This window comes from Protomyctophum parallelum (genome assembly GCF_964188405.1).
Source record: "Protomyctophum parallelum genome assembly, chromosome: 15".
NCBI classification, from domain to species: Eukaryota; Metazoa; Chordata; class Actinopteri; order Myctophiformes; family Myctophidae; genus Protomyctophum; species Protomyctophum parallelum.
The window spans coordinates 44300700-44372788 of record NC_139710.1 but is presented as its reverse complement, the minus strand read 5'-3'; the positions used below and the strand labels follow the sequence as shown (position 1 = coordinate 44372788).

General features: G+C 41.6%; 2 protein-coding genes across 4 annotated transcripts; one reads left to right on the top strand and one right to left on the bottom strand.

Annotated features, from left to right (window-relative positions):
- Positions 1-12028: 12028 nt before the first annotated feature.
- On the bottom strand, positions 12029-54326 carry adgrd1 (adhesion G protein-coupled receptor D1). Of its 3 annotated transcripts, none has more exons than XM_083784794.1 (26): positions 54022-54326; positions 53875-53914; positions 53328-53444; positions 52384-52476; positions 51629-51751; positions 51259-51435; positions 49424-49681; positions 47624-47715; positions 46717-46878; positions 46479-46529; positions 45506-45629; positions 45051-45158; positions 42631-42706; positions 40622-40763; positions 25901-25974; positions 24947-25070; positions 21726-21829; positions 20961-21072; positions 20337-20490; positions 17401-17467; positions 16857-16923; positions 14767-14858; positions 14538-14664; positions 14380-14421; positions 14172-14264; positions 12029-13871 (listed from the first exon to the last, which is right to left on the bottom strand). In XM_083784794.1, the coding sequence occupies exons 1-26, from the start codon at positions 54073-54075 to the stop codon at positions 13776-13778; spliced, it is 2769 nt and encodes a 922-aa protein (XP_083640920.1). In that variant the 5' UTR covers positions 54076-54326; the 3' UTR covers positions 12029-13775. The 3 variants fall into 3 exon arrangements, with proteins under 3 accessions (XP_083640920.1, XP_083640921.1, XP_083640922.1); XM_083784795.1 differs by having other exon boundaries at positions 47624-47691; XM_083784796.1 differs by lacking the exon at positions 52384-52476 and having other exon boundaries at positions 12030-13871.
- A 1444-nt stretch (positions 54327-55770) lies between these two features.
- On the top strand, positions 55771-63746 carry stx2b (syntaxin 2b). Its single transcript, XM_083783249.1, has 10 exons — positions 55771-55871; positions 56037-56156; positions 56248-56347; positions 57403-57477; positions 57556-57629; positions 58261-58369; positions 60929-61002; positions 61387-61524; positions 61907-62017; positions 62288-63746. The coding sequence occupies exons 1-10, from the start codon at positions 55836-55838 to the stop codon at positions 62381-62383; spliced, it is 933 nt and encodes a 310-aa protein (XP_083639375.1). The 5' UTR covers positions 55771-55835; the 3' UTR covers positions 62384-63746.
- The last annotated feature ends 8343 nt before the right edge of the window (positions 63747-72089 follow it).

Sequence of the window (72089 nt, the reverse complement as noted above, 5' to 3'; positions counted from 1 at the left end):
TGTGAGTCGGTGGCGGTGTTGGTTACAACTGTTGGCCACCAGTTGTGACCAAGACCGCCACCGACCCACAGGAGAATACCATTGCACAGTGGTATCAGACCAAGCACAATCAGCCAGCCCTCAAACCAAACCCTTCGACCTAGAAGAACTTGAAACTGCAATGGGAAAGTTGAAACCCGGAAAAGCAGCAGAGATTGATGACCTACTGGCAGAAATGTTACAGCACCTGGGACCCAACACAAAGACCTGGCTTGTGGGGATGCTGAACACATGCATAGCACAGAAAACCATCCCTTCTGTCTGGGAAAAGGCCAAAGTGGTTGCAATCCTTAAACCTGGCAAAGACCCATTATCCACAAAGAGCTACCGACCCATTTCCCTCTGCATCACCTACAAGGCTATATGAGAAGCTGCTACTCCAACGCCTCGTTGCCACTCATAGATACCAAGCTGACTAAAGACCAAGCTGGTTTCCGTCCCAGCCGCTCCTGTGCTGGACAGAGCTCAACCTCACCCAACACATTGAGGATGGGTTTGAGGGGAAACAAATAACTGGAGCAGCATTCAGAGATCTCTCTGCTGCCTACGACACTGTCCAACACCGCACAATGGTCAGGAAAAGCCTCCTCAACAACAGGCGCTTCTATGTCCAGTTAAATGACCAGAGGAGTAAATGGAAAGCCCAAAAGAACGGCCTCCCACAAGGTAGTGTGCTCGCCCCCCTCCTTTTCAATATCTACACAAACGACCAGCCACTACCCAATGCCTAATGCCAGCATTTCATCTACGCCGACAACCTCTGCATTACGACCCAACAAGCAGACTTCCAGAAGATTGAGTCTGTCCTTGAAAGTGCCCTCCAAGAAATGTCAAGCTACTACAATACAACCACCTGAAACCCAACCCATAGAGAACACCTCACACACACATAATTTCCTTTCGTGGCCGTTTACATTCGAGGGTCGCTGGTACTCTCGAACGGAACAGTTTAACGTCATGCCCAGGACGAAAAGATATAGAGAACACCAACATGACAAATAACAGCAGGAAGGCATGAGCCACAATCCACCGTCTTGGCAAAAACCACACCACCCATAATTCACAACGGTCACAGCAAACTCTGTTGCATCACAACTGGTGTAGGTATTGGATGGAGCCCGCACTTCACAGGTATAAAAAAAACGTTCTGTATTGAAATACTGACAACGTTTCGATCTATTTGATCTTCATCAGGTCATGTGTACACAAAACATACACTTTTATACTAAGGGAGTGCCCCCATCAACCAATCAAAACACCACATTTTGGTACCCCTCCCATCACTGCAGGTGTGACACGTCAACCCTGAGTGAGTAGGTGAGGACCCAGACATATTGATGTAAATATAGTCTGTTCAGAAATGTTAGTGCCTCTCATAGAGCTTGTAGGTGATGCAGGAGGGAAATGGGTCGGTAGCTCTTCGGGGATAATGGGTCTTTGCCAGGTTTAGGGATTGCAACCACTTCGGCCTTTTTCCAAACAGAAGGGATGGTTTTCTGTGCTATGCATGTGTTCAGCATCCCCACAAGCCAGGTCCTTGCGTTAGGTCCCAGGTGCTGTATCATTTCTGCCAGTATGCCATCAATCCCTGCTGCTTTTCCGGGTTTCAACTTTCCCATTGCAGTTTCACGTTCTTCTAAGTCGAAGGGTTTGGTTTGAGGGCTGGCTGATTGTGGTTGGTCTGATACCACTGTGCGATGGTATTCTATGTGAGTCGGTGGCGGTGTTGGTTACAACTGTTGGCCACCAGTTGTGACCAAGACCGCCACCGACCCACAGGAGAATACCATTGCGCAGTGGTATCAGACCAAGCACAATCAGCCAGCCCTCAAACCAAACCCTTCGACCTAGAAGAACTTGAAACTGCAATGGGAAAGTTGAAACCCGGAAAAGCAGCAGGGATTGATGACCTACTGGCAGAAATGTTACAGCACCTGGGACCCAACGCAAAGACCTGGCTTGTGGGGATGCTGAACACATGCATAGCACAGAAAACCATCCCTTCTGTCTGGGAAAAGGCCAAAGTGGTTGCAATCCTTAAACCTGGCAAAGACCCATTATCCACAAAGAGCTACCGACCCATTTCCCTCCTCTGCATCACCTAGAAGAGAGGCTGCTACTCCAACGCCTCTTGCCACTCATAGACACCAAGCTGACTAAAGACCAAGGTGGTTTCCGTCCTGGCCACTCCTGTGCTGGACAGAGCTCAACCTCAACCAACACATTGAGGATGGGTTTGAGGGAAAACAAATAACTGGAGCAGCATTCAGAGATCTCTCTGCTGCCTACGACACTGTCCAACACCGCACAATGGTCAGGAAAAGCCTCCTCAACAACAGGCGCTTCTATGTCCAGTTAAATGACCAGAGGAGTAAATGGAAAGCCCAAAAGAACGGCCTACCACAAGGTAGCCTGCTCGCCCCCTCCTTTTCAATATCTACACAAACGTCCAGCCACTACCCAAAGTAGTAGTACTGGAATGAAATGATAGAGAACACCTCACACACACATAGTTTCCTTTCGTGGCTGTTTACATTCGAGGGTCGCCGGTCCTCTCGAACGGAACAGTTTAACGTCATGCCCAGGACGAAAAGATATAGAGAACACCAACATGACAAATAACAGCAGGAAGGCATGGGCCACAATCCACCGTCTTGGGGAAAAAATAGCTGATCAATAAGCCCCAAACGCGTTGCACTGCGACGCGTTTTGAGCTTGTACATCGGCTATTTTTGCTACAACAGTAATATGCAACGTGGCCCTCTGGAGTGAGAGTGGAAATATAGTGGACTGTGGAAATATAGTCTATCGTCAAAGTTGCCCACCCCCATTCTAAACACTACAACATGCAGAGGAGAAGTCATAACAGAACCATCTAAACACTACAGCATGCAGAGGAGAAGTCATAACAGAACCATCTAAACACTACAACATGCAGAGGAGAAGTCATAACAGAACCATCTAAACACTACAACATGCAGAGGAGAAGTCATAACAGAACCATCTAAACACTACAGCATGCAGAGGAGAAGTCATAACAGAACCATCTAAACACTACAGCATGCAGAGGAGAAGTCATAACAGAACCATCTAAACACTACAACATGCAGAGGAGAAGTCATAGCAGAACCATCTAAACACTACAGCATGCAGAGGAGAAGTCATAACAGAACCATCTAAACACTACAGCATGCAGAGGAGAAGTCATAACAGAACCATCTAAATACTACAACATGCAGAGAAGTCATAACAGAACCATCTAAATACTACAGCATGCAGAGGAGAAGTCATAACAGAACCATCTAAACACTACAGCATGCAGAGGGGAAGTCATAACAGAACCATCTAAATACTACAGCATGCAGAGGAGAAGTCATAACAGAACCATCTAAATACTACAGCATGCAGAGGAGAAGTCATAACAGAACCATCTAAACACTACAACATGCAGAGGGGAAGTCATAACAGAACCATCTAAATACTACGACATGCAGTCATAACAGAACCATCTAAACACTACAGCATGCAGAGGAGAAGTCATAACAGAACCATCTAAACACTACAACATGCAGAGGGGAAGTCATAACAGAACCATCTAAATACTACAACATTCAGTCATAACAGAACCATCTAAACACTACAGCATGCAGTCATAACAGAACCATCTAAATACTACAGCATGCAGAGGAGAAGTCATAACAGAACCATCTAAATACTACAGCATGCAGAGGAGAAGTCATAACAGAACCATCTAAATACTACAACATGCAGAGGGGAAGTCATAACAGAACCATCTAAATAGTAATACTACGACATGCAGTCATAACAGAACCATCTAAACACTACAGCATGCAGAGGAGAAGTCATAACAGAACCATCTAAACACTACAACATGCAGAGGGGAAGTCATAACAGAACCATCTAAATACTACAACATTCAGTCATAACAGAACCATCTAAACACTACAGCATGCAGTCATAACAGAACCATCTAAACACTACTCTGTTCACCTCTAGTCGATTATTTATTCAGCCACGGACCACCATTGTGAGCATAGAGTATATTATGAATAGAGAAGGCACCCAGAGGAAACCCTGAGGCGAAATGGACATAGTGGCCGAATGAAGGTATTGCAGCCTGGCCCCAAACACATGAACGCGCTGGTCCGTTGACTATCATTGTGCACGTTCACGACGGCAGCACGCTAGCTAGCTAACGAACTAGCGTGCATCCCAGAATGCTTTGTTCCTACTGTGTTGTGTTCATATATGTTACTACTACTACTTTATAAAACCATGATCCAGTAGCCGAATGGTTAAGCCGATGGTATGTGAACATCCGGGCCCGGGTTCACTTCCCAGTCGATGACCGAGTTTATTTTCTTCTTAACAAACACAACACTGTTTGTTTGCATCAAGTCGAGGTCCTTTATTCATTCCGTATCTGAGCCACGGGACCACCATTTTTAGGCTCAAATACTGAATGAATAATGGACCTCGACGAGAAAAGCTAAAACAATTGTGCTAGTTTGGTAAGAATGAAGCTAACTCTCAGTCCTCGATGGGGACTCGAACCCGGGCCCTGTTGTCTACTAGGCGCCGAGAGTAACCATTGGGCTACTGGAACACGGTTTTACAGAGTGGCACGAACATAATATATAAACATCACAACAAGTTAACATATAAAGTGATCACAGATGTTTGAACAACAACAACGTTAAGTATTAAATAACATTGAACGTACCTGCTTGCTGCGGACACGACGACGACCGACATGGTGACGTGGCAAAACAACACTGAGCAAAACCCCCTCCACGCGTCTCTTCCGTATTTGAGGGGGGGCGGCACTTCCTTCCGGGTATGACGTGAGGCCACGCCCGCGAGGACGTGGAGCTTTCTTGATTTGAGGGGGGGCGGCACTTCCTTCCGGGTATGACGTGAGGCCACGCCCGCGAGGACGTGGAGCTTTCTTGATTTGAGGTGGGGCGGCACTTCCTTCCGGGTATGACGTGAGGCCACGCCCGCGAGGACGTGGAGCTTTCTTGAGTAAGACCCGGAAGCGGGTTACGTCACGGCTTATAAATAGTCAATACAGACATGAGTCCCCTTCCTGGCAGCGTCCTCAGTGGTCTAGCGGTTTAGACACCCGACTTTGAATTAAACTTTATATAACTTCACGGGTTCAAACCCCTCTGATGTTTTTCTCAATCATTGATTCACAATACCAGAATGCACGTTTAATCATAGTACATAAAGCAGACAGCCCTGTGATTAAACCTTCAGCATTACATTACACTGCAACCCCACTGTGGCTATACCTTTTTATTCACAATGCAAAGTTATTGTACTCCTAATAATATATCATGGTGTAGTCTAGCTCTGGTTTGATTGATTGATTTAAATATTTTATTAATAGTTTGTAGAATTACAGTACATTTCAAGCACAAACTCAATACAAAGACTGTTAACTGTGAGTGGACGACCCAATTAAGCATTACACTTGTTTTAGAGGGTCCACATTGTTCAATTCATCAAAAGTCCACATTGTTCAATTCATCAAAAAACAACATTATTACAAACCTACATTATGTGGGATCCTTTAGCTTACAAACGGAGTGACATTTCTGGCCACAACGTGGGTGTCGCTGGGCTGTGGCGCTGCCAACTGACTTTTGTGTTTCCCTCTGCTTCATGATCACCTTTTAGTTCCTTTATTACAGCGAATCAAAGGTGTGTGAAATACTTCTGTAATTAATGACTTGCTGACTATCTCGCGATTTTAGCCTGGATTTAGTGTTCACGCCACATAGGCTATACATTGAAGACCACATAGGCTATAGCTAGCCCTCCAAGCAGAACCCAAATGCTACTGAAGTTTCTGACATTTGTTCGACCCAGTGCATTGGGTCCTGTTCCACGTCGTCCATGCCACCTGATTAAAACATTTACTGGCTCATGTTTACATGTTAAAACGCCTCCCCGCGGCATGTGACGCCATTATTTTCCTTGAGTTATTCTGAATTCGGTAACTTTAAGTAGCTATACATCCCGGTGCGAATATCTCCTGTGGCGCGGAAGCCGTTAAGTATTTTTAATATATGTTTGCCCGATTTGGAAGCTTGGATTCTTCTTGTTTATTGACACCTCATTGTACCGCCTATCTGGCTAGCTAGTGGCGCTATAGCTATGACACAGCAGATCAGAGGCAGGGACGTAGCCTCACAAGCCAACCGCACACCGGGAGGCGGTACAATAAACGGTAAACAAACAAGAAGAAATAAAGCGACCAAATCGGTCAAACAAAGATTAAAAATACTAACGGCTTCCGCGCCACAGGAGATATTCGCACCGGGATGTATAGCTACTTAAAGTTACCGAATTCAGAATAACTCAAAGAAAATAATGGCGTCACATGCCGCGGGTCCTATTTTAGAGAGAATCTCCACATCCGCATTTAGGAATTTCCATACGAAAATACACTAGCGAGCAGGGACCCAACGTAAAACTAAACAAAATATCAAAAAAGTTTTACGTAGGGTCCCGAAAGGGGCTAGGCTATAGCCTACATGAAGACCCGACTCCAGCAGCAGAACTGACAGGTAGGCTACAGTACCAAAAAAAAGCCCTATCTTGACCACAGAAACGCCCCTAAAAGACACGGTATCCTACCGTCGGTATACGTGTAACATAGTGTGTATAAATTGGCAGATTTTATTTTTTATTTTGCACGTCACTTTCTGACTTTCCAAAGGAAACGTTTTAATGCCTTATTGCTGTGTTGTTGGTGATTTGTGGATTCGTTTTAGATCAATCAGGGCTCTGTTAATAACGTAATACTGTACTGCAGTCTGCAGTTGTTCCCAAATCCACATTTGTTGAGCCCCCATTAGACCCCCATTAGACACTACTTGATATGTATCAAACAAATTTGGCTAATAATAAATTAATTAACATAATTTCAAACATTAAACCATTTAAACTTCTTCACCTGAACTGACCAGCTCGGTGAAATAACTCAGTACTCAAAACATGTTAATTTATATCAATTTTATTTATAACTGCCAATGTCATGTAAATGTACAACGCACAAAATGTATGTCACCATAACCAAACATGTATTTCTACTTGATAAACCTTATTTATTGGAAGACGGAGCACTTGCAGCATGTATAGATTTTGAGTCTATAATTTTGTTCTAAATACCTGCAAATTGACAAATTGTACATAACTCCTGTACTGGACACTTTATCGTATAAAGTAAAGAAAATAAAGAACCAGACCACGTGATTAGACAAAAAGTCTCTGCAAAAAAAAAAACAGTTTCTTACCCAAACTTACAAGTGAAACTTCAGTAGTATTTAACCCATTCTGACCTGAGATCAGATTCATACGAGGTTTCCACATGGACACACACTGGTCTGATTAACCCATTCTGACCTGAGATCAGATTCATACGAGGTTTCCACATGGACACACACTGGTCTGATTAACACGGTTCTGAATGTGAAAATCTGACATAACATTTCTATGTTCCGCATCTAGAGCCATACTGTAAAATAGATTCCAGCCTCACAAGAACTATGCATACATTTCACCTGGGCTGGTGGTGATTCACATTAAATGCCAGCAAAGCCATCCATCCTTTAATCACTTGAAACATGTGAAATTATCCTTTACAAATGTTCAAAAACAGCCTCACAATGCTGTGTTGTGAGTTTGTAGATCAGCCATTTTTACAATTGAACATTGTTGTGCGACTAAGTGTATATATTATGTAGGACTTAAGAGGTTAATTACAAAATGATGTAACAATAACTGAACGACTTCTACAAACATCTGTCAAAGGCATCACAAATTTAAAAAAATTGCAGAGTGTGGTTGCCGCAGTGGCTTACATATGCCCCTCCCACTAGTATTGCCAGCCAATTACAATTTCAAGTCACGCCTTAGATCATGCGTAAGTAATTCGGAGGGGATTTAACCCCCGAAATTCATGTTTTTGCGACAAACGGTTACATTTCTCGCATTTGCGGCGCCCCCTATGGATGAAAATGGAATTGCTTTGACATGTGATTGAAATGTGGGATGGATTGGACATTCCGTTCGTGATTTATGGCATTTTTTGTGATATAGGCCCCTCCTACTAACTTCGGAAGACGATTACGGCCGAACGATACGCACTTTCAAAATTCTGCAGTTCAGTTTTAATTGGATGGGTCCAGAGATCACGTGTGCCGATTTCTGTGAGATTTGGACAAAATCTGTAGGAGGAAAAGCAAAAAGTGTGTTTTGGACAAAATTCAAAATGGCGGAAAATCTATCATGGCGGAAATGGGCGTGGCCTATATGGGGAGATGCGTCATGACCCAAGGAATCCAGGGAAAAAATATTTTTTATTTTACGACCTATGGTTCAAGAGTTATAAGCCAAAAGGTAAAGTGGGCTGTTATAGCGCCACCATGAGGCCGACCGATAAAATTTTAAGGTTAAATAATTTTAGGGATAATGTGGAATTATCCCTAAAAGTTTTGTAACTATAGTGATTACAGTCTCCGAGGAACAAATACTTGAATGTGAATTTTTGCCTTTTCCCATTCATGTCAATGGGGAAATTTAATTCACTAATAAATTCATATCAATTAAACTATACAACATTTCTCTTAACAAAATACAAGCACACGATTCCCGATTTTTCCGGTCAATTTGACATATGGCTCAAGTGCGTACAGCGTACAGTGTGGGAGGTATAAAGCGTCAAAATAAAGACTACTCCAGTGAAATAATAAAGTGTCACAGTTACAAGAGTCTGGTTGCCCATTCGGGCAACCACACTAATTATCCTTTACAAATGTTCAAAAACAGCCTCACAATGCTGTGTTGTGAGTTTGTAGATCAGCCATTTTTACAATTTAACATTGTTGTGCGACTAAGTGTATATATTATGTAGGACTTAAAGTTTTTTAAAGTTAAGATTTTATTTTTAAGTTAAGTTTTTTTAAGTTAAGTGTTTTTAAAGTTTTTTTTAAGTTAAGTTTTTTCTTTTTCATTTTAAGTTAAGTTAAGTGTGTGTGTGTGTGTGTGTGTGTGTGTGTGTGTGTGTGTGTGTGTGTGTGTGTGTGTGTGTGTGTGTGTGTGTGTGTGTGTGTGTGTGTGAGTGCGTGCGTGCGTGCGTGTGTGTGTTTTGTGTGATACAGCTGCGCCCTCTGGTGGCGGGCGGGTGGTGTAACAGCGGGACAGACACACACACAGACACACAGACAGACAGACATGATATGCAGGGTCTCATAGTTAGTGCTGACCAGAGCCGAAGAGTTTGATCAATCCTCATGGGGGCCCGTCCCCCCCCCCCGCAGCCCCACCTCCCCGCACCCCACCCCCCCCCCCCCCCCCCGCCGCAGCGCGGAAAAAAATAAGTTGTTTTCGCTGGTACTTTTAAAGCAGCTTCTATAGGCCAATGTCCAAGCCAAGGTGAGGACTTTCAGGACTATATTATTTTTATTATGAGAGAGAGAGAGGGAGAGAGAGAGAGGGAGATATAGAGAGATACGGAGAGAGAGAGACAGAGAGAGAGATCATAGCTGGCGGCGGGTGCGTTTTACCTTTGGGTAGGCTACAGAATTGCGTTGGGGGGGGACTGTCGCGGCCGAGCGAAGCGAGGCCGCCGCCGCGGATTTATTTATTTATTTATTTCCCAAATGGTCTAAAAATGAGTTCTTTAGCATACTTTTACCAATGAATTAGCCTATACACAGACAGCGACTGATCAGCCTATTTTGGACGATATGGGTCTTTTCTCGAGTCAGTGTGTAGTCTCACTAGTCTGTGGTTAGGTCTCTTTGTTGAATTCTTGATCAGTGTTATTGGGCGCGTTCGGAAATAGCGCACTGAGCCCACTGTGCAATGCAAACTAATAGGCGAGTGTGCTCCGGTGTGGTATTTCCGAACGCGCCCTTTATGTCACGCCTCAAGAACAACTACAAAAGAAACCCGATTAGCACTTTTTAACACCTCTTGGACGGCCGGTGTCTCTCAAGACAGACTGTTGCCTGAGGAACAACAGGGGGGGCGCTGTTTTCCCGAATATTTGACGATGGGATTCTCAGATTGCCGGCGGAGAGGTCCAAAATGTTCGGAATTCCCAGAAAATATGTAATGTAAATGTAAAATGTCCACGAAAATCTTCATGGGGGCCGAAAGGGGCCCTAGGATTCTTCATGGGGGCCATGGCCCCGTGGCCCCCACAGACTCTACGTCGCTGGTGCTGACTGCATTCGCAATGATATACAGTCAAGTAACCAAAATTTGCCCTCATCGTGAGAGGTGGAAGAAAGTAATGCTACTAACAAAACTAAACTATAATAACCTAGTGCATTGGATGATCTCACTCTTGCACAGAATGCAATCCCCAAAGTTGTAAACACGAGGAAGGGGGCTCTTATCATCTTATGTAATAGCTATTAGTCAATAATATAGGCTGTACTACTACAGCTCCATTAAAAGCGGTCCATTAGACCATGTTACTGGTGCATACAGTAGTGCCTTTATCCAAGGCGCTTTACATAGATTGTGCATTACATTCACCCATTCACACACACATTCATATTGTACACAGATGGCGGCGGAAACCATGCAAGGCACCAACCAGCACATCAGGAGCAATTAGGGGTTCAGAGTCTTGCTCAAGAACACTTCGACACTAACTCTGGGGGAGCCCGGGTTCGAACTGGCAACCTTGCGGTTACATCCAGCCACTGTACCCCTGAGCCACCGCCGCCGCACTGTCTGGTAGGGAAACTGCACCACTGTACTGTGTAGTCAAAGCTCAGCGCATCATGAAGGACAGGCACCACCCCAGCCACATACTGTCCTATACAACGACTGCGTCCAGGCAAGGAGGCCTACTCAAGGGCAAGACCGCCAAGTTTATGAACAGCTTCCACCCGGCTAACATTAAACTGTTGAACAAGGCGGGTCTGTCATCATGGCTGTCCATGGACTTTACGTAACCTTGTGAATTATATACCTTTGAAAGTCACCGTCCTTTATGGACTGTGTGGTTGAACCTGACAATGCACTGATGCATTCTGTCGAGGTGCCAACTTGCGTCTTACACACAAGTAGGCCATACATGGCCTACTGTACTTGTGCGTAAGCAGAGCAGTACTGCTACAGTCTATTACAACTGATGTTCTAAATCCTTTAGACCCGTTATTGACCTTATACCAACCTTGAAATGTCCCTTAGTTACATCACCATCAACAACCAAGGGACCAACATAACCCCGACATACATTACACACACACACACACAAACACACACACACACACACACACACACACACATGTTACCTTAGTTACGTCATCAAAAATGGTGGTCCCTTATTGGACGGTGGACACCGACATACATACATTTTATTGTTTATCCCACGATTTTGCAACCCATTTTTTCACCCAGTGTCAATTATCTAATGTAATCCTGGGTGCTACACTTCCTCTGCCAACTTGGGGGGGCAGCGGACTGACCTCATGCTTCCTTCTATACATACCAAGCTGCTTCTTTTCACCTAACAGGGGGGAATTTCCCCGGCCGGACGTAACACGTGGAAGGAACACGTTATTCCGACCAGTTCCTTTCCCCTCCATCAGGCTAGGGGACACAGGGAGAACATGCAAACTCCACACAGAAAGGCCCTTTCGCCAACCCCACATCGGGTATAGGCACTGATGATGCGGAGGAGTGCCCCCAGCGGGAATCCAACCCAGGACCTTCTAGCTGTGAGGCGACAGCACTACCGACTGTGCCAAGGGTGCCACTGTGCGCCCTACATACATCTTATTGACTGGTGGACAATACCGACATACAGACACAGTACATACCCAGCCGATCGCAGTAGGCTACTTGCACGCTCTGCTTGCGCAAGTAATAAAGTTCCATATACCACTGATAAGCTAAAACAATTTGACATTTTATGTTTTCTTTTTGTCATATAAGTTTTAATAAACATATTATAGAAGTCAAAAGACAGCCTTGAACACAGTACCTTAGAAAAAAAGAATCAATATACAATACATTACAGTATGACTTTTGAAACAGGCCTAACTTACTTTAAAATAATTAACTAACATGATACAGAATGTAATTGTAATTGAGTGAGTGATTTACAGTAAATCCTGTCTTTAATTAACTTATATGTTTTTACAGTGTAAGATCAATCAAGAACTTTAAAACATGTTTTAAAGTGGCTCAGGAGGTCGAGCGACCACTTGGGAATCAGAAGGTTCCTGGTTCGATCCGCAGCTCCTCCTGGCTTAGAGTCTAAGTATCCTTGAGCTAAGAAACTGGTGTCTTGCATGGTTGCCTCCGCCATCAGTGTGTGGTTGGTGAATGTAATACACATTGTAAAGAACTGGATAAAGGCACTACCATTTATCTCCCTTCCAATCTCACAGCTTTATCAAAAAAAAAGCATCTGATTTGACTTGCATTAAAGCCATCACTTGTAAAGCACATATTTTATGGATAAAGATTGAGAACAGCTGAACAAAACGTACACACACACACACACACACACACACACACACACACACACACACACACACACACACACACACACACACACACACACTCACACACTCACACACACACACACACACACACACACACACACACACACACACACACACACACACACACACACACACACACACACACACACACAAAAAGAAATTCACAGAATTGTGTCCAAAACACAAAGTATTCACTTATTCGTTAACAAGCACAAAATAATGCAGCTATCTAAGATGTGATCATGTGAGGTACTACATAATACCATTGTCTTTTGTTTCATGGTGACACAATTATAGAGAAACAATATTGAACAAAATGAGAGTGATTCTCGAGCTTTGCTTTGCAAAAACATTGGAACATTAATACAGCTATATCTGAATCACAATAAATAAATACTTCAGGATCAGAATATGATATCTGATTTACTTCAATATCTTCTACTGATAAAAGATATGTTACATAATTATGTTACATAACTAATCTTTTGTGAATAAAAAATTCACAAAAGATTTTGGTGTGGCTCATCCGACCACAGTGAGTACAGGATCACAGACAGAGTAGCCGATATGTGGATTCTGACTGTTAAGAGCTCATCAAGACATTCTAATGGACCTCTTTAAAATGTATAATAATACTAACAATATATGTTGTAAAACATACATTTGTTAACCTTAATCTTCATATACCCCTTGCCTAGGTCATATATTATAACCCTGTCAAAATCATAATGATAATGATACGTGTTACGTGGTAGTACTTGAAAAGGTTAAAAAAGGAAAAACCTGAACCTGTCCTGTCCTATTTTTAAACTAGGCTGAATAGACTACAGTTCAGAAGGCACTGTCACTTCAAGCCACTTCATGGTTCATTCATTAATTTACATCAGATCACAGAACGTAGTGAAAGCATGTAAAGCTCACTGTCCGTTTACTGACCTAGTGTTTCTTCAGAAGCCGCTGTTCCATAAGATATCTAAAAATGCAGTTATTAGGCACAGTCCTTTGAGTCTGTTTGTCTTTGAAGATGAGAATAGTCCGCAAGAGTGTGCAGTTCATTACACACAACAATGTAAAACAATACTCTGGCCAGTGTTTGGGAATCTACATGTGAACTTCATGTGAATCACTCTCCTGCTTCTGCCTTTGAAAGATGCAGTGATCTGTATTTCTTTAGACGGCGGAGAGGTCGATGCGATTGGCTGAGTTGGTGCTTTTGTCCCAAGTGTTCATCTTAGTCGGAGACACACCTTCCCTGTTTCCATTCATCTAAAAAAATGGTGAGAAGTCAGGCTGACTGGCTGAGACATGTAGAGTTGTTTGAATGGGGATTTAGGAATTTACAGTGATACTTAAATCATTCTTCCAATTAAGAGTTCAACTTCACTTTAACAGAAACCAGATAAGACCATACAGTATGTCAGAATGAAAACACTGAAGCGCACAAGTCCCAAACAATCCTGAAATGGAGATCGACTTAGTGTGCCAGGGACACTCACGTCAATGGCACTTTTAGTGTCAGGGCCTTTAGGGTGTATATAGGTATATTCCTTTAATACGAACACTCACAATATCAGAGTTGAAGGGCTTCACATTTATGTTTCGGATGGAGCTGCTGGTCAGAGACCACACCTTGGTTTTGTGTTTGAAGGCAGCTCTGACCTGCAGAAACAGGTAAGAAACAATGATGACAAATTGTTAACCTCTGGATTCAAAATTGACACAAACTTAAATCATAAAGGCAAACAGTAGGCAAATAGTACCAAGATGGCATTACCTCAGAGTTGAGAAGACAGTGAAACAAAAAGACAAAGAAACCCTACATGAAAAAACAAAAAAGTGATTGTTAAATGAAAACAAATTAAATGGTAAAACAAAACAAAAATTCTAAATGAACACATGAATAAAATGACAAACTTATTTTTCAGAACATACTTGTAATGAGTTGAACACAGCAAAAATGTAAAGGAATGGCAAAGACTGTGTGTTGACAGCAAGAACTCCAAAAATCCACGAAATGCCAAGGATGGGTAGTAACACCGCCACTGCCTTTGCAGTCAGCCTAGAGATGGAACAAAGGAACACATTTATTTGCTGTAATAGCTTGAGAGCTGTGAAACTTTCAAGCTTTAGTAATGTAGTCACGGAAATATGAACTACTTACTTGATTGCATTGCCGTCTCCGTGAACCTTGTAATTCTCAGCACTGATCCGAGATATGATCCTCGTCACTGATATAAGGATGCCGATGTTCACCTGAAAGTCACAGAGGCAGTGATGCATTGGTAATTAACTTAGTAACTTTGTTCCAATTAACCCTCACCACACATTTCTGTGTCGCCACTGCTTTTGTACCCTACTGTCATACCTGCCAGTGAATAGACCCCATCACCCACATAGTGCCAGGAGGACAAAGATCAACCCCATCCCCGTCACCCCCTGTCTTAAAAATTACAGTCTAGAAGAGGGTCTTGTCTGTGGGTGTCTTTAATTGTCTGTCTTTCGGGGGTTCATCTCACAAACAGCAGTCAAATCAGTGCAGTGAATGTCTTGTGCTTACTGCCAGTAGCACTGCACAATGTCCACGCAAGAAGTCAATCGGGGGTCAGATATGTCTGAAACTTTGTGCATGATGTCCGAGATCCACATGGGAGCAACACCTCTGACTGTACTGTACTAGGAGTTTCTTAGATTAATCTCTACAGTTAAGTATGACAGTTAAGTTAGGGTAATTAGGGGTTAAGCCCGAAGGGCGTAGACCCTTTATTGTTTCCGTACGGATTCGGAAATTCTTAGCAGTTTTGGCAGTTCTGTGCTGTCATTTTCCACGAAATTCAGCAATATGGTAGAGGGCCGTGAGAATCCCTCAGGAACTGAAGCTCACAGTCATTCTTTAAAAGACCTCTGACCTGTAGATCTCCAAATGAGTCAATTTTATGATTTGTTCGATCCGCTTTTTTGGCCATCAAAAAAAGCTTGAAATCGCATTTCAATTCATGCGAGTGGAGTCTCGACTGGTTACGGGACTACATAGTCCCGTAACAGACAACCTCTTCAGCCAATCAGCTTAATGAAAAAAGCTGACGTAATTTCCAGTCTCCAATCAGTGAGCGACACTAGCCAGGAATTCAGAACCTGATTGCAGCTTTCAGCAAGTATCATGCAATATCTTTCCTGGCGTGGAGAGAAAAACCTTCAAAGGCAGACACCTAATTTGGAAGACGATAGTACGACGTCTTCGGATGACATCATGCCTCTCTGTATAGAGCGTCGCAGTCCCTCCCCCTTTCAGAACAACGAGTGGCCCAGGAAATGAATCTCCATTAATTTTCTCCATAGTCTTTTCTTAAAGTATTTATTTAAAGACGGTTACGCCGCGGACAAAGCCAACTCGGATCGTGACAAATCATGACAATGAACACAATGTTTTGGGCCGATCAAATAATTTATAAGAAAAAACAAAACAAATAGTGTTGTCTCCTGCCTTTATTTTCTTCTTTCTAATGATTTGATCGGCCCAAAATATTGTGTTCATTGTCATGATTTGTCACGATCCGAGTTGGCTTTGTCCGCGGCGTAACCGTCTTTAAATAAATACTTTAAGAAATGCCTATGGGAAAAATGCATTTGGATTCATTTCCTGGGCCACTCGTTGTTCTGAAAAGGGGAGGGACTGCGACGCTCTATTACATGCCTCTCTGTATTAGCCTACTTATACTCGATCGGTGGCCGTGCTTGAGTACCGGGTACCCATTACAATAATTAAATTTCGGTTCTCTCTATCGGTTCCCACAGACACGCAGTCACACGCTATTTATTTATTTTCTTCCCTTTTAATAGACGCGCAGGGAACAGAGCTGATCTCTCTCTCTCTGCTCTCTGCATGGAGTTAGTTGTCGAGGAGTCTCAGACATGCTTTTATTTGTTATTGGTAGTAAGAGGAGTAGCCTACAACACTGCAACACGGAATTGGTACCGGACTCACAAAAATCCTAACGATACCATCCTTAGTTAAGATGTCCCCCCCATCCCTTGCTTAGCCTTTCATGTTTTTAACCTAGAACTGACATTTTACTGTTTCTTGAATTAAAGTGTTCCTACTGTTTTATGTAAAGCACTTTAGGTAGAAAAGCGCTATATAAATCTGAGCTATTGCCTATTATTATTATTAGATCAGCTATTGTTTTTTGCCTTTTTTGTTCATAGGGCTCAAGTGGTTAAACTTTACAACTTGACAACTTATATCATTCTTACCACAATGACAAACATTGCTGGAGCCACGAATGCCCAGACAGCTCCATTCTTCAATGAAAGCCAGCAGCTGAATAAGCGGGACACAGAGGAAGAAGGCAGTCATTAGAAGCTAATGGGTTTATTGTAAACTAAAAACAATTTAAAAAGAAATGTCATTCCCAAAAATGACGCATCCATGTAAAGCTGCAATGCTGTAATGTAAACATGTCCCATATGTTTACATTACATGTCATGTCATTTGTCTTATGCAATTCCCTGGGCTTTTATTAATTGAATTAGAATCCATATTATCGTCTGACAGGATAATATAATCGCTGTCGAATGCAAGCCTTGTATGTTCAAAACATTTAGCTAATAACCAGTGTTTTAATGGATGTATTTTTCATAAAACCCACACAAAGAATGAACCACTTTCACTCAAAAAAGTAAAAAAAAGGCATAAATAGCACAGTACATAAAAGGTTGAAATATACGGTAGCAATGATCCTGTCTGGCTGACCCTGTTGTTGGCCTAAGTGTCCCAGGTGTTGGTCCTGGTACTCACTTGTCAACCTCACCATAACTGCCCAGAGCGGATGACATAGAGACCACACAGATCACTAGTGGAGACCCTGTTGGCAAACAAAAGAGAAACAATAAATGGGAACGTATTATTGCCGTTAATAGGGCTGATCTATCATACATTTATGCAAGTTTACTACACTGGTCAAATACAGTTAAAATCAATGCAATTTGTCAGATATGTCTGCCAAAAAAAGTAGTTTGAATACTTTACTGTGATTGTCTAAATTAACTACTGCTAATTATACTGTCAGAGTGCTAAAACAAAGCCTGAAACGTGTGTACACAATTTGATCCAGGTCCCTGTTTTGATAATGTCTCTGTTGCTGTAAGTGTAACAGATCCTTCTTCATTTCCTTGAGCATGACTGTTTCATCATTATCCTTTCATCTGAATAATATCCTTTTGGCTTGCCAAGCCCAGAGATTTCCAGTTAATCCCCCAACATCATGATTTAACTGTTACCTTGAGGGACAACAGTTAATCCCCCAACATGATGATTTAACTGTTACCTTGTCGAAACAGGGTCAGCAGGATTGATCAAGGATAATAACAAGAGCTGTTAATTACAAAATTAGTGTTTTTACCCTCCATGACTAAGTGCCACACTTCAAACCACTGAACAACTTTCCAGCAGTTCATTTGCAGTTGGCCACACAAAATGAGAAATTACTTTGGCAAAAAGAGAGGAAAAAAAGAAAAAAAAAGGGATCTTATTTCCACTAATGGTTTCAGCATGTGGACGGGACACTATGCATTCTCCAGAAGTCCAACAAAGTATACTGTAGTTTATCTCGTTGTTTCTCTATCTGCCTTTATGTTCACCCTATGAACTCAACTCAGTCAATTTCAGTCACATTTAGTGCAGCCAGGCAGGTTAGACTATAGCAGGGGTTCTTAACGTTTTTGGCTGGGGACCCCCGGAAATGCTTTGGCCATGTCACGACCCCTGCCCTGCCCCCCTCCCCTCCCCCAATACAAATTGGCCGCTACAATAACACTAATAATAGAGAAAATACATCATAAATACATACTGAAACCAGATATAATCAATAAGGAAATGTTATGCATATACTATGTGTACTATTTAAACTCTTAATTTCCTTTTCCCAATTTCCTTTTGGTGACCCCCAGGTTGAGAACCCCTGGGTTAGAGAGCTGATTCTTATTTACAGTGAAAGCCTTGAACGAGGCAAAACAAGAGATTGGGAGTAAGATCAAATAAAATATTTTTTTTAAACAAAACATTCATGAACAAATAGACAGGTGTCTGGGAATGGTGTCTCCACCACCATGCAGAGCGGGACACTCCAGCCGGCAGGGGATTATGTTCTCTTTTGCTGAACTATAGAAAATCCTACAGGTTGGTCGTGGTGTCTATCCAGAATTTTAATCACAGGTGGGTTGCTGAGGACGTAGATGGACATCATTCTATGCCATTCAGAGAATTTGCATCACAAACCTGCCGTCCAAAATACAGTGGGATATGACATTACGGCTATGAATAGAAAATTGCTGACCAATTAAGTCATCATATTAGGTGAGTTCAGAACACCAGCAGTACGCTTGCCAAGAGCTGCACCACTCTACTTGATGAACTGTGATGTGCAAAAAATAAATGCTATCCTCAAACTATTAAAAAAAACACGAGGATAGATATCATTTAACACATCACATCACATCAGATCAAATGAATGTTTGTGGATAAAATAGGTCATAGCGGGCTGTGCAATTGTAAACCAATGCAATGTGTTAATTGCCTGGAATGCATTGGTCTTGAATTAACCCTTTCACTACAAATGTCGTTCACTATGATTGGTACTACAGCCCTTGTATCCGTTTAACTTGTTTCACATTTGAATTCCAACAAGCGAACAAGCTAAGCATGCACATCCACTCTAAGGTGCAGGGCATGCACATCCACTCTAAGGTGCAGGGCATGCACATCCACTCTAAGGTGCCACTGCCAGGTGCAGGGCATGCACATCCACTCTAAGGTGCCAGGTCAGGTGCAGGGCATGCACATCCACTCTAAGGTGCCAGGTCAGGGCATGCACATCCACTCTAAGGTGCCAGGTCAGGGCATGCACATCCACTCTAAGGTGCCAGGTCAGGGCATGCACATCCACTCTAAGGTGCCAGGTCAGGGCATGCACATCCACTCTAAGGTGCCAGGTCAGGGCATGCACATCCACTCTAAGGTGCCAGGTCAGGGCATGCACATCCACTCTAAGGTGCCAGGTGCAGGGCATGCACATCCACTCTAAGGTGCCAGGTCAGGGCATGCACATCCACTCTAAGGTGCCAGGTCAGGGCATGCACATCCACTCTAAGGTGCCAGGTGCAGGGCATGCACATCCACTCTAAGGTGCCAGGTGCAGGGCAGAAGTTAAAATGCAAGAACAATAGAGTCCGCACACTGGATCATGCTTCAAAAGTCTTTAAATGTATTTTCTTCCACCATCGTACGTAACGTTTCAAGCACAAGTGGCTCTTTGAATTTGAATTCCTCAAGTATTTTAAACACTGTCCAGTGTCCAGTAGTACTAGGGTTTGCCATAGTCTTGTTTTGCATCATACAGTGCCTTTCCCTTCACTATTTACATTGTAGACATTTTTGGGAACACTATAACTCGTCCACTCTTTTTGAGTGGTGCAACCACTCCAAGGAACAGCAATGTCCGTCCTAACCTATGTGACTATGTCCTAACCTATGTGACTATGTTTCGAGTACCAGTAGGGGCAAAAGTGGCGCTGTCGTGCCAGAAACAGAGAGAGAGAGAGATAGTGTTGCACTGTTGCCTGCTAATGAGAGAGAGAGAGAGAGAGAGGTGTGATTTTTTGTGTAGTATGTACAATGAAGCAAATAAATGTGCCATTTCATTTGAACATGAAACATCACATATTGACCACACCTACCCCAGCCAATGCCATAGTAGTACAAGTGCTTGCTGCCCTCCGAGCCAAAGACTTTGACCACCATGCTGTAGAGGTGGAGGCCTTCCACCAGCATCCACGCAAAGGCACTCAAGAAGAAGAAGTGAAGAAAGACCGCCATGACCTTACAGGGCAGCTGGGAGAGGAGACAAGACCAGGTGATGAAATAATCTGTACAGAGTTCATCCAAAAGGAAGGAAAAGAGCAGCAGAAAAATCCAAAACCGCTTAATTAATAATACAGCCACGAGAAGAAAATATGCTGACACTTTGCCACAGCATGCGGAGAGCAGATGCTCTATCTATTAAAGGACAACTTTAGTTTTTTTCAACCAAGGTTCATGTTTTAGGTGAGTGTTCATTTTCTGTAATTTGCTGCTTTCTTTCGTTTTAGGGATTTTAGCAGTTTTTGACAGGGGGCGGGGCATTCGAGCATGGGGCTAAATATGTATTTGTTTACAAAATGTTATGGCGATTTCTTTTTTATTATTATTCACTATAGTCCTACTAGACCCCAAGAAATTACATCTGGCCACAAAAGATCACAGATCTATTGAATGTGACAAACGGACATATTCATCCTCCACAGTGAATGAGGAGTGCCTACCGTGCCAGGGTCAAAGCGGGAGCTAATGAGCAGCAGGATCTCTGCAACCAGGATGGCAAAGGACAGGTTGGCATGGATGTGGTAGCGCTGGTTACGGATGGTGCTCACTGACCTGAGGAGAAATGTAGGGCAGTGGTTCTCAAACATGTTTATGTGAAGGACGCCCAAATTGACACATATTAAGGCTTCAGACCCCCATTTGAAAATATTTAGTTCCAGGGACCTCCATAATATTTATGTTTAAAAATTGTCAAGATTATGTAACTTTTCATGACTTCGCCCATTTTCAATACCGGTAATTGGTCTTCACTAAAGCTCATTTTTATTAACGATGTCTCTGGTGGGTTTCTGAATTGTCCACAGCCCTCCTCTGAGACACAGTAGAGAGTGAGTAGACAAAAATGGTATCATCTTGAGCATTGAGGACCAATTATATGAAGATGTGTATAGTGTGTAGGTTGAAAAGGCATGATGTCGTTGAGGCAGGCTGAAATGTGTCATGAAAAAGCATTTGGACGAACAGTTCAGTGCAGTCTCTGGATGGGATACTTCAGAGACGAACAGTTCAGTCCAGTCTCTGGATGGGATACTTCAGAGACGTGCAGAGAGTGTTAGAGTGGCAGGGGCTGAAATCCCGTAAGAGGGCACTTTTGGACAAAAATTGCAGATCTACAAGCTCAGAACGCATCGCGCCCCCTTTGATGTCTACTGTATGTGTGCACGTCCCTGGGATACTAATAATAATAATAATAATGGGATACTTACGAAAGGATAGCAAAGGTAACCAGAGTTATGGTGAGGCAGAAGATGGAGATGGAACAGCCAACGTAACCTATAGTCGACAGCGCCACCCGGTGGCCATCAGTGAGCTGTGTGTGGATGAGAAACTCATTACTGTGGATATATAGATATGAATGGGAACATGAGGTAAAACGTGAACTATTATTTGATCATGGATGTTTAATGGCTGTTTAAAAAAAAACGTGGTGCTGCTGTGAAAGCAAAATGTTAAACTGCAACCACAAGAGAAAGAGAGCAGAAAATTGGGCTTGTGCAACAGTGCCCACTACAGGGTGTTATGACATAGTGCAACCCCCACATTCTTCACATCATGCCAGTGATCGCTATGTCATTGTTTTATATGCCATGGCCAGCCTGCACAGGAGGAAGTGATTAAACTGAGGTCTGACCCTTTCTTCCATGTGGTCCTGTCCAGCAAAAAGGTCTGTTTGATTCGCCCACTACTAACGTAATGGTAGCCAGGAAGTGAGAATGTGCTGTAGAGTTTGCACAGTTTATGCTGACCATGAGAGTGACCCCTCATTAGTGTGATCCCAGGAGGGCCAGTGAACAGGACTGGGCACATGTTCACCACCGTGGTAGAGCTTCAACATGACACAATTATTTTTCTGTGAAAGCAATCAACTTCGAAACACGAGCCATCCTGCTGTCTTAATTCAAGTCAAATTGTAAAGTTCGGTGACATTGTTGACGTTGACATTATTTTTTATATTATGTAGTGTGTGGAATGATATAATTTAACTCGTATAGTATGTTGTACAATACATTAATAAAGGACAGTAGACAAAACAGTATCAGGTATCTAAAGTAAGTCTCAAACCCAGCCTGTGCAGCTGGACCTTTTCTTTCTTTCCTTTTAATGCTATGCTTAAGGAGCACTGTAGTCACATTCAGAGGATGTACAACAAAAATCAAAATTTGTAATGGATCCTAGAGCAATACAAATAGGTGTGAATTCTCTGACTGGCCCCTTGCCCCCCCCCCCCCCCCCCCCCCCCAACACATGAATGGCCATGTGTACATTGTACATGTAATGGTATTCACAGCTCCAACGTAGTGGTCAAGTTCATGATGACAGTGCTAGGCCGGATCACTGGTGCCAGTAAGTCAGTCTACAGGAGTGAGGTCGAGAATCGGACAAATTGGCACCTGGAAGAAATACCTGTCTTTTATAAAACCAAACAGCTGATCATGGACTAGAGGGAAGCTGGACAGAGAGCACACCCTCATCTCAACTGGGATGTATACACACTGACCGTTTGGGGAAGACGACTGAAGACGTTTGGCATGGAGCCAAAGGTCCCTGCTACAGAGGCACCATTGAGAGTGGTTGAATCACTGCCTGGTAAGATACTGACCTCAAAGCAAAGCAATGCAGAGAGTCGCTGGACAGTCCAGCGGATCAGTGGATGAGGGCTTCCTCTCCATCCAAAACGAATTTGTGGCTTATCAAAGCTGTCCCGACCATGGAGTGATTTGTTTCCCCCCACAAAAATAGTTTCTTCTTGGAAGTATTCTTTGGGTGGTTTGAATCCACACACCTCTCCCCCCAAGGATATGTTTTGTTATGGTTTGATGATATGCACAGTGCATGTGGTGTTTCTCACAGAGAGACAGCAGCAATTGTGTTTCTTTGTGTACGCATATATCCTTGGCACAGTGTGCAGTCAGTTGCATACTTGCATTGATGTTGTTTTTGAGCTCAGACTATTTTGAGGGACTGGGGTTTGAATCTCCATTAACTCCCTTCACATGTGCCTTGTCATTAGGAGGGCCAGAGAAGTTGCAGCCTTCCAGAATAGGGACGCGTGGGATGTTCCCCTGCAGCTGAAGGATGAGGCAGCCCACTAATTAGAGACCGCCGGAGAAAGTATAGCATCAAATAGGACGGCTGTTACTCAAATACAATGTTGGCTCATTTAGCTACAAAACAAGGTCTCCTCTTTTCTATTCTAAGGAAGCTATTCACGCTGCTTCTGAGTGCTGACCACTTCCATAGTGGACACTGACGGTTGCCTTTTGAGAACACATTGTTGACAGGCATGAGGCATTATGATATAAATATGTACAGAAGTCTCAGCTATATGGCTATAATGTGTACTTTAAATCAATGTACCAAATCAATTAACCAAATCAAATGAGAAAAAAGTGATGCACAAACAGTGTGCATTTTATATCTCACATTTACAGTTATGGCATAAACAAGAGGCCAAATACGTTTTTTAGCTTTGGCCTCTTGAGAGACTGTGGTGCTTGAGGCATGGACCACTGGCCTTTGCAAAGAACCACACTTAATCATTGCTGTCCTCAGTCCTTCTATATAAAACCACCAGTAGAACCAACATTGCTACTGTGTAGGTCTGCTTATAATTGACCCGTTGAAGAGGAACAGTGAGAGTCAAACCCAAGAGCAGCAGTGCCAGTAGTCAGTAGACTCAGAGTGGTGGGTGAATGTGTGGTAAACCACTGCCCTCTGTCCAATTACACTCCAATAGAACCTGACCCATGCCAGAGTGTTGGGTCCAATGCCGATTTTGAGTCATAGACCAGTAGCCAAAAGGTTTATTTATTAACGTTTCTATTTAGCAAACTTTATGTACAAGCAATTAAATAAAACACAGACACTGAATTTATTTTTGTAACCACTTAAGCCCTATTAACATTTTTCACAAATGGCTCAACACATTGTAGATCTGCTGTTTTGAAAATTCCCCCAAAATTGGGACACAGGGCTAATTGCTGATATACCAATGTCATCAAAAAGTAAAATAATGGCCGGAATATCAGTCTGGACTCTACATTCCAACCCATTTTGTGATGTACTGAGACTTGGACAATCACAATGAGAGGGTAGGCCACTATGGAATAAGGTTTTGATGGACAAAGTTCCCAACAATAGGGGTCCATGTACTTTAGGCAGCAAAGTGAAACACATGGTCAAAAGATCTCTTTTCGAATGGAAACTAGTCATTCATTTGTGGTATGAGCCTGGTGGTTCTCAACTTCAGGCCGGAAGAGCCAGACTATGCTTTTCACCTCTCCCAAAACAGCATTCAACCTGATGTCCCAGACCAGGATTGAAGGAGTCCCAGTGGAATTCAAGTTGAAATACTGTATACAGCGACACAGTGTCTCTAGTTGCTCCGTGACCATCTATCACATGAGACCAGGAGAAAAGTTCATACCTTGATTGGCACCACTTGCATGAGGATGGCAAAGTTGGTGAGGTGGTTGCACAGGCACACGGAGTAGGTGAGGTTTCCCCCCGATCGCACACATCCTTCATTGGACCACACTCCTTCCTTGGAACTGACGGAAAAGATTCACAGAGAAAACCGTTGCATACAGACTCGACAAAAACACATCCAGTGGGATTGGAAAAACACATGTTGTACAGTTTCATCAACAAGCACACACGCATGCACACACACGCACACACACAGCATGACAATTAACATTCTGTGCAGTCAGCTAGGCAAATACTGTAGCAACCTCCGCTACAGCTCTGATACACTACATCTCGCACGCACGCACACGCACACGCACACACACACACACACACACACACACACACACACACACACACACACACACACACACACACACACACACACACACACACACACACACACACACACACAGCTTATGACAGTCCGTCGATATCGACAAACCATCAGGAAACCATAAGCAAATATATCCAAGAAAACAGAAGAAAGAATCAACAGGGTTTTAATCAGGAACATTGGTGGTTGCGAATATGTAACATAGTGCATAATGCATTATGTGAGGCTCACTCAAAATGTTTTGCTAAATGTAACGCCTGACAGGCAAATGCAATAATTCACATTTTTCTCGAACCTCTGGGAGAAGAGGGGTAAGAAAAGGAAGTGCTCGAGTCCAACTAAAACACACTCCCCTTTAAAGTGATTTATGGTTTCTAAATTGTGTTTTGGCTCCGCTTATTATCAGATGAGTGTTTTGTGTTTAAAGGTTACTTTAAAAAAGCTGAAACAGCAATATATGCAGAACATTTTATAATCAAAACATTTTAAGAATGAAATCTAATTTGTTTGAATGATGGGCAGAAATAACATCTCTAAGACATATATGTCATCAATGCTTTGCGTATAGAGACTCACCTATAGTCCAGGAAGGCACAGTAAAGGAAGACTTTATTACTCTGGTTTAGGGCTTGTTCCTGCTGCTCTTTGGTCTGAAAAGGGGAATGAAAAAGGGACATGGATTTATCTATCGCAGCCTCAATGCCCCTCTAAATGTTCCAATACTGTATATTTTACAAAATAAATTGTCTTTGGATTGTATTAGTTGATTGATGGCCACAGGATACAAGATCTTTCATTTCTTCCACAACACAGACCAACCTGCTTGGAAAAAAGTGCTTTCATCCAAAAGCGGGCATGGAACCATTCTAATGCAAATGTGTGGTTTTGTCGCGGCTCCAAACCCCGCCCCCCAAATCTGGTTGCCATAACTTCCATCCATATATTTTGCAGAGCACCGTTCCAACTTCACATATTATGGCTAAAAATAGTACCTGATTTTTTTTTTGGACCTGGAGTGGAATAAACCAACCCAATAACTTATTTTTTTCTAACATGAAATAGAAAACGCTCTAATTGCCGTTTAGACGCCAGTAAACATCTAAGGAAGACTGAACTCGTCCGAGGTCACACGCCAAAGTGAGGAAAAACTAAAGGAGGTGATTATTACACCGAGCGAGACTCCCTACTGTCTTCAACTATTTCATTTGATTACAGCTCACTTTTTCCATGTAATTCCTCTAAATGAGATTTGTAGTCCCCAGAGACGGTGATCTAATGGCCACAATACTGGAACTGTTGTAATTGGGCCTTGGCCCTCGTTGCAGGTTAAACCTCTACTGCTGTTCAATCTGTCGCCTGCTGAAAACAACACTTCCAGGGTGTACACTGAACGATGACACACTGCTGCTTATTCCCTGAACCTCATCTCAGAGATTGAATAAGTGTACATTGCGATGAAATACATCTGTACTATTTCCTCCTGGAAAAAATGATGTCGAGAGAGCGAAGATGAGAGTCATGCAGGATGTCTGTTTCCTGGCCCATAGGCTCTGTGATTCATATTACAATTACAAAGCATACTGTATAGCTCTCAATACTTTGACTTCATTGGGTAACTGGAGAGTCACTCTCATGGACTGCATGTGCACCGGCCCTCGACATGAAACGTTAAATGTTGTACACAAGAGAGATTAAGCAGGACAAGGTAATCTAGAGGGTATGTGCGTGACATCATCATACCTGGAAGCTATGCAGGAACGCCTATACGGAGTGGCAAAAGACTACTTTCTGGCCTGGACAGCCCACATACTGTACATCCAAACAGAAAAGTCCTATATGATAGCATTAAACAATGTTAAACTACGTTAAACTCACTTTGCCACTCGATTTGCCGTTCACTTTATGCATGTGCATACCCTCTATAGCAGCGAGAGTCCTGTGCATGCATGTACCCCGTCATCATGGGCCTGGCAGGACTTTATAACTTACTTTTCTTGTAGGGTGTAAATGAAAGCAAAGCAGACGGGGAGGGCAGGGGGCTATACTGTAACTGGCATCCAGTCACAAACTGAGGGATAGAGGGCACATTTTCACAGTGTAACCCTTACTTTACAGTGACAAATCTGTTCTCCACTGAAACCACAGAGACTTTGAGGCTGCTATTTTATTGAAGTAAGACTAACTAATTGCACACATGGTGCTCATACAGGAGAGGCAAAAAAAACAAACAATCCATCTTCATGAAAGCTTGAGACGTACCAGATACAAACATATCTAGTAACAGACCATCACATACTGTATGTGAGGAATACTGCTTGGACATCATTCGCCAGGAGCAACTCCCTGTTTTTTGTCCAGTGAGTGTTTGTGAGGGGATATCTGAGGAGAGCGCCGTCGATCCGAGGGTCACTAGCGAGCGTTAAGAGATCTGGTTGGGCTGTGAACGCACGCCGATGTTCCCTGGTGCCCTGAGGCCTCTAACGTCTACCAGCCAAGAGTGCAGGCAAGCGAGCCAACTCTTTATTAACAACAGAAGGCCAGCAAAACACCGCCTGGAAATCACTTCAAGCCCCATAAGAAGAGACAGAGAGGAACAGAAGGGGGGGGATGGTGAGAGAGAGAGAGAGAGAGAGAGAGAGAGAGAGAGAGAGAGAGAGAGAGAGAGAGAGAGAGAGAGAGAGAGAGAAGAGAGAGAGAAGAGAGGGGGGAGGAGGTGAAACAAGGCAGAAAACCAGGTGCATGAGAAATAAAGGGAGTAAAGAGTGACAGGGAGATAGATACAAGCTGAGAGTCATTGAGAGACAGAGAGATAACTCTTAGATAGGAGGTGTTTAGCTTCTTTGTCTCTCTAGTGGGGATATCAACATTCACACCATCAATCCACATCTCAACAGCTCATTCAGCCTAATCAAATCAAATTCAAACCTTTTTTTTCAGCATATGTGAAAACTAAAAGTACAATGTGTCAATACAATGTGCTGGACATTCATTCTAAGTGCAAGTGCACAGATGAAAAGTATCTAGTATGATGATGCACTGGACATTAAGTGCAAGTGCACAGAACATAATAGAATAGAATGTGGGAATTTGGGGCATTTATCTGGCACTTTTAATGTATAATATAATATAACTTGAGTGCAACATGCAGCACACATGCACACACACGCATTCTCGCACGAATGCACGGATTGCACGCACACATTCTTTTCTCGCACGTACCCACACACAATCACTGCATGCGGCATCACATTATATAACAGCAACTGAGGGACATTCTGAGCTATGTTGACAATTGGCATGTGGTCAGTGATTGATACCAGAAGGTCAACAACTGATGTTGTCGTCAAGCGCATAAAGATCTCAGCTAAAAATGATCTTGTTGTTGAGCGTCATGAACCTCATATTATTTTTTTCCTACATTTTTATCCCATGATTTTGTAACCCACTTTTTCACCCGGTGCCAATTGCCTTAGGTCTAAGCTGTAATCCTGGGCACTACTCTTCCTCTGCCAACCTGGGGAGAGCCCAGACCTGAGCTCATGCTTCCTTCAATGCATGAGGAGTGAGCAGGCCGCCTCTTATCACCTGACAGGGGGGAGTTTCCCCGGTAGGACGTATCGCGTGGAAGGAACACGTTATTCCAACCAGTTCCTTTCCCCTCCATCATCCTGACAAGGGGGAGGCAGTACAGAAAACAGGATTACTGCATGTTTTTGTGAGGGTACCTACCCCCAGAAAGGCCCTTTCGCCAACCCCACCCAGGGTATGGGCGCTGATGATGAGGAGGACACGCCCCGAGCGGGGAACACGCCCCGAGCAGGGAACCCAGGACATTCTAGCTGTGAAGCGGTTAGCCCCAGAATAGGGAAGTCTTTAGCCACAGAATAGGGAAGTCTTTAGCCACAGAATAGGGAAGTCTTTAGCCCCAGATTAGGGACACAAGACTTCATATACGTTTACAAATCTGGGTTTGGTTGCCTATCTCAAACCTAAAGCTTCATTAGTTAATTCATACTTCATCATCTGTCTGTGAATAATGCAACAATGCAAACCCTACCCTCTTAAAACTATGCTACTATTATTTTATTATAATAATAATAATAATATTTTATATATTATATTATTATAAAACAATAGCTTTTAAGATACTGCCCTGCCAACAGGGGAAAGTGCAGACTGCTCTGTGATTCTGGCTACTCTAATTCAGGGTAAATGTTGTCCTGTCTTACTGCTTAATGACAATGTTGAGCCTGAAGGGGAAAAAAAACATGAAGGATGAAAATACACACTGTGATGCATTGCATCTGCACACAGTATACTATAAGCCTTATGCGGCATACCCAGCAATTTGTGTACACCCATGGAGCTCTCCTCTTGTCTGTGGTATCTCTTAGACCTCCCATAACTGGCACAGCTGGAGGCCTAGCCCTCGCTGTGGTCGAGCGAGCTTTACCAAACACTGACAGCATACGCCTCTTCAAGTCCTAACACAGAACACACTGGGCTAAACTGGGCCAAATCAAATTTTAGATTTTGACAGCTGGTTTATACTGGTTTATACTTCATCGTAGGATGGTGTATAACTTTAGTATAGAGTGCATAAAACGGAGATAGAGAAGGCTGCAGACCTCATTACCTGCATTACAGTCCAAACACAAACAGTGACTAAGCAGTATGCACACACACACACACACGCACGCACGCAAGCATGCTCGCACACATGCATGTAACGTTTTTTTAAAGGTGTAATATTTATCATCCAAAATTAATGGTAAATATTTGCGATAATACATATTTGGAGACATTCAGTAGGTAGACAATTAGTCAGTCTGAGTCTAGTATGAAATAAAATAAAATGAAAAAGCTGAATGAAAAAACTCAATTCATTTTGCAACTATAAATAAATGCTGTAAACACAACCACTGACAGTTCTTCCAGCCCCACCACAGTGATGTACAATCTTGTGGCTGGCATTGCCAGCCTGTAGTAAGACATATTGCAGTAGCAATGACGTCTAATTAGGGTTTGTCGTTTGTCTAAATTTAAAAACTGCACAAAAAGAAAATACACAAGTGCAATATAAGGAGGTATAATCCTAGTGTCCCTCCCCTGATGTTCCCATATCTTTGAGAACATGGAGTGCCAGAGTGTAATTTGGAATGCACTTTTTAGACAGATATTGTCAACTGATTGTTTTTGTTTTGTTTCATCACTACCTTTATCTTGCTTCACCAGCCTTGTGGTTATGTCTGCCCTGCGATTGGCAGGTTGGGGTTTGATCCCCGGCCGGGTCATACCAAAGACCATAAAAAAGGGATCCAATGCCTCGCTACTTGGAACTCTGCGTCAAATTGTCTAGCAGCTATGACATAATAACGTGTCCAGACCCATGGGGCGTACTTGTACATTAAACTGCCTCGTGCATACAAACAGGAGATAGGCTCCCGCCCTATGGTCCACAAGGCTTATTTACTTTATTATCTTGAATCCTGCATGAGTTCTCTCTCCTGATTGGATACAATTGTTATCCCCACCTGAACATTATGTTTACTAATTAAAGAACTGGAGCGATTGGGAGAGATCCCTTACACTGAACACTTTATAGCAATGATTGTTATCGTAACATAGTTATAATACACTTATTTTAACAAAACAATATCACATTCACCCCCTGTATAAATGAGGCACAAATGTGCAAACATTGAACCATGTAACATCAGAAAGGAGTATATAATGTATATTATATATGTCCCAAAGACAAAACCAACAGTTCTTTTGTCAGAAAAGTAAACACATTATTGCTGTAAATCTGGGAAAACAGAGGTAGCCCAGAGAATTTGGTTAGCAACTCTCCATCATTTAGCTGGGGACCACCTGGAATCTCTTCAAGGACCACTGGTTGAAAACCACTGCGATAGAGGAATCAGCACTAGGGCAGCCGCTAGAGGGGATCGAGAAGTGCCCGCCTTCGGTAAAAACATACTCTCAGTTCAGGGCTGTTTAATCTGGAATGATCTACCTTTGACCACAAGAGATTGTACTTCATTTAAATTTAATCTAAAACAAATGGTTACTCGACAACCTGTACCTTGACAGTGTATCCTGAATTACTTGAAAGCAATACTGCACTTTATGCAGTTTCTTTAGTTTACATTCTGTATTGCCCTATAACAATGCTACTAAACCATATAGATGCACTTTATACCTTGCACTTTGTTTCTTGTATGTTTTTATGCTTTGTCTCGTAGTGTAATGTGCTTCATTGTCTGCCTGCGAAGTACACGCACAGGTATGTTTTTATGCTTTGTCTCGTAGCGCTTCATTGTCTGCCTGTTTAGTTTTTATGTTTTGTGTGGGGACTGCGGGTGAATATTAGTTAAATCCGGTATATTTACGTTGCATTTGTATGTAATGTTCATTACTGTCCTATCGAAATAAACAAAAAAAGTAAGTAAAGTCATTATCCACTGTACTATAGGCTCAAAGGATCCGAGTTACCCGACCACGGCAAACAGTAGCCTACTTGGGTCTAGTCAGAGCTTATTTGTCAAAACCCAGAAATCCAGTGTTAATATTTCAAGTGTGAGAGTACAAAAATGTACCTATTGTGGTTTCCATTGCAAGACTCTCTCCAACTATAGAATGACTCACATGCACATTGTGCCAAGTAATGTGTGTACATTATGTGTAAATTGTTTGGCAGCTAGCTGTAGCATGTATTTATTTACCTGGTTTCCCTATGAAATGTGCTAATTATGCAAATAAAGTTTGCCTAGAATAACTTTAAGAGTTTTTCCTCAATCACTACAATCTCCAATCAGAAATCAGCCATTGACAACTGACTCCATCGTGCCACAAAACCAATAAAACAGCCTGCCATTTTCAAATGGTGACGACAAGGAAACATCATCAAACCTATTAAAACGTTTTACAATTGGTGTAGGTCTACCGACACTGCTCAGATATAGGGAACTGATCAGCTAGGCAGGGCACTAAACTGTAATTGAAGGTAGCATTACAAGCAGGTTGCTGACAACACCATCGTTTCTGACTCACGGCAACTTCTTCCACAGTATTTAATACTGAGAAAATAGAGAATATAGCCAATGCACAATGGCTATTTTCACAATTTTGGTTCACCTATAATGACGTGACCAAAAGGGGCCCCAGGTTAAAGGCGGTTATTTATACACCGCCATATGACGAATTGTAAATCAGGCTTACAACATGTGGAGGAGCAATCTGGAGCAGTGAGGGACAACACAACTGGCCTGTGAGAGTGAGGTCATAATACCAGGGGAAATGCAATAAGACATGCAGCTGTGGTCCCGGCTCGGTCTCCGAGGTAGACACTCAAAACAACTATGCAAGTGTTGATAGGCGTGAAGGGTGAGAAGACAACTGGAGCCAATTAAAGTAGAAGTCGAACTCTGAGCATTGTTTTTATAAGGTGGGCACTGGGTGGGAAGCTCAATGACTTTACATGCCGATAACCTTGGTAGCAAAACTAACATGCACTGTAAAATCACGAGTATTAATTTAACTGAGAGAGTGTAGAAATGGAATCAAATAGATTTGTACACTAAGAATAGTACTACTGCAGTATACATTTCTTCACTTCGGAGCATCTTTACCTTTAACAATAACATTCACACGACCAGCTATAATCTCTAGTAATGTCAATAATTGATACAGAGTTGTACTGTAATGTATGTTAATCCACATGGTTATCCATTCCTTTTCTATGGCGTAGTTCTAGATTTACACATTATTTCACAAGCCAGTCTTCATTCTCTAATTGCAAGTTGGCATGTTCTAAATCCCAGAACCACATAAACAGCATAGAGCAGTGTTCGAAATGAACTCACATGACAAGCAAAAATATATATATAATATAAAAAAGTATGAACAATTGTAAAGTATGAAACACCGCAGGGTCTTTATACTGTCCCTGGGAGGGAGACACTTCGCTCCGGGAGAGGTGTTGTTGGTGGTGATAGAGACGAGGTGGTTAAAAGCTTGTAGAAGTGAAGAGAGACCTCAATGCAAAGCTCTTGGCAGGAGTGGAAAAGCAATCGCCAGACCACCATCTGTGATTGATCAGCATGCTGGCTCATACAGTTTGTGTGTGTGTGTGTGTGTGTGTGTGTGTGTGTGTGTGTGTGTGTGTGTGTGTGCGTGTGTGTGTGTGTGTGCGTGTGTGCGTGTGCGTGCGTGTGTGTGTACGTGTGTGCACGCAAGTGCATATGTACGTGTATGTATACTTGTGTGAGGCTGAGTATGTACATGTATTTGTTCATGGGCGGGTGTGGGTGGAGAGAGAGGGGTGGGTTAGGGGGGTACTCGACTCTTAAGATTACGTTGGGGCGTGTGCTGTGAGTTATAAAAAGACTGCCAGTAAAAAGCATAGTTATTATTGTGGTACAAAGCAGAGATATCGGCACAATTCAATAGATTGCCTATCAGAACTCTATTAATGTAGTAATGTATTTTTTTAAAGATAACTTTCTTTCTTTATATAAAGAAAGTTTAGAGAGGCAGATAGAGGGGAGACATGTGGCACATGATGGGATTTAAACTCTGGAACCTGCCATACACGAGGAGTACGTTGGTCAGTGCATTAACTGGCTGAGCCACCAGGCACCCTACCGTCTGTGAGTTTATTAGTGTGGTTGCCCGAATGGGCAACCAGACTCTTGTAACTGTGACACTTTATTATTATTTTCTCACTGGAGTAGTCTTTATTTTGACGCTTTATACCTCCCACACTGTACGCTGTACGCACTTGAGCCATATGTCAAATTGACCGGAAAAATCGGGAATCGTGTGCTTGTATTTTGTTAAGGGAAATGTTGTATAGTTTAATTGATATGAATTTATTAGTGAATTAAATTTCCCCATTGACATGAATGGGAAAAGGCAAAAAATCACATTCAAGTATTTGTTCCTCGAAGACTGTAATCACTACAGTTACAAAACTTTTAGGGATAATTCAACATTATCCCTAAAATTATTTAACCCTAAAATTTTATCGGTCGGCCTCATGGTGGCGCTATAACAGCCCACTTTACCTTTTGGCTTATAACTCTTGAACCGTAGGTCGTAAAATCAAAATTATTTTTCCCCTGGATTCCTTGGGTCATGACGCATCTCCCCATATAGGCCACGCCCATTTCCGCCATGATAGATTTTCCGCCATTTTGAATTTTGTCCAAAACACACTTTTTGCTTTTCCTCCTACAGATTTTGTCCAAATCTCACAGAAATCGGCACACGTGATCTCTGGACCCATCCAATTAAAACTGAGCCGCAGAATTTTGAAAGTGCGTATCGTTCGGCCGTAATCGTCTTCCGAAGTTAGTAGGAGGGGCCTATATCACAAAAAATGCCATAGATCACGAACGGAATGTCCAATCCATCCCAAATTTCAATCACATGTCCGGGGTGGTTCAATCAACCAAGTTCTAAAAGCAATTCCATTTTCACCCATAGGGGGCGCCGCAAATGCGAGAAATGTAACCGTTTGACGCAAAAACATGAATTTCGGGGGTTAAATCCCCTCCGAATTACTTACGCATGATCTAAGGCGTGACTTGAAATTGTAATTGGCTGGCAATACTAGTGGGAGGGGCATATGTAAGCCACTGCGGCAACCACACTCTGCAATTTTTTAAAATTGCGAATTTTCTAGTGTTATTTGTTAGTGTGGTCTTTATTAGTAGTCTTTATTTTGACGCTTTATACCTCCCACACTGTACGCTGTACGCACTTGAGCCATATGTCAAATTGACCGGAAAAATCGGGAATCGTGTGCTTGTATTTTGTTAAGAGAAATGTTGTATAGTTTAATTGATATGAATTTATTAGTGAATAAAATTTCCCCATTGACATGAATGGGAAAAGGCAAAAATTCACATTCAAGTATTTGTTCCTCGGAGACTGTAATCACTACAGTTACAAAACTTTTAGGGATAATTCAACATTATCCCTAAAATTATTTAACACTAAAATTTTATCGGTCGGCCTCATGGTGGCGCTATAACAGCCCACTTTACCTTTTGGCTTATAACTCTTGAACCGTAGGTCGTAAAATCAAAATTATTCTTTCCCTGGATTCCTTGGGTCATGACGCATCTCCCCATATAGGCCACGCCCATTTCCGCCATGATAGATTTTCCGCCATTTTGAATTTTGTCCAAAACACACTTTTTGCTTTTCCTCCTACAGATTTCGTCCAAATCTCACAGAAATCGGCACACGTGATCTCTGGACCCATCCAATTAAAACCGAGCCGCAGAATTTTGAAAGTGCGTATCGTTCGGCCGCAATCGTCTTCCGAAGTTAGTAGGAGGGGCCTATATCACAAAAAATGCCATAAATCACGAACGGAATGTCCAATCCATCCCAAATCTCAATCACATGTCCGGGGTGGTTCAATCAACCAAGTTCTAAAAGCAATTCCATTTTCATCCATAGGGGGCACCGCAGAAGCGAGAAATGTAACCGTTTGTCGCAAAAACATGAATTTCGGGGGTTAAATCCCCTCCGAATGACTTACGCATGATCTAAGGCGTGACTTGAAATTGTAATTGGCTGGCAATACTAGTGGGAGGGGCATATGTAAGCCACTGCGGCAACCACACTCTGCAATTTTTTAAAATTGCGAATTTTCTAGTTTATACAGTTGCTGAACAATTGATCCATTCGTTTCCTCACTTGTATTAACGAGCTCCAGCAAGTCTAGACCTCTTTGTTGTATAACAAACCACCCAGTCTCCATTTCTTCCCCTGGCCCTTTTTCCTCACTTCCTGACCATTTAATTATAAAGGAACTAATGGATATAAAATACAGAGAATTTAAATAAAATGTTGGCACTTATGAGAGCATTATTGCCAGATGAATATTTGAGTGTATATTCATTCTAACTATTAGGAGCAAATTAGCAATGGGAAGCTACTGAGTTGTGTCTTGCTCAAGGACACATTGATGTGATGCAGAGGATTCAGATTCTGCTCTGCTCTGTAAATAGAATGCATACGTTTCTTGCACTCAGTCTAAACCTAGTAGAGGGCATTTTCCTTGTATATTTTTCTGTGGTTCCATTTTACCATTGAAATGTAATATATTGAAAGTAAATTGACCATAGCCCTGCCATGAGAGGATAGACCCAGGCCACCGGTGTTCGTTCGTACAGTGCTAAGCCTATTCCACCACTCCCCTCAGCCCTCCTTATAGAACTGCCAAACGAACACACCGATTTAATAGCCTGTAAAGTCAGGTCCTGCCTGTCAAAATCCCTTTTTGAAAAATCTTTTCAATTTTGACCCTAAAAAAACAAGTCTTTCCCTTGTGAAATCAATCTTTCCATTCGTTCATTTCATACCATCGTTGTGATGCCTTTGATGGAGGAAGGAGAGGAGAGGAGGGGATGTTGGGGTTTTTATGTATGTATTAATGTTTAACTACAGATCCCTGGTGCTCCCCTCCCACACCAGAACCCAGATTGGTCAGCGGTAATAAATCACCTTCGGAGCCGGGGCCCAATCAGTGCCACAGCAGAATGCCGTGAGAAAGCTAGCGGGCCTCTGACAGACCTGATAACACCTCGTCTGGGTATCGGACCCGCTCCATGCAACATCACTGGCATCAAATCGGACCTGACAAAGTCAGACGGGAATGCCATGACCTCACAAGTTTCGTTGAGCTCACAGGGCATCAATCAACGCAGCGAGGTCAAAAGACAGACATCGACCACACGGCTCTGACCTTCAGTGAGTGAAGCTGGCCACCTCGACACAATGCCAGTATGGTTCAGTGACGCCATTGGTACATAGTAGCTTACCTTTTCACATGGCAGGTGTCAGATTAAGAAAATGGATGCCCAATCACATCTACATTTGGAGTTACAGACCTGACAAGCAAGGTGAGCGGTTGTTTGCACAATGGAGAGGTATAGCACACAGGGTCTGGTCGTAACCATGACTGCATTGAGAGAGCTAAGAAATATGGGGGGGCTGACAGCCCTCTGTCTCGGACACAATTTCCTACAAGGTTTTAATGAAGGAACTTGGGTGCTTGTCTACTCTCTGTGGCAAAACAGAGAGGTCAATCACAAATCACTTACTCCTGGTCACTGGACCAGTGCCATGGGAGACCATTTTGGACGGTTCGACTTGTGCAGACAGTAAAGTGAGGCATAAACAATGACGGGAAAGGTCTGCCACTGACTGTGTGAGCAGCTCTCCCTGCCTGCATGTTCTGAAGGAGTGGAAGTATCTGCCAGCTGCCAAAGACATTAAAATTCCAAAAATAGTCGCTATTTGACCAAATCCATCCACTGGTCTCTCCACTGCAAAGTAGTAAAAGCAAAATGATTTATTTCTGTATGGGGGGTCAGAGCCAAAAGTGAGGTGTGCCATATCATACAAGTTCTAAATAAAAATCAAAGTCATAAAACCATACAGTCTGATTAAAGTTAAGTACATGGGCATAATACATTGCAGTCGGAATGCATTTGCAACTAGAAAAGGGCGCTCCTCTGGGCGCAGATCCCCGCCAGGCTGGGTTGCCTACCCAGCGCCCCACAAAACTCAGAAGGCAGAAATAGCTGCCAGTAATAATTGGAATGGAATCTGTTAAATCTAAAAAGTAGCAAAAAGTATATTTGAGGAAAAAAATCAATGGCTATAGGCCAAAATGTGTATTGGCCTGTTATAGTGCCACCATGAGGGCGATTTGAAATATTGGGACAGAGGTTAGCCTACTGCCAGTGTACCTGATACACATTCCACACATACACATACACACTGACCGGACAGACAGGAGCGAAACTATAATCCTGCAGGGCATAATATGAGGAGCTGGGTCATGATAATAGAATCCATAGGAAAAATACGGTTCAAGAGTTATAGGCCAGAATGTGAAGAGGGCTGTTATAACACCACCATGATGCCAATTTGAATATGAATGAATATGAATAAAAATACAAATAATGGCCTGTGTGGCTAGACGTTCGGGCACCTAGCCTAGGCTGATAATCCCGATTCCACTCCCCATCTCTCTCTCCCCATTTCCTGTCTACTTTACGCTATCAAATAAAGGCAGAAGAAGCCCAAAAACATCTTACAAAAATGGAATAATAAATCAATTGGGGGCAGCCCTACTGGGAGCCTGCAACGTAGATTATCTGTTCACAGACAGACAGACGGACAGACAGACCGGCACTCACAGGAGCGAAAACATAACTCCTTGCCTTCAGCCGTTTTGGCCTCCTGGCGGTGATAATACGTATTACAGTCTGAGCTTGTTCGTAAATAATGGGGTAGGTAACGAGGAAAGAATTTGCAAATCGTTAATACTTCAGTCTTCAGATGTAAAAGATGTAAAGTGTAGGCCTGATGTAAAAGACAGGCCTATGAAAATAGAAACACCTTGAACCAACATTCACCAGAGCTGGAGAGCATCTCTAGCTCTCCCAATAACAGAGGAGATTATAAGCCCTCTCCCATGGTGTCTGCTTAAACAAACAGAGCAATCATTGTCACAGGAACCAGGCCAGATAATTGCAGCATAAACATTTATTTTCACTGGGGGAAATGGAAGCAAACAAAGTATTATTGCCATGGTTTCAAAAAGCGGCATGGTTTTCATTTGTGCTCTTATAGGAGTGAGGGGAGAACAAAAAACAAAAGACTTATTTAGTGTTTCATTTCAATAGAGAGAGAATATGATTCAACTGAGAACCACGGAAACAGAATACTCTCAGAGGAGAAATGAGGTGCCTACATTACGCATTCTTCTGTGGTCTTTTCATTTGGGCAATAACTTCATAATTGTATAGTTATACGTATAATTGTTAAAGCAGGAGAGTTTTATTTCAATAACCGATGTGAAGAAGGGTGTCTGTGCAAAAGATAGTTCTGAAACTTTGATGCATATTTCTGATGTTCATTTCATTATACCTATAGCTTTTAAATGCATTTCCCATGAAATCCTGGCATCGTATCCTTAAAGGCCCCATCACAAAAACAGAGACACAAAAATGCGTTGTTCATAAAGGAGACTTATTGTTCCTTTCGAGAGTGCCCAGAGACCACAGTTCAAAAATGTATAATCACTTTGCTTTCTGGATGTTTGTTGTGGAAAGAATTAGAACAAATATATGCTTCCGTCTTTGAGTACCCAACTGTGTGAACTTCTCACTATAACTGATACTCATCTTCTAACTTCAAAATAAACTAGAAATAGAGCTGATGGACTTCATAGAGAGCAATCCAAAAAACCCCGGTTTCAGCCAAACCACGACCCTCTTCCTCCTTGATAAGGTATGCGTCCCACACCCAACATCTGAGCTGGCCATGTGGAAAACTTAAGTGCAGCGGTTTCCACAGCATGACTGACAGAAGTGAAAAAGCAACAAGGCTGAGAGTCTAATAACAACAGTGTGGACTCACTCTACCAATCAATGATTACTTGACGATAATTAATTGCTGTGTGTGCAGTTTGTGAATGAAGCCAAAGCAAAGTATTATAAGACAAAAAAAAGCAATCACAAATACGAGACTGGAGACTGGCAGGTTTAATGCCACTCCAGAGGAAGAGAGATACTCGTGTTTATTTTGTGTACTTTGTGAAATTGAAAATTACGTTAATTCTTTGTTTTATTGCCCTAAATATGATTATATTAGAGATGTATTTGTTAGTAAAATCTCTTCTATTTGTGGTGATTTCCTGAAGTTAGATGATTATGAAAAACTTGAGGTTTTGTTCTGGCAGAGAATACAGAACACTCTGTATAATTCTGAGCTGTAATGGGATGTATTATGTGAACATAAACATGCTATAAGCGTAAAATGGAGTCTTATAATTAAACCCTTTGGTTGGCTGACCCGGTATGCACCGGCCACTAAAACATAGGTCGAAAATATTTGTTTGTCCATTTTCGGCCACCCCTCACTACACCTGGCTGTTGGTGGTTCTGTTTAGTTATACCATGCACAATCTACTTTTGAGGGGACATACATAGCCTATGTACATACTGTACATACTCTAGTCTACACGCATACAGATAAAACCCTTTTATAGACATGTTTGTCATGTATGATCTTTTCCTATTCTGTTTTTTTATTTTGAAGCACATCTACATTTGTCATATGAAATGTGCTATATAAATAGCTTTGACTTGACAGCATGGCCAAGGGGTGGTTTCTTACAGCCGAGGCCAACAATCCAATAGAATAATCTCTGGAGAGTGATCTAGTGCACTGACTACTGTGCTGTGTACGCAATAATCTTACCAAGACATGAGTGAGGATGATCTTGATGAGTGGTGCTCCAGAGAGATTGACAGACAGAGCTAGTGATGGCTCCACCTTCAGAGATATGATGGGACTGGTCACCTGGATCTTATGATCCTTGTAGTCAGCGGCCTCGTTAATCCTGAGAGGAGGGAGAGAGAGATTGAGAGAGATTGAGAGAGATTGAGACAGACAGACAGACAGACAGACAGAGACAGACAGACAGACAGACAGACAGACAGACAGACAGACAGACAGACAGACAGACAGACAGACAGACAGACAGACAGACAGACAGACAGACAGACAGACAGACAGACAGACAGACAGACAGACAGACAGACAGACAGACAGACAGACAGACAGACAGACAGACAGACAGACAGATACTCGAAGCCAATTCATACTTTTGTAACAAGTGTGACCCGACACGTTGCAAAACAAATGATGACAAAAGAGTACAAAGGTGTCTCAGAAGACCTGAAGAAAAATGTAAGGATGCAGACGTTGTAAATGTTTGTGTAGTGGTTGGAATGACTAAGTGTACTTGGTGGACTAATGGAGTTTTCATTGTGGATACATTGTAAAAACAGGGGGTGGATGCCATTTCCATCATTGTCCACATAAACAGATGTGGGATGGTTCAGTTTGGCTAACTGGGCTGCATGCTGTCATGTAAAGTATGAATGCTCAAACACAGAATGACATCTGACCCAGTCATGTTATGTGTCGAGCGACATTTGTTCAAAGCATAATTGATCTTTCCGGTGGAGAGGGACCGAGAGAAACACAGGGACAGGAACAATGGCAGCGACGGCCGAGCAGAAGCATCAGTGCAACACCACAGTGACTTTGTGTGGCTTTGAACAGTTGGGAATGGGACTTTGATCCATCTTTGAATTTTTATCATGGTGACAACAGTCAGTAGTTTCTTCTTTTTTTTTAAGATATTTGTTTTTGCGGCTTACGCCTTTTATTGTTTTTTTTTTATATAAGGGACAGACAGTAGGCTGACAGGAAACGGGAGAGAGATGGGGGGATGACATGCAGTAAAGGCCGTGTCGGGCTCGGGAGTCGAACCCGCGGCACACTGCGACTGGATCACCAGTCGGGTGCCCAGACGGTTACGCCACCGCCTGGGCCATCAGTAGTTTCTTAATAGGTCAGCAGATATGTGGCGATAGGAAGGCCCTTCTGCCATGATTCAAAAGGGGCATTCTCAATTTCTCACACACCGAGGACTAGAGGACTGGGACACTCATATTAAAAATAATCAATCATGAAATTAACTATCAAACACAAGCTATGTGATGCACTAACACATTGACTGGCTTGTGATGACTCCTCACTCTAACATCCACTGGTGTTGAATAGATGCCAAAGATTCCTAGAGATTACAAGGGTCAGGATGCAATGGTCTTAAATAATTGTTGTTTTAAATCACATATGGGGGACAGTACAGTAACACGCAGAGAATTACAAGTGGCATGTCTGTTTATGGAACATAACATGCATGAAGAGGAAACAAAAAAAAAGTTGTTTACCCACTTCTGAGGTTATGTAACTAAAAATAAACATTACAGTAACAAGTTCACCTAGCGACGGATAAGTAACAGTGGGGGGCAAATGGACTTGTGGGGCTAATAGCAGGGTGTATCAGTCAGTGGAAGCTGAGTGGTGAGATGAGAGATAGGCAGGGGAACAGATAAGGTCCTGGCTCAAGGGATCAGCCGTTCTCCAGCTCAGGAAACAGGGGACGATGCCCACCTCCCCCAACACAGGAAGTGCTTCTGGCTGATGCTGAAAGTGCTTAGTACCGAAACATTGGCAGTAAACTCTTTTGTTTATAGTGCATTTTCCTGACTAGGGCTGTACCCAATAAATCATTTAATTACTAAAGTAACTTTGAACAATTGCTTTTTGAAAAGATCATAAGGCAGGTTTAGGAAGCTGTCTTTTGGAATGTTCCATTCTCTGCACATAGGCCATTAACCCATGATTCTTCTTACCTGGTCCGGCCTGGGCTGATCTCTTTGTAGTAGGTGTGCATGTTATGGTAGAAGAGGCCAACAATGGTGGTTTGAGCTGCAATAGAGTTGGAGACAGAAACAGAGACAAAGAAGGACACATTCAAAGGTGAAAGGCATAGGCAGAAGGTTGAGAATGTGATGCAGTGCTGTTAAAATGCTCACAGGGAAGGGAAGTTAATTAACGCTGCCCTGCTGCCTCAGGTTGGCACTGGCTGGCTAATAGGAGAGCTGTATGCTCACACAAGGGTGAATAGGGAGGGGGGCTCCCAAAGCCACGTGGTTGCTGGGAAATTTTATGAAAGCTCTGTGACCTAACCAGTGGAGTTGTGGCTCTCCCTCCCCTCTCTGACCTGCCATCCAGCTTGATACAACCTTCAGACAGGAAGGTAAACAATGAAATTGGAGGAAATCCTTGATAGACCTCAATCCTCTGACTGTGTGACAAGTCTTGGTCTTGTCACACAGTCAGAGGTTGTTGTTGTTGTCAGTGTTATGATTATATACTAAGTACTGGACCCTCGTCTGGTTCTGGTGTGTGACGACCTTATTGACCCTTCCATGGTTCGGACAGACGGACATACGGGCAGGCCTGCTCCGGGAGAACAAATTAACATGACACGAAGACTTGGTCACATTAATACATTCACACAGTTTATTACACATACAGAATCATATATAGCTTGGATACTTCATGTCCTAATGACGTCACTGACTAGACATCACAATCACTGCCTGCAGCAGGCGGCCTTCAGCGTGCCCTAACACAGCTCTAAAGTATGTTACAGTTCAGGCAGTGCACCATACATATAAGTACATTGCATATTCACGTACAAGTACCAAGTATCAGTACACAGCATGTTGTATATTACAACAGTCAGTGCAACCATGATGACGTCCTCCAGTGACTCCGGTGACGTTCAGGACTAGGCCAGATCACAGCCCATATGGGGATGATCTTTACGTCATTTCCAGGACGTCTTCACCAGATTAAATAATATAGCTTATTTTGGGCCAGATCTGACTAGTTACAGTATGATATGACTTAAGTTGATCTGGCCTCGATCAGACACTCTCTGATTCATCCAGGGACGTCCGTCTTAGTGGGTACATTTTAAGTTGGTTGAAATCAGGTGATATTCTGGGCCAGATCTGACTACTCTTGGTTTCACTTGATCTGGGCACAATCGAGACGTCACTAATTCGTCGAGGTCCTGACCGTAGTACTCTCCACCCCCGGTCAACAGAATGCCCCATACCTAATCTAACCAGTGATCAGTCAACTGGTGGCCATTTAGCATGTAAAACTTTCCTAAGGGAGGGAGAAAATGGGAGAAAAACACTTTCTCTGCCCTTAATTAGGATATAAAACCTCAGCTTGGAGGTTTTAATACAGACAGCCATGTGTTCAAAACTATTGGTTAACTCTGTCAGATTAACTTCCTGCCAGAAATAACATCTATATTCCATTTTTGATAATAGAGCTTTAATAGATTATTTATATACAAGAACATCAAATGTTAGTGTGGCAACGCAGTGTAGTTAAGGCCCAGGTGGAGCCAAGGGAATCTGACCTGAACGTAAAGTCAAACAAACATGGTTTTAATGCGTGCCATAATTGCTGCCTTCCCACAATCCCAACACCGGCAAAAAGTGAGCTAAGTAAATAAATGAGTTCACTGTGTGAGTTAAAGTCTATTCTCTTTAATGAGAGTTAAGTGGAGAAAAAGTGCTCTCTCTTTTGAATAATACTGTGCCAGCATAGAAGGCATAACTGGATTTCTACATTGGACCATAAAGCGACACAAGCAATCTCACAGTGCTTCTGTCCTACACCTTGTGGTAAATCTTAAAATAATACATTACTGGCCAATAACAAAAGCTTCGCAGTCGTGCAATTTTCTCTTGGCAGAATCAGCACAAGACCAATGCATAGTATTCACAATCAACTTAAGGAGGCTTGTAAACACTTCTTAAAGGGACATTATCAGACACATACTGTACAGTATAGTCAATGTATTCTGCTTATAACTGTTTGAGGTTATAGGCTGAATAAATTGACAATGTTTTTGGTACAGTAGACTCAAAAGACGAATCCATTTTGCTTAGACGAATATCTATTGAACAATAGACCGTGAAAATGGATTACACTAAAGGATAACTTGGGATATATTATTTGTGATGTCCTTTTAATAATTTTATGCCAAACCAGGACCCCAGGAAGACTAGAGGCTCTTTCATGTGTCTCTAATGGGGATCCTTTAATAAACATAAACATAAACATTCTCAAAATAAAATGTGTTTGCTTTGCACAGTAACAGACGCATACTAAACATGCCACTGAGTGAGTATGTGGTGTGAAATGTTCGTGCAGAAACTGACGTTAGCTTAGAGGCACTCACACTGCATGGTGAGAGCTTCCCCAGGCACTGAGATGTAGTTCTTTCCCTGTTTAGGGAAACGGTAGTGGTCCAGGTTGTAGTTCTGAGGGAACTTCATCAAAGAGTAATCTGTGGGGGTCATAGGGCATAAGAAAGTTAGTCCAACATGGAGGGGAAGCTGCCTGCAACCCGAGGAAAGACGAAAAAACACGTTATCTGCCTTTAGAAGGGTGGATCAAAGATGTCATGCAAGCCTTTGGGAGAAAGACGCAAGCAAGCTTGTCCATGGACAAACCAAATATTAACAAAGCCCTACACCCATGAGAGAGAGAAGGGGGATGTGACACATGCTGCTTATCTAATCAACCGTTGGTTGTGTTACATCAAGAAAACACAATACATCCTTCTTTCCCAAACTTTGCAATCGTCCTAAAACCCATTCAGAGATTCTGTGAGTCACCTAACACTGTACTGACCTGCAACAAAAGACTTTCCACCCACAGAGATGGGAGAGTTGGGGCTTGGTTCCAGGTTCGACACCATGTGTTCCATCACTCGGTCCACTGTCTCAATCAGCCCACTGACCACAGGAGTGGAATGCTGGAACAGTCATACTCTTGAATCAGCTCAAGATCATAAAATTATGTTCGGTTTAAATTAAAGCAAACATTGTGCAACTGATGTGTGGAGGGGTGAATTGTTTGATTATATGTTGGATCCTATTTAGTGTTTTTCACCTTGTATTTTTATTTATTTATTTTATTTTACTATTTGAATGCTGCGTTTGTGTCTTGAGACTGTTGCCATCACATATTTCTGATTAACTTAACTGAGTCGAATTGAATAAATCAGCACAAAACAGGAACAGGCGGGGAAGTAACATAACTACTCATTGGCTGTGTTTGGTATTTATTTTCCTGATCCCATTTCTAAGACGAAATTCCGTCCAATGGAAAAATGAGAGACAATGAAGTTTCCTGACTGAATCTGAATGAATTGAGTAGGTAATCATATGGGACTTTATTGAATGCTGTATCTACTGGCCAAGGCCAGTGTTCTCATGCACTGGTAACATCTGGTTCAGCTTGCTCATATGAAAACAAGCACACTTGTTCTGAGTACTGAGTGCACTGTAACCACAAACTCTCTCAAAATGCCTTTCTTCAGGCAAAGCCATGCTTGCATGGGCTCAAACAGGGAGGGTTTGAATAATATACTTTTAAACCATATTATATTTACATGACAAGTATGATGTATTGTGAGTAAAGTTTTATATACTGCCACCCTTTTGACTAACTTGGATACTGCATATTACTCTATTGTTATAAACACCGCATTTCAGCACAATCCATATTGAACTGAACCTGCCTCATGTTATGGTATGAGCATGTTTGTATGTGATGGATGTGTGCTCCTGGTCAGACAGAAGTACAGTGTGAACTCTCCTACCTCTGCCACTCCAGGAGAAGACAGCACTTCCTCCACACTTTTGAGAAAAGCCTAAATGGAAGAAATTGAATGAATCATGGAACCGTTACCTCATGGACACTTGGGTGGGCATATTATCTGTGTGTGACTGTCTTTGTATGAGTGCACTGGGGTGTGCATGCACACATGTATCTGTCTGTGTGTCCAATTGTCCATGTGCAGGTGTGTGCTGTCTGCACATTCGATTGCGATCTAGTACCTGCGTGAGGTTGTTGGCAGTGTCATGGGGAATGGTCCTGTTGGGCATGCTGTGTGGCAGGCTGTCCAGCAGGTCCAACATGGGCATGGACATGGGGCCCTGTGAGCTATGGAGCTCATCGCGCTGATTGCTGACCACCGGACGGCTCACATCTGTGGCTCTCTGTGTAGTGTGGGTAAACACAACTAGCTTCAAACAAGCTTCATTTACTATCACAATACAATGTACTTTTTGAAGGCGTGATAGGGGCCAATATGAACAAAAACGTTGCTGTGACTGCTTGTGCCTCAGTTGAGGCAGGGAATTTATACTTCGATGACAAAGTGTTGCTCAACAACAACAAAATCAACACTTTTTCAGTTGGAAATACGCTCTTTTTGTTTCTGAATTACAAATTAGGCTTGAGTGTTCCAGAGTGTTGGTCTCTTCCTATCCCCATGCCCTACGGGGAGCCATTTTGAGTAGTTGCTGAGCAGCTGTCTCTACTTTCCCTCTTTTCTACCTCCACAACAGCCATTTAATAAATGGGACAAGCCCATTCACATGTGCTCCCAATACCCCCCGCCCCTCTTCTTTCCAACTCCTCAGCCTTCAAAGCAAACAATAGTTCCATAAGAAACGAATTGTTTGTGTTTACGACGGTTCCAGACCTCCACCTCATTTCCTGGCAGAACTACTGTGCGTCTGTTTTGGCCAAAGAGACAAGACTTAATTCAAAACCAATTGCATTCTGTATACTTTCCATCAATAGGCTAGCCTTTTGCACATAACAAGTAAGCAGATCTGAAACAGTATTAATCTTTTTATATAGACATTTAAAAATGTATTAATATTCTATATCCTACATACATTTATAATGTGAGTGAGAGCATGGAAGATATGGAAGACACAGTGGGAGTGTACTCACAGTCGTTTCAGTAGTTGAAGTGACTTGGGTAACAGCAGGAGTTGTGGGTAAAACCAACCAAGTTTGACCTAGAGTGGACGATATGGAAGAACCTTTGAAAATAGGAATAACAATAGTGTTTGAATCTTCGATATATTTCACGTTATTTAGCCATTTAGCAGATTATTTTTTACAGTGACTTACAAGTGCAAAATCTGAGTAAATGGCATGAACGCTAATCAGACAGGGTATAGTAGCCAGGGTAGCCACAGAAGTAGATTGCAAAGAGAACAATATAGAAAATATATTTTTTTTTTTACTTTTTGGGAGGGGCTTGGGGTGTTCAGTAGCATAGTCACCTTATTATTTATCTCTGTACCTATTGCATGCAAACAAAATAACTCAGATCTTATGATGTACTTACTTTAAATCTGTCATATTACCAAAGGAATATGATCTGTGATCATGACTATTATTGTGTCTACCTGATCCTGGGATATCTTTCAGTGAAAATCTCAATAAAAGGATTTATATATAAAAAGAAAAATTACATTCTTAACATTTGTAGTCAAGCAAAACACATCTAAATAACAAAAAACATGTGAACAAGTAACCAACATAATACAATGGTCTGAATTCCTTCTTTTCTATCACAGGAGCTAATCCTAACCAGACTATCTACTACTGCATTATGGCTGGATTGTTCAGCACTAAAATATCAAGCATGTTCGATTATGAAAGGAGAAACTGTAACATCTGTGAAACTACTATTAACAGAAATGCACAACATTGTGGGTCAGAAGTAGGCCTACAGCACGTAGTATGAAATACACAACTGTAGCTGCCATCGGACAGCCATAATGGAGGCACATTAGAGGTATTCTAAACCATTCCTGCTCCTATTTGGCATTTTGGCCCAATGCTCAATTTTAGTATATGGCTGCTCTGGAGAAGTGAAAATATTTTCTGTAGCCATAACAGTCTTGTTATTTGCATCTGGTAATACTCTATGGAATTATTGCCTTTGGTAGCAACTTCAGTGATGACACCATGGCAGTGTATCCTATGCTGCTTTGAACATCATAACCATTGAGCTCCATGCAGTACAGTAATTGGATTACACTATTTGCAGACACACAACAGAGGGAAGGTGTCACACCCTTCATAAAGAGTATTTTCCACACATAACAAAATGTGATTCATCCAGTTCTACCAGTAAATGCATTGAAATGGCCAGGCTTTGAATAATATTTCCCTAGCTACCGAAGAGAATTATTAGTTTGCTTTGATTTTTACTATCCCTAATGCACCAGGACAGTGTCACAAATATAATAAGTTAATATCAACATGTTTTTGTGGATTTATGACACTCTAGCACTGTTCCAAGGAAGGTACACAAAGAGATTACAACAACAAATTAGAGTAGCAGAAAGTAATGTTAGTTAAATCTTTCAAATCAAAATGATCTACAGTACCCCCTGTAGCCCTGCAGTTCATGCTGCACAGTAATACATACAGTACTTATAAGGCAGAACTATGTGAGACACTGGCACTTATAAGGTAGAAGGTCATGAAACTATTCCTTGGTTGAGGCATGTGAGACAGTTTTTAATACGTGGGGGCGTATTTACACCGTTTAATGTCTTGTTCTTCTGACATGCATGAATGTTGTGGGTGGAATGTACTTAGGACAGAAGACGGAAATTGCTTTTTAACCCATATCTCCTCAAAGTACAGTCGAGGGACCCGAATGATAACAACTTAAATTTAATGACGTAGAAAGGAGAGGAAATGCTTTCTGGCGGGCAGCGGGTGTCCTACCTATAGCAGCGTTGTAATACAGCTGGATTTCACTGGGAGTAAGGGCCCTCTCCCAGATGACAAACTCATCAAACGCCCCGGTCACGTAGCGGCTGTATGCCTTGTCATTGCCCGTTCCGATGACGAGGTTGGGATTAGGGTCACCATAGTAACCGGACTCGCCGCCTGTAGGGTCACCAATGCTGAATGTACCATTGATGTAGACCTTGAGACCAGCCTTCCATGTCCACGTGAAGAGAACGTGAGTCCAGAACGGGCCTGAAGGAGCAGAATAATTGTAATAATAATATTTCAAATAATGAAACAACAGATAACAGTGGTGAATTGAAACAAGGAAAAAGAAAGAGCCAAATCAATAACATGGACAAAGGCATGCGAGATTGTACAGGTATAAAGGTCAAACTATACACTATTTTTAGGGTACATTGTACCCTAAAAAATCACACCTGTGTGAACTGAGATGTGCAGGTGCCTGATGGTTGGTGACACAATAGAACTCCATTGTTAACTCTCCTTGTCTCAAACATTTTAGCTGCCCGATCACTGCTCTCCACCCACAGCCCCAAGTGCCCCACTTATTCAGTGTCATCATTACATCTATTCCTCCAGGCCCCTTACCGCCAGTCTGTTCTGGCTCCGAGGACACTTCCCCTTCAATGTTTACAACAAAATGTTGCAAATTATCCTTCAAAAAGGAGAAATTACTTCCCCTTGGTTCTCTGAGGTAAAAGGACAATGAAGTCCCAACAGACAATACATTCACTGTGTGAAAATAATCCAGCCTACGGCGCAGAACAGACAAAACAATGGCAGGCATAAACACAAACCATATGTGCGACAGCAGACCACCCTATATTCACACGTCTTAACTCTCCATTTAACTATTTCATTTAAAGAGATGTTTCAATGAACGGTGAAAGAGACAACAATGTTTAATACACCCTGCTGACAATTGCATGCCTCTGGGGTACCTTGAGACCTGGCCTAGTGTGCAAACTTCCATAAGCCATCAAGTAATACTCTTCCCTAACTTGTAAGAACCCAGAAAGCTAACAATGTTAGGCTTATATTGTGAAATTTCAACATGATACGCTGGATGAGAAACAGATGACGTTTGATGATTTGTAACTGAAGGCACAAAGAAAAGCGGCCTTTGAGTTATGACGCCTCTCAAGCGCAACCTTGGGTAATTGTAACAAAAACAAAATGACAGAAGTCATTTGAGAATGTTGTCTTTTTTTCTTTATTGCAATGCTGACTGGTAAAAAAGAAAAAGCCTCAGATTTTAACTTGCGGAGGAGTTTCATACTGTCTGTATGTGTTTTCTTTCAAAACAGCTAATCAGATCTTTCTTGGCTAAGGGAGTGAAGGAACCATTTTGCCTTATTAAAATGCCGATGTTATGCTTAATACCTAAACTGAACCATGTAAAATATTATTACTGTAGTGTACTGTCTCTCATTGCTGCTAGATTTTTGTCTTTTACAAATGACCACAGCTGGATTACATTAGAGTGTCACAGTCAAGATGGCAAATGTGACACATATCCATGATAATTACATGTTTTGCGACAGGGAGAGGGAGAGAGAGAGAGAGAGAGAGAGAGAGAGAGAGAGAGAGAGAGACAGAGAGACATTCATGAAATGTTTTCTTTCCGCCTTTCAGCTGTTCTTGGCTACATCTGGTTATAATCAGCCAAAACATAAATGTAATTACATAACTTAACATGGTTGGAAATTCGAAATCTTCCAAAATACATTCCTTATGGATACATAGTACAGGAATCTCACAAAGGAATTGTGAAACACAACAGCATGCATGCTTATTTGCAGTACCTGGAATGCTGATGTTGGCCTTCCATCTCTTGTTGTCACGTCTAGTGTAGAACTCCACATATCCCCCAAAGGGATTGGCAAAAACTGAGAAACCATTGGACATAACCTTCCCACCAGAGGCAAAAGCAAAACGGGACTGTGCCTCCTGGTTTTTCCAAAAGAAGGAGAATGTGATCCCTGCGAAATGAACACAAACAATTACAAGACACATCAGAGATATACTGTAATATCTGTATTAAGTATGTGAAAGTATCTACTTTCCCAGCTGTACTGTACATGTGTAGTGTGTACTGTATAGATAGTATATATAACCAGTTATTTGTCTATAATAGGTGACACCAGAAATGTATCAATCAAAAGTCGCTCTCACCCTCAGGGCCACACAAAGTTGGATCACTAATACAAGAGTTCTGGTAGCTTCCAAAGTCCAGAAATGTTCCACCATTATCTCCATTCAGAAAGATGCCCTTGTTGACCATTCCCTCAACAATGTCTACAGGAAAATCAAAGGTGAAGGTTAAATAATAATACTAATAATAATAAGGGTAATAATAATAATAATGATAATAATAATAGTTATAAAGTTTTTCTATATTAAGGTATCCAATCTTCCAAATTAGCTTTGAAATTTTGAACTTGAGGTTTTCATATATTTCTTGTCAGCCATTTAATGACAGACATTCAACAGCGGATTAAATGTGTTACTGTGTGGTACAGCTGGCTTGCCTAAAACTAACAAATAGCACTATTCTGAATCCAGATTGAAAGGCCAAGCATGATTAAGCACGATAGCATGAAGCCATGAACCATACGAAATATTTGTTACTTTGTTTCACCGCGATCACATGAGATTACTCACTGCTACTTTCGCTAGAAACCGTTGAAAACTGTGTGTGTGTTGAAATTTGTAACTTGTGATACAGTAGAACTCATGTGACTTTGGCCTTTCTCCCCCCCTTACACATTATTGATGCCTCATGTGTTGCAAAAGAAAAGAAAAGAAAAGAAAATGTGTATGACACAGTCACATCACCTGTAGCGTGCTGCTTGTGTGGGCACAGAGACAAGACGGGACAGTGGATGACAGTGCAAACATTAATTTCAGTGAGCAGGAGTGATCCTCACCTACAGTTGCAGAAATGTTAGTGTCATTGGTATACACATAGGAAGAGTTATGGGAGGAGGGGAGCACAGTGTGGTTGTGGATTCTGAGAGATTCTGGACAAACAGAGGACAAAAGGAGAGAAATAGTGATGATTCACACACAAACTGCATGGACACAAAAACAGAGGAACGGTGAGAGAGCAGTGAGAGACACAGGAGGAACATGGTGCACAGGTATGAGAGAGAGAGTGATGCTGAGCCCCGTGCAAGTTGGCTGTGCTCAAGGAGGTGCAGCCCGTTCACCTGCAGATATGTACTATAGGCTCAGAGTGGATCACAGGAGGATCTTCTCCAAGCATCACTCTGAAGTCTATACCCGATCCCTCCTCAAAGTCACAACATATTATACTGAAAGGACTTTACTACAGGTAACTTTTTAAGTAAATATCAATATAACATTTTCACAATCACAATACATTTTTCTGATTCTGATGGGCCTATATAGTGCTCGCTCACCCGCAGAAACTCCAAACTGGACCTGGAGGATCTGCATTGGCTAGTCCAGTCGTGATCTGTTTCTGAGCTCTTTATCCTACTTTTATGAGCCTTTTTCGTCACATTTGAGCAAAGCTCAGCGCAGTATTCCTGCTTTACTGCACTGGATTAAGAGATATGTGCTTGTGCTGTAAATAATACAGCACTACAACCAATTATTCATACTTATATTGCAGATGGGATTAGATAATGAAACGATGATCCTACAGTATGTAACACGCTTTGAACACAGCAGCACCTTTACAAGCAACAACCTCTGTGGCTTTAGAAGAGAAATGTGTGGTTTTTGACAGAAATGCTGTATAGTGTGTATACCATGCAGACAGTGAATAGAGAGAATAGACTGATTTGAATAGATCGCCTGCACCCTGGGAAGTGGGCACATAGAAGTAAAATATATATGCACATACTTATATTACTTCCGTTAACATGACCTGGTTTGTTTCCAATCCGGTCCCCCAGCTCATGGATCCCTTCCACCGCGTCCAGGGGCCAGTAGTGTGCCGCCGTTGCCAACACCTGCAGGCCTGGATTTGGAGGTTTACGGGTAATCATATATCAAGTAGGCTAAGGCTATATAAAAAAAAGGGACTTTCCCCCCTAATCAAGCCCAATCACGCACAGTAAAATCCTCTATTTTAATTCTGAAAGTGCTCAAATTGATCTAAATGGGTTCATGGATGATGGATCCATTTTTAGAGTTAAAATAACACTGAGACTTTTTTACTGTATACACATTATGTTTTTCTGGGATGAACAAATTAACTGCTGTTCTTTATGACTCCTCAAATCTAACATTAGCTGAGCCATGTATTTCCTCCAAGAATGTTTGTGGAGCACATTCTGGCATGTAAATTAGATCACTTAAAACAGTATGCTGTGACATATAGTCTATAAAATCAAACAATTAGTCAGTAAAGGGTGAGAGTGAGACCATTATTTGACTTTTGTTATTACCTGGATGTTTTGATGGATGTACCGGCACTTGGCCATGAACCTGTAAAGTAGTAAAATGTACACATATAGGCTAATATAAAACTGCTGTATCAGTATGAATAAAGTTCAAGTTACATATTAAAATAAATATTGTAGTAATGGTCCTACCTTAATACATGAAACGATGGCTATTAAAAAGTGGATTTGAAATGAAAGTTCCATTGCGACAAGAAAAACCGAAATCTACCATAAAGGAGTTTACAAGAGAACTTGTTAAATTCCCAAATAGTGATAAATCCAGTCGCGCATTATTCCAAAAATGTGCCAAAAATCCTGATTAGTCCATAGCTCAGATATGAAAATGTGTATATATAATAGTAACTCCACTGATACGAGCTATAGTCCAAAATACGCATCCATTTAGAAGTGTGTCAGCCTTTAGCCTGCTTGTTTCTTGGAGTTTGCTCCGAGTCTGTGTCTTGAATTTGCAACGAGCGGAGAAAGTCTCCGCGGAGGCGTATTGGTTGTTCGATTGGACGTGGGAATTCAAAACGTGATGTCATTTTTGGATCATCCGAGGAGGGGCGTTCATCAATGCGTGCGTAAAGGGCATTACTTGTGCGTAATTGGAGATTGCGCGGCGCAGATATAACCAGCCAGCCACCACACCACTGCAGTGGATTGAGTGGAATATGACTGAAACTCGGTAAATTAACAGCTAATATGACACAAAACTCCCCGACTGGTAAAAACAGCCAGGTCAACATACGGAGCAACGGTTCACACTGTCATGATCACTGATTTAAAGGTGGTTGCACACTGGACGCGTATTTCGGAAAACCGATGGAGAAACGCCGCTAAAAATCCGAAAAACGCGCTCGGTGTGTGGGAACCTTTATAGAGATATATGCGCCGCTGACCAGTGATACCAATACCGATAGCCAATAGGCCTTGTGGTGCTTGGTTGTGTGTTACTGTCTGTTACCGGTTGTATGATACAGCCAAATGTTAGGCCTAGATAGACAGCCTTAGCCTAGCCTAATATATTTCGGATCTCCCTTCACTTGTAATATATTTTGTAGGCCTATTATAGCCTGCTCTAGGCCTACCTGAGAAATAGGCCTAAACTAGCCCAGTCCAGAACCCAGGCGAGAGCCGCGAGACTTGAGAGTGAGGTTCCAAACGGGGCTAGGTACGTGCGACTCAGAGAGTGAAGAGAGAGTGAGCTAATTTTACAGAAGGGCATCCCTGCGCGTGCCTGTGAATCGTCAGTAGGAACTTTGCCATAGGAACTTTGCTCCACGCTTCTCCACTACTACCCTACTCAGTGTGGCGTCAATTTACAAATTAAAGTAAACAGCGCCACTCTGTGGTCAATTCTTTGTATGACCTTTGTATGTAGAGCTGCTTATGACTTATTCTTTATTCATAATTTTTATCCCACGATTTTGTAACCCATTTTTCACCCGTGTCAATTATCTAATGTGATCCTGGGCTCTACACACCCTCCGCCAACCTGGGGAGAGCAACGGACCTGGGGAGAGCAACGGCTTCCTACGCTTATGACTTATTGATCAGCTCAGCAGCCCTTCTCGTGTAACTGGCAAACTGCCAGTGGCCCAGTGGCAGTGCCACAAAATTAAGTTAGTTTCATGTCGTGTGCTATCGCTCGAAAATAAAAGAGAATTAACCAGATCAATTTAATTGGCATTAGATTGAGATTCTGACTTGTTTGTGACTTTGTGTACGCGCGCACAGAGAGATAATGGGCTCCTCAGATGGCGCCTGCATGTGCGCGCATGCTGGAGAGAAAGTGTAGCGGTTTGCCGAGCGGTGGTGGTATATGCTGTTTGTAGGAAATAGCATAGAAATAGAACTGCTTATTCCGTAGATAAGATAATAGTTAAATATGTGTACGGTCAGGCGGAGTAGGCTACAGAATGACCCAACGGGTGTAGAATAACAAGGTTAAAGACGCTGTGATGAAGGATCGTCTTGGAGAATTAACAGTAACTGCTGTAAGTACAACTCATCGATTGGATAAGCAATATGTATGACCACTTGGTTTACTTTAGTGTATGACCACTGTTGGTAATATGGACGGGGTTAGGCCTATATGTGTTGTTATTGTTCAACTTCAAACACAAAACATCTCATACGGATTCCACATTTTACTTGAACAGAACAATACAAACCCGTTCTTACAAGCACAGAACAGTACAAACCCGTTCGAAGCACAGAACAGTACAAACCCGTTCGGGGATGATGTCTCAGAATGCTTCATGGAGTGTTTTTTCAGAAAGGTGAGTAGCCTACTTTATTCCATCATGGTTCGAAAATGTTGTGTATGATTACTTATGCAATCATTTAAGTGATCGTTTGTTTGAACTATAGGTGGATGAAGTCAGGGGGCTCATTGATAAGATCTATTACCAGGTGGAAGAGGTGAGGAAGGTCCATAGCATGATCCTGTCAGCACCCAATCCGGATGACAGTAAGTTTTCTACCATCAAGAAGTCTGTTCGCACCTAGGCAGCAACATAAATAACAACAACAATAAGGTTATACTCAGTTGTTTTGACTTTTTATTGGGGCCAGTTCCGAATCTCAGCCACCTTAGAGCAGTTTTGAAAGAGAGTAGGAATTCACACTTCTTTATGGCTGTTGGTAAGGGCATTCCACATTTTGGTGGCATAGCGATAGAATGAAACCCTTGTTCGTGCCAAATCTGGATTGAACGTGATTTGTGGTGTCCCTTTTGTGATTCCCTGAATCCCTGTGATTGTGGACTTGATTGACGTTTTTGGTCCTACATCGGAAATGCTCACACAGAAAGAACAAATAAAGTGTCTCACTTCCTTTATATGCATTGCCTTTACTCTTTCATTGTAAATTAATGAATGGCTGGCTAGCTAGCTGGTATTTAGGAAATAGGAAACAGTGCTACTTCCTCACAGGTTATTCAAGGGGCAGACTCTTTACCAATCCTTCAAGGAACAGTTAAGCATCCAGGGGGACTGTCTGACATGCAGTATTTTTATATGCTGGTTGTTGTCCTTCTTGCTTAGAATCAAGCTCGTGGAGGCTTGTTGTTTCAGCTGTGAGAGTCAATCACTGGCCTTGTTGGTAGTCACAGGCCTGAGGAGTGGACCCCATCGGGACCCTGCCAAAGACAAAGACACTTCAGTTTAATGTCCCACACCATCATTAATGTGACCACAATACTATGACACACATGTTGTGTTTATCTGGCCTACAACAACACGTTACAGGAAGTGTGAACCAGACACATGTGTTTGGTGACTTTTAAAGCATCTGTGACGTTGCACTGGTCACCATGGAATACAACAGGCCTGCGTTTAGTTTTCTGCATTGGGAAATATTGCCACTGGGCAGTTGTACTGGGCAGTTGCACATAAACGAATACCGTTTCTAATATTTACGTTAAGGAGAGCTGCATTGAATTGATGCATATAATGTCTCTTCAAAAGGAAAACATATTTCAAACACCCATTTATTTTGTCTTGTTTTTTCCCCTCTTAAATTTAGGAACAAAGGATGAACTCAATACATTAACTAACAACATCAAAGGCACTGCCAACATTGTGCGAGTTAAGTTAAAATGTAAGTTTAACCATAATAAAATATTGCTGTTTTGTTTTTAATACTGTATATACAATGATGGCTGTGTTCTCCTTAAAGCTATGGAACAAAGCTTGCCCATGGATGACATTGCTAACAGAACCTCAGTTGACTTCCGAATCCAGAAAACACAGGTCAGGACACCATCCATGATTCTGCATTTTGTCCAGATTTTAGGTAGCAGCAGACACCAAGAGTGAAACGGGATATTGTGTTCTTTTTGCTTTGCAGAAAATAAGTTATTTGATATAGGTTTAAAACAATGCAAGTCAAGACATCACACGTCCTGCTCATTCTTCATGTTTGTACTTTACAGAGGTGCCATTAAAAAGCCTACAGTACAATCTTTCTCCAGGTTCCATATAGCCGAGTCACCAACATCACAAGTTGATTGATCATGGATTCTTTTTGGTTTTGCTTAGGTTGCAGGAAAGAAAGAAAAAAAAGAGCAAAAAACTACTTTTTTACACAATGCCCAGTAGCTGGTAAATGCTGCCACATCCCCATATCTCAGCCAGATGGATAATGATGTTTGGCAATATGCTAAACCCACCAGCCACAGCCAAAGATTTAGCGCCTTGCCAATGTTTAGAAATTCCCAGCCTTTTTGTAGGCCACAGGGGTCTGTATAACTGAAGCTGTTCTATCGTTATTTATTGCAACATTGTGTTACATTGTGGGTTATTAAATATTAAGATTGTACATTGTGAGAGAGCCTTTGAAGCAGAAACCCCTCCTCTGTCCTAACATGTTCACCCTCTCCAGCACACAGTGCTATCCAGGAAGTTTGTGGAGGTCATGACGCAATACAATGAAACTCAAGTGTCCTTTCGGGAAAGAAGCAAAGGAAGGATCCAGAGGCAGCTGGAGATAAGTGAGTGACAGATGAAATGATGAACAACAGCCAGACAGGCAACATCCTTATTAAAAAAATGTTCTCTTTGATCCATCTCTTTACTTGTGCAAGCAGAGCGCGCAAGTATTGTGGTCGTGCTGGTACGAATGCACATGTATGCTTGGTAGTTATTGATGGTGACATAATTAAGATATGTATCAATGCCGGGTTATAACTGGCTTTTGATGGTGACATAATAAAGTTTCAGATTACATACATGTATAAATACAGACATTACCTTTAATTCACCCGACACTGAAATATATCCTATAACCCTCCTAGAGTTCTCCACTCGGCTCTTCTGGACACTAAATCTGTTGATGTATAGTCACTGGCAAGGAGTTTTGGCACATTAAGTTCTAATAAGAGTCTTGTTTACTCCAAAGTAAAGTAGATATACTTATATCACATCCCCACGCTAGTCTCCACTGGCCCTTTTTTATATATATATATATAAATTCTCCAATATGCTTTTTAAACTACTGTGATAGCCTCCTTGAATTGTGTTTGGCAGTAGTTTTGACTACCAAATCCTTGAAATGCTTGAGGTAGCAATTATACAGGTGAGCTAAGGACAATAAATTATACAATTTACAAGGATGCGAGCACTACTCAAACTTCTTCCAGTAATATCTTACCAGGTGCGTGGTCTAAAAGTTATTTTATCTGCATAAAGATTACCAGCACTCACAGAAATATCCTTCAGGTACTTTTATTAAATGGACAATTAGCAAACAAATAAACAGCAGTTTCAGCACGCTTTGAAGAAGCACGTTTTTATTTATTCATTTACAACTTCATAATTTCCAGTGACATTTCAATGAGTGCTGGTAATCCTTCTGACTAGAATAAATTCTACGACACACATGCATCATGTATGTTATCTACATATGGGTAATGACAGTAGTGGAGGGCGAGAATAGGACAAATCCCCTCGGTTCGCATTAAGGAGTCTTTGCCATTTTGCTATGCACTGCAGACGAAAGAACTGACACAAGAGACGCCTAGCTGTGTTTGTGTGTTGTCTTGGCAACGAGCAGAGGGCTCCGAGGCCTGTGTAACACTAGTTCACCTACACCTTTGATGCAGGCACCCGATCTGATATACCCGTGTCTGAATGTGTTTGGTCTATCAGTGAACTCATTCATTAACACCACTTAACTAGCGCTACACTTTCTGCTTGATCGCAGGCTGTTATTGATGTAATAACAGGGTTTTGTTTGGGCATGTCTCTCTCTGAGGACATGCCATTGCCTGTGTCACAGAAACCTGTCTCTCTGGGGAGTTTGTTGTACGACTTGGATGACAGTGTAAGTGTTGGATGACAGTGAGGGAGAACGGTTTTCTGTTTATAGTTTAACCAGCTGTTTCTGTAGGTGTCATTTTATTCTCTAAACTAAGTAATCTTTCGTCATTATTAGTCACAATCTTCACAAACAAAACCATTACCCATTAAACACATTAATTAACCTAAAGAGACAAGAAAACTAGGCTCTGTGACTGACTCAGCTGACAAGTCTGTACGTGTTACTTTCCAAAGGGTTACAGCCAGGAGTTAAAGACTTGAAAATAATTCCCAAATAGACACTAATTAATACAGCTTGCATTAAATACCATTCAATAAGACATCACAAGATGATCACAGTGCCAAATCGGGGGCCGCCCATTAGTCCGAAACCTCCTTGTTCCGAAACACCGTAATTCCGAAGTATCGATATTCCGAGATCTCTTTGTTCCGAAGGTTCATTGATCCAACGATGTCAATGAGCGCTCTCCATGGTGCTGAAATTCCACAAAGATTCAGATTCCTTTATTTGCCATTGTCTAAAACACATGGGAATTTGCTTTGGCATTTGCGTGTGCATTCCATTTTCCTTTTTTTCACATATAACAAATAAATATTATATTTCCCCTATATGTATTGAATGTTATTTTAATTACAGTCTAAGAACCCATCTGCAAATATTTGGCGCAGCACAGGGCATTATTTGGAAATATATGGTATACCTCACAATAATTCTTTATCTGTTTTGCATTTGAACATTGCTTGAGCTCCACATTCAATACATAGGGGAACTATTTGTGCGGCATTTCAGCACCACGGAGAGCGCTTATTGACATCGTCGGATCAATGATTTAGAAGATTTCAGACTATCTATACTTCGGAATTATGGGCCATCGGACCAACGGTGCTTCACAACAATGAGGTTTCGGACTAATGGCAAAACCGTGAGGTTCCCAGTTTGATCCCAGGCTCCCCCAGAGTTAGTGTCGAGGTGTCCTTGACTCTGAACCCCTGGTTGCTCCCTATGTGCAGGTTGGTGCCTTGCATGGTTTCCACCGCCATCGGTGTATGAATGTGTGTGAATGAGTGAATGTAATGTCTATGTAAAGCGCTTTGGATAAAAGCGCTATATAAATGCACCATTTACCATTATGTTGTCTTTCAAATACAATATGACAGGGGATTGTGTATGATCCACTTCTTGTGGCGCTCTTAGCTTTTGCATTCATCATGGCTATTGATTTTTATTTCAGCTGGAAGAATGACCACCAACGAAGAGCTGGAGGATATGCTGGAAAGTGGCAACCCATCAATATTCGTATCGGATGTAAGGTTCTTAATGCAAGTTAAGAGAATACAAGTTAGAGTTAGAATTAGTTTTAGAGAACATTTTCAGACCCCATTTGGGCTGTTCGTGTCAATATTGAAAGGTATACATTATACAACTAGCTCCATCTGGTGGGGATGTGTGAAATAACCTCAATGTGAGTCTGGGCCACACAGAAAATGATTAGATAATTTAGAACTACAGAATCAGCTGCCTGTACAGTGTCTGATTCCATGATGTGGACAAGACGTTGGTCTCAAAATGCCATTTCACTTCTTGTACTTACAGTATGTATGAGTGGCAAATAAACCTGTTAGATTCTTCCGATTATGATTCTGACATTCTATAAATAGTCCACATTGTGTCTTTGTTCCCTCTCTTCAGATAATTTCTGATTCTCAGATCACACGGCAGGCATTGAATGAGATTGAATCCCGGCACCAGGATATAATTCGCTTGGAGTGCAGCATCAGAGAACTCCATGCTATGTTCATGGATATGGCAATGCTGGTAGAGACTCAGGTAATGGATAAGAGCGATGTTGATGTAAAAGAGCTTCAATTTCCTTCATAATATTACCTTTAAACATTGTGATTTAATATAAGCATAATCATTAGTTAATCATAATTAAGTATGTCATTACCATAGGTCATTACTTGCTCTGTCTTATGTAATAGTGAAGCATATACTGTAGCAACTACTGTTTTCTAGTTATGTCTTGCAATGTCCTCTGTAGCACTGCCTTTTGTGTCCTGTTATCCCTGTACCAATACCATGTCTGTCAACATGTATTTCATTTTATGTTCTTCGTTTATCTCTTCTCCAAAGAGAGTAACGTCCCAATAACGTATATAAACTATTGACACAGTCTTAACAATTTTACTAACCTTTATCCGCCCTACAGGGGGATATGGTCAATAACATTGAAAATAACATCTCCAATGCAGCTGAATATATTGGGCGTGCAAAAGAAGAGACGAAAAAAGCAGTGCGATACCAGAAGAAATCCCGCAGGGTATGTGCTCTTTCCTAACCAACGGTCACACACTTGCCTTTTCTGGTACTTATATACCCTGCATTGTATGACAAAGAATTTATCTTTTGCCAAATGAAATAGTCTACTTAAGTTACAATAGCTAATTAATTATCATTATTTTGTAGATTTGTTAAAGTGTCAGCAGTCTTTATAGTTGGTTTCTGTTTCTATATTCACATTGTTGGATCTGTAGGACAGTCCTATTTTTAGGCTAAGGTGTGTAATTAATGACTTTTATTTACTTGGCAGATGTACATTATCATTGCCTTTGCTCTGTTGATCCTGCTTGCTGTCATTGCACTAATTGTTGGCCTGTCTGTTGGACTAAGAAAACCCCCTGTATGAGTACCGCTCTGACCTACTGCCTGAGTTACGGTAATGACAAGCTGACATTCACATTGCCTCTTTTCTTGGGTACAACATTAATTTATCGATTAATTCATTCAACACTGCACTAATCCACTTGCGGTATATTTTCAAAGATTTTCCTGTGGTAAATATGCCAGTTGCGAGTGTACCCAGCAAGGCCTACTGTACATAAAGATTGTAACAGACACAATGTTGACTTATCTCCCCATGTTCACCCTCCAACAGAAAATAATTTACCTTGCCATGTGTGGGGCAGCAAGTCTCCTTGTACTCATCATATTAGTAGGAATCTACTGTGATGGATTCAATCAGTTCCAGACTTGAGAACTGTCTGCTGTACCTTTTTTGTTAAGCACACATCCAGCAACAATCTTCTTCCGGGATCTCTTTTGACTACTGCAGAGAGTAAGTATGATGTGAATAACCTGATCTACCTTTATACCAGTGACTGATATCAGACCTCAGAATGCAGTGTTTTTCTATACTACTTTAAGAGATGTTACCTGTTCCTAAAACAGGCCAGTTGGAGAATGTTCTTGAGAGTGTATTTGCCAACAGTTAAGTGGGATGCACCAATATTGTTGGACAATGCATAACATAAGGAAATCTTATCGTCTGCTCATCCCTGATCTTATAATATACACACGCACAGTCGCACACACATTTCATATTGGCTTTGTTTTACAAAGTGAACAACAAAACAAACAGTACAATTCTTCCCTTTTGTCTGTTCTCCTTTGTAACTATTGGTAGCCACTCTGCAAACATTCCATGAAAGAAGAATTTAAACTGCCCTCTTTCGGGACCCTTATTTACCTTTTTTGTATATGGGACGTCGGTAAGTCCCAAATACTGAATAGATAAACAAGGATTCCAAAAGGGGCTACCTCTTAGCATATGTATTATCTACCCAAATCGGTAATTTTGCATTGACCTATGTATGTGTACTGTATATTAAATGTATGTCAGGTAAATATAAACTTATAAAGGCATACCAAGCTAGGGTGTTTTCTCGAAAGGTTTTCAAATTCAAATTTCATAAATGTGTATCCACCTGCACCATTCACAATAAGATAAAATTGTGACCACATCTCTAGAGTTGAAAGAATTACAGATCAATCAAATGGCAATCATCGCTTGATTCAATACTGGTACAATTACAAAATAAATTTTGACCCGTTTGCTCTTCACCCTAAAAGTGCCTTTTGAATATTTCATATGTAACCTCAATTTATGTTACTGTATTTATTTGTGGTTTATTGACTGGAATATTGGCTGTGTAAAATGTTACAGTACAATAGGCTATTATTTCAAGTGCACACATTGTTATTTTGATATAATTCACCATCTTTTAATTTATTTGTAAGATATACTGTATTTTATAATGAAGTAAAATTACCATGTTATGAAAAAGGCAGTCATAGATTTTACACACACACACACACACACACACACACACACACACACACACACACACACACACACACACACACACACACACACACACACACACACACACACACACACACACACACACACACACACACACACACACACACACACACACACAATGACCTGAGGAAGATGTACAGGTAACTGAAACATCGAAACGTCGCTTTTTACCTGTACCCTGTTAATAAAGTAAGGGCCTAAATTGTCTGAGCTGCTCCAGTGCCTCCTTCTCTCATAATGACTAACTAATTTGGAGGAAATGTGCAAATCTCTAATAGTCCATATTTGTGTATGGGTAGGCCTACACAAAAGCACAACAGAGCTTTAACAAGCATTTTGCAAAAAAAACAAAAAACGTATAACTAAAAAACATTTTTGAGTGGTGCAACCACTCCAAGGAACAGCAATGTCCCTACTGTATGTCCATCCCTATGTCCCTATGTTTAGGGTACCAATAGGGGCAAAAGTGGCGCTGTTGTGCTAGAAACAGAAAGATTTTGGTTGTCTGGGTGATGACATTACATGTCCAAAGTCCCATACCTTTTGTAAACTTTGATCCTAAATGTTTCACAGTCAAATTGGGATCCACAGTCTGTAATCAGGATGCTTGTCCTATGCAAACAGGGCTTTGAGCAACTATGGTTTCCTCTGAGATATAAGCAGAAGGTCTTTCCCTGCTTGTCTGAACCGATCCATGCTAAGGATCTGGCATGGTTGTGTGGGGAATGCATGTGAATGCATAATTATTTCCTGCTGTTGTGCATGTGAGGATTCATGGAATGCTGTACACTGGCTCACATAATACAATCCATATTCTAACCTCATTTCTGCACGCAATGATTTGAGCACTCTGTCTTTTGGAAATCACTCCTTTTTTGTGCTGAGTTTGTAAAGTAAAAAATATTTAGGACGACCGATTCTACTCTATGGCTCCGAGACATGGACACCTTCAAAGAAATTAGAGAAACGGCTGGATGTCACTTACACCGGCCTTCCAATGAGAGTGCAAAATCTCTCTTGGAAGAGCCACCTCGATTTCTCTAATATACGGCAACCGTGCATGTTTCTTCACTAGTTCGATTCAGAAGAACACAGTTTGCTGGCAACTGCTACAGAGCTGATCATGAGGTTATATCTTCCCTTCTTCTCTGGAATCCTGCCTGCAGACCAGTACTGGAAGCCCCCATAAGTCCAATGTTAGACCCAGAAAATGTTGTTTAATGTAAACTTTTATGATTCAAATGTGATCTATAGGCTTAGCAGATGAGATTAAACTTGGTTGCTAAAAGTTGCACGTTGAGCAATTTGAATTATTAGCATAATATGTGACCATACCATTAACATCCTATATAAAGGCAAATATTAAGTAGCATGTGACATATGAAACTAGGGGGGTTTCATGATTCTGAATCCATTCCAAGCATTAGTTTTGCACAAAAGAACACTCGGCCATAGCCGACGCCGTCATCACAAATGTGATGAGGTCAGCACTGCACCCAAGTACTACCAATCTTACTTGAAATGTGATGTGATGTCTTCTTATCCCCCCCCCCCTCCCTTTTCCTTCTTTATCTTTGATGTTGCAAGAAAGATGTATTGGCACTGTTCTGCGTAAGGGCATAAGGGCTACGCTTGCATGCGGGCTCTTTGTCTAAGACAAATTTCTTCCTCGGAAGACAATTAATAAAGAACCTTGAGCCTTGAACCTTGATTTGGGCAAGTAGCTATGGCTGTTTTTAGCCCAAGGAGTGTTTTTTGTGCAAAACTAATGCTTGGAATAGATTCAAAATCATGAAAACCCCCTAGTTTCATATGTCACATGCTACTTAAAGAATGATTACATTTAGATTTTTTTGCCTTGAAAGTACATTAATCAGTTACCGGTATTTCAAATAGCTGAAGGGGTTCATGTGTTTTTACAAAGTAAATCTACAAAGTAACTTAACTTATATTGAATATAGTGAATTAAGTAACACTGCCTCAGTCTGAGATATAGCCTAGTGGAGTAGGCTTGAAGTATCAAATGGAAACAACTCAAGGTAGGTTTGAAGTACCTCAGTAAATAAATACAATACTGATTATGTTGTAGGTCTGCAGGTTTTGGTGCATGACACTGGTGGGCAACTATAAATCAGGCTTTCCACTTCGTTAGGCGATCAAAAGGCTGTTCAGATTGTAACCCTTATTTCACACACTTGAGTCAAGACTGCAAAGGCAATTGAATATGATCCTCTTGCATCTCAGCCAGGCTGATGAGGCGTGGTATGACAAGATTGACAGACTCAAATCATCCATCACCCGGAGAAAATCAAACCAGTGGAATAAGTTGTAACATTGTGGAAAACTTCAGGGTGTCCCCAGCAAAATAAGTAGTTTAATTTCACTATAATTCAAATTGCTTAAAATTATTACAACACTAAATATTTGGTAGACGGTCTAATAATATAAAATATATTAAAAAAATGGTCTTAATGTAAAGTATGTATGCTGCTGTGAACATGCACGGTACATCATTATCAGATTTAGTTTTATCTTTCAACTTCTTGTTTATGCCCCAAAATGACTGGATAGGCCTACAGGGTTTGTAGCAATTGTAAAACATATTAGACCTTAATTGTCAATTGTTTAAGCATGATCTAATCATGTAGACTTAAAACATTGAGGTGCCCAGATGTCCAAGGTGCCCACCTATCTGTTACCCATTAACAGGTCAGACAATACATGTCTTTGTAATAATTTGATAGAAAGGTGCACGGGAGTTAGAGAATACTGCAAGTTATGGGTTGGTTACAATCTTAGAGTATGGTGCCCTCGCCGGTGGGCAGGGCACCTTGGACATCTGGGCACCTCGATGTAAATTGGCTATAATGTGTCAGTTTTCTTCTGTAAGCATTTCTACTTCATTCCATGGCTAATCATGTTGTAAATCCAGTAGGCCTATCTAATCTTAATTTCTTAAACTTAATGAAATGTTGGGCCAACATAGCATAATAGTGTAAGAAATTAAAATTATAAAATGATACTCGATTAGCAGGAAGAGGAATTAACCCTAAGTGGAAAAACATGTTAAACATGTTGGCACACTAAATTTGTGTTTAGTCTTATTTTCTATTTTGAAATATCAATTCACCCATAGAAAAGTACGGTGAGGGATAAAGTGTATTATAATTAAAGCTCTATCATTATATTCGTCCTCCATCTATGAGTGACAAAATACATTCCCAGGTGGTTCTCAATTGTGCTCTATTGCCATCTATCGGCTCAGTGGGTAAATGTTCCAGTTTATATTGTACATCCTCGCGTCACCAGGCTTTCCAGTAAGTACCTCGTTCATCTATGATCATAGGCGGCCTCTACGCTTCAATTAACCCCACCCCACGAGCCAGGCTTTCTTCTTGATAACTGCAGATTACCATTCATCTTTGTGTTTGTGAAATTGTGACTGAGTGAGTGACATTGTGCGACTGTGCGTGCGTGTATTTATACTTACTGTATGTTCTTGTTAGTTGACACTAGGCCATGCAGGCGTGCAGTCACTCACTATAGCTGGTCTGTCTGCAGCATTGCACTGCAGCTCAGCACTGACGGCCAAGGGGTTCGATCGGCTGGTCATTGCCGCCAAACACGTCTGGAGAGATTTGGATTTACCACACCACCAGGCAGGTAGAAGTTAGTTGTTTTATTTTCTCATGTTGAGCGGTTTGACAAAGAAAGAAGGTCGTGGTGGTTTCGTCCACAAAGTACACTTCACTGCTTTCTTTCACACCCAGTCTATGTGAAATAAAAATGTCAAAGGCCAGTAGCCCGTAGTAGCCTACAGCCTACTGGGCCAGCACGGGGGGCCAGCACTGCAGTACCACAACATCCGGATTTCAGAGTGGCTCATGATCTGGTACCTTAGAGTATATACCGTACTCTATGTCTGGTACACAACTCAAACGTTATCTTGTATGATAATGCAAGCTGGATTCTAGACTGGCACCAGTGGCCTTTTCTGCTTCTCTATGTCTGGTACACAACTCAAACGTTATCTTGTATAATAATGCAAGCTGGATTCTAGACTGGCACCATGCAGTGGCCTTTTCTGCTTTAGTACCCAAGCGCCCTCTTGAGGTAGCATCATGTTACATCCTGCAATCTTGTAATTAATTATGATTTAATTAGTCTTATCCAGAGCCATCTATCTAAGGCTCTGGTCTTATCTACCTTTAACGTTTCATCTTTTTGGACAATACATCAATGATATTATATTTTTATCGTTGTAACTTGATACCAATTGTTACATTTTGAGACCGTCAGAGGCTTTAGGAAAATAACACATTTTGACTGACTGCTGCTGTGCACCAATACTAGTTTAGGAACTCTTACATCATATATTATATAGACTTTAACTAGCTAGAGCTAGACTTTAACCATTTATTGCATCACATGGAATACAGTTATGTTGATGGCTCTGCTCTTAAGATGTTCCAATAAGTCAGGCAGCAGCTAAATTGGGAACAATGCAGAAACACTGATTGGTTTACTACAAGGGCAGTGCCGGAGCAAATACAGTTGAACTTGAGCCAAATAAAAACATTGAAGTTCAGTTAAACCTTTGAGCAATGCAAAAAGCTGCAGTGGTGGAAACTACTTTCTCTTAAATACTGTACTTAAGTACAACTCCGAGGTATTTGTACTTTACTTGAGTATTTACAATACTTTTACTCCACTACATCTCAGAGGCAAATATTTTACTCTACTACTACATTTATTTGAAAAACTTCAGTTACAGTTCATTTGTAGATTTTGATTATTATTACAAAACATACATTAACCACTTCATGGGTACATCAAACGAAAGCACAACTCAATACAAATACTGTTACTGTGGACAACACCATAAAGCATTACACTTGTTTACAATAGGGTCCACCATTTTCAATTCATCAGAACATTTAGAGACGTACAAATATACACTTCTATATAAAAAATAAAAACAGGAAATCATCATATGAGGTAAAAAGGGAATAATCCACTTACCAGAATGTGAACCCTAAAGTTTTATGTTAGAAATGTTGAGAATGTTTAGTTCTTTTGTGTTTTGGTCAGCTTTGTTTAATTTATTCTTTCATGTCCCATTGTTTACACTTGGTCAAATATCATAATCATTGTCACACGCCGTCTCCTGAGTGAGGGTACTGCGGGCCACAGGCACTTGGAATTAGTCCTCAAAATACCTCACTCAGAGTACCCAAAAAAGGATCCAAATGTTGAAAATATCAAGGCAGTCAGTTGATGTAATCAATCGTTTTATTCACCTTTTGTGTGCAAGTGTCTAGAGCAAAACAAGTGGTTTTCCAGCAAACAAATATGCTATTTACTGGGCATATTGGTCCTCACACCTCTGCAGTCCTGCTTTGACTGACTAGCAGTGGGAAGTCTCCCTACTTATATAGGCTAAGCCCCTCCCATGGACCATACCAACCCTAAATTGATTCCACAATTACCCCAGTTACTCCTCAATGTCCAGAGACATCACATTTCATATAAACTTTTAAAATGTTACATAATAATATTCCACCCATTATCCATACACAAAACACTTGGCATGTCCCCTACCCAAACCCACAGTTGGTAGGTGCTCCCTACACTGGAGCCACCAATCAGTAATCAACTTGAAACAAGCATCAAAGAATATATATATAAAGTCAAAATAACAAATATCATTCTGCAACATAAATAATAATTCAAACGTTCACCATGTGTAAAATTCAGTTTCAGTGGCAGGCTGAACTGCCACAATCATGTACAGTATGTATTGTTTGCTTGATTGGAGTTTTTTTCTTTTTTTTTGTCTTATATATAAAAAGCATTCATTTTGCACGGAAAACACTAAATTCGGCCATAGGCACTTGCCCAAATGTGCTGACCTATGCTATGGCCGTTTTTAGCCGAAGGAGTGTTTTTCGTGCAAAACTAATGCTTGCAATGGATTCAGAATAATGAAAACCCCCTAGTTTGACATGTCACATGACACTTAAAGCATAATGGAATTTGGAAAAAATTGCCTTATATACTGTAGGTTCACGCTTAATGCGTGATTTCTTTCTACGTCCGAGCATAGACATGGTAACGCCCCGCCTGCCTCTGATTGGCCTACCGCCACTGCCCGTCTTGCGTGATGTCACTCATACACATTCATTGTTGTGTTTTATGTTTTAAGGGACTGCAATGGAAATAAGCTGTTGGCTTTCTTGCATTTATCCTTTTGATGGTGATGTAAAACTATGTGCATTTTTCTGTACATGTAAACATTGTCAATAAACATATCAATCAATCGCGGCAAGCGTTGCCTGTTGTCAGCAGCAGCAGCGTGAGATCCTGACTGTGTAGGAGGGAGCCATATTTAAATGGACCGCCCTTGTGCAAATGCTGTGATTGGTGTGTAGTAAAGCATGGCTGATTAGAAACAATTATTCAATAAGCCAGCTGACAGCTGATTACAGCTAAGGGCGTGTGATTCCCATGTCCTGCATGAACTAACGTGATGCTTTATAAAAGGCTATGTTTGTGTGACTCAGGAGAGATCAAGGCTTAGCAGTGGGAGGGTGAGGAGAGGGGCGTGTGTGGCTATACTTACACAGTAACATCTTTTGTTCAGGATGTGTTGTACAAAGGTCAGACACAAAAAAGAGTTGAGTTTTAGTTGCTTAATTTGTTTATTTAAATTTATTTTGGTTTACTGTCATACTGTACCTACCTACAAGAACCACACCTTCATAAGAAAGGCATTTCTGTGTGCATGTGCCATCTAGTTGCTGTCCCTGTGCCGTGACAATAATCTAGCATACCGGTACATTATTATGTAACTCGGCTGAAAACAGAAAATCTCAATATGCTGAGGTTATGGCAGCATCATCATGGCAGGCATTTGGGGAAGCATAGAAACGGTCACATCATGTCACAGGTCCCTGGTAAGAGGCCACAGAGAGGGATACTTAATCATCAAGATTTCATTCTATTGATGCATGCCTTTATTGTTTATAATTATTTATATATATTTTTTGTCTGTTTGTTTTACAATATCAGGTCTCAATGGATTGTCTGAAACAATCGCAGAGGGAGCTACTGTGGAGTCAGAGACAAAGGTCAGTGATCACAAAGGAAATAAAGGACAGAGACAAAGATGAGCACATTTTCATTTGGTGCTTGCCAGAGCATTCGATGAATGACCACTGGGAGGAGCCACAGTCAGGATGCCAGTGCAGGGTCATCAGTCATCACATGACATTTGGCCCCTGCAGTCATAATCTCATGACACCCTCGGTATCACACGACAAAGCGCTTTAAAATTGTACGGGGTTGTTCAGCTAGGAGCCATATGTTGCATTCATTGACACTGGATGTATGCTCAGTTTGAATCCTCATATTATAGCTCGGTAGCTCACAGAACCCGCTCATCAACAAAGATACCATAGGGCTCTTAGTTAAGTAATTCTTCTTTCTAAAAAGGGATTACCTAACATGACATTATGTAACATGAATAGTAGCCCGCTGTGTAATGTACCTCATGTCAGTATTAATATCATTTTAACTGTACTGGCATGCTCACACCAGATTTTTGTTTTTGCATCAGTGATTATACATACATACAGGATAAGGAAAACATGCTTGTTCTCTTTTTACATGAATAATCTCAACCACATCACAACACAACACACCAAACAGAAAATCTAACTAGAAAATTACGCTCCTCAGAGTGCAGATCCCCGCTAAAACGAGTTGCCATTGCCTATCCAGGGCTGTGTTGTTGGGATGACATTTCTTCCTTGGCCCACTGGGAGTGTGGTAAAGGGTAAATGGTGCTTTTATCCAAAGCGCTTTACATGGATGCATTACATTCACACACACATTCATACACCAATGGCGGAGGAAACCATGCAAGGCAACAACCTAAACATTTACTATGAAATTTACTTGGGGAAAGCCCCCATATATGGTGCCCAGGTCTCATGACATCACGTGACATCATCAGGGATGGAGATCCCTGATGTCATAGTAAATGCGACCTGCTGTCGCAATTAAGCCCATATATGGAGATCCCTGATGTCATCAATATTGGCCAGCAACTCTACTTCTGACCTCAAACCCTTAGATCTCCATATATGGATATATGTCAGAAGAACCATATGTTGATCCTTCCCCATCCATCCTTCCTCTTCGATGTCTCCCTTTTGACTTTTACCTG

Excerpts from the sequence above, each read along its gene's own strand:
- stx2b (XM_083783249.1), top strand. The coding sequence starts at position 55,836 with ATGAAGGATCGTCTTGGAGAATTAACAGTAACTGCT. Across the intron at positions 55,872-56,036 it reads GAGAATTAACAGTAACTGCT|AACAATACAAACCCGTTCTT; the intron begins GTAAGTACAACT and ends TTACTTGAACAG. Across the intron at positions 62,018-62,287 it reads ACCAGAAGAAATCCCGCAGG|ATGTACATTATCATTGCCTT; the intron begins GTATGTGCTCTT and ends TTTACTTGGCAG.
- adgrd1 (XM_083784794.1), bottom strand. The coding sequence starts at position 54,075 with ATGGAACTTTCATTTCAAATCCACTTTTTAATAGCCATCGTTTCATGT. Across the intron at positions 21,073-21,725 it reads GTTACCTTTGCTATCCTTTC|GTCAGTGAGCACCATCCGTA; the intron begins GTAAGTATCCCA and ends ATTTCTCCTCAG. Across the intron at positions 13,872-14,171 it reads AGCCCTTCAACTCTGATATT|ATGAATGGAAACAGGGAAGG; the intron begins GTGAGTGTTCGT and ends CCATTTTTTTAG.